The following is a 71,885-nucleotide window of genomic DNA, read 5'->3' as shown; positions in this document are numbered from 1 at the left end:
TTTTGAGAAAAGCTCCAGAGCAGACACAGAAAATAGCAATGGCATCTCTAATTTTTATAACATGTAAAATCACTAAACACTTCAGAAAACACAAAAATGGGGAAAAGCAAGAATGTTTGTCTAAGAAAAATATGCTCTATTAAATCTAGTTAAATGCTTTTAGGGGATAAAGATGCTGACAAGTAACCAACAAAGGATTTCTTTTATTTAGACTTTCAAAAGCCTTTGACAAGCTATCTCACTAAATTTAGTCATCAAGGACTCAGTAGATGCCTTATCGTGTATAAGTAACTGGTCACAAGACAGAAGTCCTGCGGCAAAAGAGGCACATATCCCAGGGGTCAAGGCTTTGATTGTGAATGGTTGCAGAAGGAAGCATCTCCACATCCAGAGATGATATTTAGCTCCTCTGAGTAAAGAAGTTACCAAACTGATGAGAAAAAAAAAAAAAACCAACAACACTAAAAGATTTGTTTGTGTGATTGAATAAGAAAATGGTAAATGCATTTTAATTCAAGGGATTTTATTCCAGAAAACAAATCTAAACTTAAAATACATAACAATGCAAGTATAGGTAAATTCATGAGTTTCAAGTTAGTGGTCCTAAACCGAGGACAAGGCTTATGCCATAGGAAAAGGAGTCCTTAGAGTAATCATAGCTGCCAGAGGCAGACAGAGCCCAAAGGCCGACAGGATACTGTAGAAGTTGTTTTATAATAATGATACGATGAATAACCACCTCTTGCTGCCCACTCTGTGCCGGGCACTCTGTTGTGGGCTTTCTTTGCAGTGTGCCTATTTCTCCCTACAGCCCTGTGAATTAGACACCATCTCTATTTAGAGACTGAGGATCAGGGAGACAGAGGTAATGTGGCTTGTGAATGGCTGCAGCAGAGTCTGAACCCATAGATGTCTTCTTCCATAGTCTGTACAGTTTTAGAAAAGCAATAGGAAACATAACAGAAAAAGAAGTAGAAAGAGAGAGGGAGAATGATGATGATGATGATGATGATGGTGATAGATTGATATGTAGACAGACAGACAGACAGACTTACCCACATCTATGTCTACTTATTTCCCTGTGAGTTTCCTAAAGCCAGAATGCTATGTACACCCTGCTTCTAGGACCCCAGAAAGAGAGAGAAGGCACGAAGTAGGAAAGCACCTGAAAGATCACAGTCAAGAGGTGAGGAGGTTTGCTTGGTGGAAAGATGAGTATCCGCAGGAAATATGACCCAAGCCCATCGATGGTGAAGAAGAGATAGAAGTGAAGAATGCTTTTCAGGCTTTTTGTGTGTGCACAGGGTTCTCTGCTAGTATCTGGGAATCCGCACAATGCCTCTCTTTTGTTAACCCCAGCTGACAGTGAGGAGGCAAGCCTTTGGAAGTGTTAAGTGACCTGTCCCCACCCCAAGTCAAACTCAGCAAATAACAAAGCAAAATTTTAAGGGGGGGGGGGAACACATGGGACACACACACACACACACACACACACACACACACACACTTTTCCTACTTCACAGAGGACTTTAAAAAGGAAACAAAAAACAACTTTTGAATATATAGTATGTACTTTTCCTAAAAGGAAGCACTGGAAGAAAATAGATTGCAGAACAATTTGTATCAATTCCTAGACCGGGGGCCCATGATAGATTATTAAGTCAAGTTAGGGAAATTCATGCATATTTATAATCTTCTATATTTAAGTCCCTGGGAGACAATGATCTAATTTTTCTGTGACCTCTCTTTTGGTGCTTTTGTAAACAATAATACTAGATCAGTGGGCTCGGGTCTACTCTGAAAGACAATTCTGGCAGAAATAGAACCATCAACCAGGAGTTGTGAGACCTGAGCTCTGGTCTTGCTCTGCTACAGACAGCAGTGAGACCCCAGGCTGGTTGTGTGACCTCTCTGGGCCTCACTGGCTATAACAGGAGGATCCGGACCTTTGACCTCTAAGCTCTGTTCCAGTTCTTACGGAATATTTACAACCCAGAGGGGCCTGACTTGTCTGCCTCTCAAATCTCTCACTGTCCAACCTCTTTTTAGACGTGATTTGACTGACTATTAAAATGACTTCAAAACATCATTATTACAAATCATTTTCATTATTCCGCACAGCAAAAATCAAATCCCAGATCTGTAACCCCAGCCCAGTGAGGCTTCCAGCCACATCCAGATGTCCTGGGCCACCAGCCAGCCATGACTCTGTGGGTGCTCCATGGAGCCTTACACAATTAGGAAGGCAGATCTGCCAGAACAGTAACAATACCAGTGATGAATGTCAAAGCTAAGGAGAAATTATTTTTAGATTTGCTATCTGAAGTTATCTGTATTACAGCTCACATCTACATGTCCTCAAGAGAAATGTCAGCAAAGGGAAATCTGAGGACAGCAATGCCTAGAAGAGTGTAGGCAATTTCTGGGCAAGGGACAGGGAAGATATGGGGAAAGGGGTAGAGTGTGTCTTACATGGAGAGGATTCTTTAGGAGAGGTATAAATACGGAAGACTGTGTAGTGGATAAGACCATGAACTATGAGAGGCTAGGTTGCTTGAGTATAAAACCTGCCATTAGCACTAACCAGCTACATGACATTTAATTCCTTTAGGCCTCAATTTCCTTGTTGGTAAGATGGGGAGACTAAGAGTCTACCTACCTACCTCATCATGAGTATACTAAGAGTCACTAGGATTAAGTGAGTTAAATGCGTAAAGTCCTTCTGAGCAAGGACCTACCAGTCTCTTAAGTGTAGCTGTTATTGCCAGTGTTATTAATCACCCGGAAATGAGATTATCTGTCCTTCTGCCCCTGGGGAGAAAGGTGGCTCAGGCAGGCCTTGTAGTGTTTTCCCTCTGCAGCTTCTACTAGGGTGGAGCTGGATTTTCAATCAAATCACTGAGTTTGAAAAGTGTCTCTGCCCCGCCCCCCATCCTGCCACCCACCCCCCAATAAAAGACATTTCTAACATACATTCTTAGGGTTTATGATAAACGCTCCTGAATACCCCAAACTAAGTAGAAACATTCCTCAGTCTACATTTGAGTGGATCGACCTACCTGGCTTGCTTTCCACAGCCTTGTTTGTAACGCATGACACACCTTGAGCTTGTAGTCACTGGTGTCCCTGCCCAAACTTTCTTATCATTTCTGCACAGTGTGAACACAAGGAAAAAGAACTGGATTGCTTCTGTCTCTCTGCCCCCCTCCCTGCTTCTTTAAGGAGATGAAAAGAAAGAAGTGGAGAATGGCAAGCCGAGGCAGAGTGAAGAGTACCACAGTAGGTACCTCCACAGTTCCAGCCTACCTGAGTCTCCAGGACAGCCAGGCTTCTCCCTCCTGTCCCCACATACAGCTAGGACCCTCAACGCTTGGCAAGGAAGAGGCACTCAGCACAGGTTTGTTAAATTGGCTCATCAGATAAATACCAGCCAAAACAAACAAACAAACAACAACAAATGTGAGGGCTCTAAAACAGATGGGAAGTGACGCCCCTCTTACCACCCAAGCCAAACCCCACCCCACTCCTCCCCTAAAAGACCTCACCCTTGTGTTTGAAGGTGCTCCCCTCAGATGACAAGAAAGAACATGGAGTGATACTGATAAATACAAACCACCAAAATTCTCCTCTCAAAAAGGAGCATTAGATAGCGAAAATCAAGCTCTTCCCACTCCTTCCAGTTCTTCCACTGATTTACCTGCTGTCCTTAACCCGGCTTTATTGCTATTGTGTTCTATGGTATAACAACCATGCACAAATTCCACTTCCAACATCAGTCATCAACAGTGACTCAGAAGCACCAAGAGGAAATAAGAGTTGAGCTTACAATTAAAGTTAATAAAAAGAGTTACGGAAATAAAAAGAGATGTCATTAATAACTACTGGAAAATCAAACACCCTCCTGCAGTTTGCCTTATCACCTCATGTTCCTCACTGCAAAGACCTGCAACAATTGCAGCCAACCTACATGCTGTCAAAGTTTCCCAAATGTTGCCTGCAAATGAGTCACCGGGCAACGCTGAGAAAGAAATTGTGCCCAGTCAGCAAATTTGGAATGTACTGCTAACTCTGAAAGGCAAGTTAGAACAGATACACATCACTTTTTCTCATGTTGACAGAGTGTTAATAAAAATGTTAGGGACATTTTGTTCCTGATGCCCCCAGAGAGGCCTTCCCACTACTCTCCCTGCTGCCTAAGTGTCTGCTTCAGCACCTGGAACAGACGTCTCTATTTAAGGCTAAATCAATGTGGATTAACAACTGATTCCAGTGACCCTTTTTTATGGCTACTTATGGGATCATGGGAAGTTCTGGATTCAGCCTCAGGAAAGCAGATTCTGTTCCCAGTTTTCTGTGAGTGGTTAAGCCTCCCCTACACACATCCCACCAGCTTTATTTTCCTTTTTAAAATTATGAGATTGTATGAGATTATCGCTAAGGTCTTCATCTGTATCTCGTTTTTGCGATTCTGTGACACACCACAGAAAGCAACTCAAAGTGACAGAGTAGGGCAGGCAGGAGAAAATAGAAGCAGTAAAGACACTTTCCCTGCCTTGAGGAGCTAAGGCTGAGAGCAGCATAATACTCCGGGCAATACAAGACCCACCAAATAATAACTAGGGTCTGAAGGCAGGGAATCCTTTGTAGGTGGAGGTCAGGAGTGATGGGTTGAAAGGAAAGGGCCTAAAATTAAGGCTTCTTTGGAAAAAGCACGTTGAGAAGTCTAGTCCAGGAGGCAGGCAAAACTACACAAGTTAATAAAACACCAACAAGGGGCAGGGGAGGCTGGTAATGCACCCGGGGAACCCTACCCTACCCCCCCTCTCTGCAGCCACTACTCCCTCCTACCCTTTAAATTCCATCTAGCACTTTCTCAACCACTGGGGCAGAGGAGCTATAGCCACAAGCTCTCCCTTTCCCCACTTCTTTCCTACAGGTGCCTCTGGACAGGCCAGTGCATGGACAGCCCGGGCAATGCCACCATGCCTTGTGGCTTTCTCCTTCAGGGCTTCTCTGAGTTCCCGCACCTGAAGCCAGTGCTCTTCTTGCTGCTGCTGGCCGTGCACCTGGCCACCCTGGGCGGGAACCTGCTCATCCTGGTGGCGGTGGCCTCAGTGCCCAGCCGGCCGCCCATGCTGTTCTTCCTGTGCCAGCTGTCAGCCATCCAGCTCTGCTACACTCTGGTGGTGGTGCCCCGCTCCCTGGCCGACCTGGCCACGCCAGGCCTCGGCAGGGGTAGCCCCATCTCCTTTCTGGGCTGCGCCCTTCAGATGCAGCTGTTCGTGGCGCTGGGTGGGGCCGAGTGCTTCCTGCTGGCCACCATGGCCTACGATCGCTACGTGGCCATCTGCCACCCGCTGCGCTACACCGCAGTGGTGACCCCAGGGCTGTGCGCGAGGCTGGCCCTGGCCTGCTGCCTCGGGGGACTGGCGGTGTCCGTGGGGCTCACGGCGGCCGTCTTCCACCTGCCCTTCTGCGGCTCCCGCCTGCTGGTGCATTTCTTCTGCGACATCACGGCGCTGTTGGACCTGGCTTGCACGCGGAGCTATGCCGACGAGCTTCCCCTGCTGGGCGCCTGCCTGGTGCTGCTGCTGCTGCCCTCGCTGCTCATCCTGTCGTCCTACGGTGCCATCGCCACGGCCCTGCGCCGCCTGCGCTCCCCCGGGGGCCGGCGCAAGGCCGCCTCCACCTGCGCCTCACACCTGGCCGTCACCTTCCTGCACTACGGCTGTGCCACCTTCATGTATGTGAGGCCCAAGTCCAGCTACTCCCCGCGGCGGGACCGCACGCTGGCCCTTGTCTACACCAACGTCACGCCGCTGCTGTACCCGCTCATCTACAGCCTGCGCAACCGCGAGATCGCTGCGGCCCTCCGCAGGGTGCTGGGGCGGGGGCGGCGGGGGCGGCGGGGACAAGGGCTGAGTGAGCCCTGACGGCGGGCAGGCACCAGGCCAGAGGGGGCAGCTCTGCTCCCGCCCCCCAAAGCTTTCTCCGTCAGGAGGTGTCTGTGTCAGGAACGCCACCAGGGGGGACCCAAGGACTGGATTCGGGAAAGAGAACCTGGAAAAGTGTCCACAAAAGGAGAGTCTCGCAGCAGGTGCTGCATCTTCCACCCCTGCTTTGAGCGATGGCCAAAGACAGCGGGGTACAGAACCCTAGACCTGCAGACAGTGGCCCCATCAGCGCTTGCTGGTTCTCCCCATGCACCCGGGCCCGCGCAGGGTGGTGGGCCCACGGTGATGAAGAAGGCACGACTCATGGCCGCAGGGGCTCACAGATGCGGGCAGAAGGACAAATGTGAGGGGTGAAGAGGCAATGGATGGAGTGGTTCCTGAGAAGGAGTTTCCGTGCTAGACTTTTTGAGAGGAGAGGGGAGTCAGGGAAAACTTCTTGGAAAACAAAGATGACTAAGGAGAACTGTAAGTTGAGTAGAGGTCAGTCAGAAACGGAGGGTGAAGAATGGTCCTAGCAGCAAGGGTCCAACAGGGGCTGGGACACGGGGGGGAAGGACCCGGTAAACAGCAGAAGGATGTGACTTCCCAGAGTGACCTGAAGACTTGCTGTTCCTGTGTCGTCACTCTGGCCATCCAGGCCCGTGGAGGCCTGTCTGGGCAGCTGCTGCCCTATTCCGGGAGAAAGCTGATGGAGTCTGGACCAGAGGACTGACCCAGGGGATTAGGGACATGGAGTCAAGAGATATGCAGGAAGTGAAAACTGCAGAACCCTGACTGGATATGGAGGCGTGAAAGAAAGGGGAGTTAAGAAGCATTTCTAACCTGGGTCACTGGGTGCACTGGGTGCTGCCATCTGCTGAAAGAGAGAACCTGGGAGCAGGAGCAAGTTGGGAGGGTGGTGATGGAGGCTTCTGTGTTGAACCTGTGGAGCTGAAATGCTGCCATGACCAACCGGTTAAAGATGCTGATTGAGGCAGATCCAGTAATCCAGAACACAGGCTCCAGAGGAGGGTAGACTTGGGTTCACAGATGGCCACTGAGACCATGGAGCTGGTGATGTCACTCACCAAAATGTTAATAATTGCTCTCTATGTGATGAGATTATGGGTGATTTTTATTTTCTTGATTGTATAGCTTCCAGATTTCTCCTAATCATTCTCAATGGATATTACTTTTACACAGAAACAATCATTACTTAAAAAAAAAAAAAACACCTCTCTGGGGGCCTGCTCAGTGAATCATAGGGACTTCTTACCCTCCATCGCCTAGATAAAGGCCTGAGCCCACTTGGCTAAAAACTGTCTCCTCACCAATAGCTCGGCAGTAAAGAGGAACTAGAGTGAGCTTTGCATGGGTGGGTCCAGTGTATGCTTGCGTACAAGAGTAGAAATGCACCAAGGAACTTTAATCCACCAGTAGCTTGGAAGAAATATTGCTGTCAAAGAAACAGGGAGGAGACATTGAAAGGAAGAATTACTAATTTAGCACTAATTACTAAAGAATTACTAATCCACATTGTCATGTAAAACCGACAGAGAAGATGAAGTGACTTGATGTGACTGTTTCTAAACAATGTTACATTCATATATCTTGGCATATTAAAGGGGATAAACTGGCACAAAACCTTAAGTACGAATGTTAGTTACACTGGGAAAATCCCAGAAGTTATTCATTCATCCATATGCGCAATAAATAGCTGTTTATTGAGTGATGGCTCCATGCCAAGAACTTGACAGTTAAGGATTCAACTGTGATCAAAATGCCAAGTATTTCTAGCACCTCAACCCAAATCATTGAAGGAATGAAGATTAAGCCCATGTGTAATTTGAAATCTACTAGGGGACTCAGGCAAATAAATAGGCATTGCATTATTATGTGACAGGTACCATGATGGGAAAAATACAAGACCCTGTGGAAAGCAATTAGCCTAGAGTTGGGGTAGTAGGGGCATCCGTAAAAGTTTATGATGAAGCGATGTGTTAGGACCTAAGTGCAAGCAGGGATCCCCGAGCCAAAGACAGCTGGGAAAGGAGCATCCAGGCAGAGGAAAAGCAGGTGCAAAGGCACCAAGTCAAAAGAGACCATTATACATTCCAGGAGCTTGTTAATGGGACTGACTCAAATTGGTGGGGATGGGGGGGGGGGGTGGGCTGTGTATTTCAAGTATTCAGAGATTATGCCAGAGGTACAAATAAGCACCAGAACACACGAGCCTTGCAAGTCAAATGAAAGAGTTTGGGCTTCATTCTAAGAAAAAAGGGGAGAAAGAGGAAAAAAGAGAAGGGAGGGTGGGCAAGGAGGAGGAAAAGAAGGAAAAGCCATTAAAGATGTTCACGCAGGGGCGTGATGTGTTCCAATCTGAGCACGGACTACTGTGTTAAGAAGGAACTGGGAAAGGACATGACAAGAAGTATATTTGCTAGGCAGCTCGGGTAGGAGATAATGCTGGGCTGGAGGTAACGTTGGCCCATGTCAGGCAAGTGGTACTGGAAATGGAGGGAAGTGACCAGGGTGGAGGAATATTTAGAAGGTAGATCTAACAGAACGTACTGCAAACTGCCGAGGGATAAAAGAGAACAAGGAGTCAGGGATGATGAGGGTTACCTGGAAAGAAGACAGACCGGGGGCCCCGAGATGGAGCGCACAGGAAGCGTAACCAGGTCGAGGGCAGCACAAGGTGGAGGTGGTGAGTTCAGTACGGATAATGTTGACACGGGGTGTGGAGCTGTATGGTTGGGAAGTGGGTATGAGTGAGGAGAATCTGGGCTAGAGAAACATATTTGGGATTCACCAGGTTATCAGTGGCAACTGGCATGGCTGCGAAGAACAGAAGAGACAGAGGAGGAACAGAGCAGTTCCAACATAGGACCGCAAGGAACAGCCGCACCGAAGGATGGACTGACTGTCTAAGCATAACGCAAAACACATGATTTGTTGATTAGATATAAAACAGCTTGATTCGCGGGGACACTACCTTAAACAAAATGAAACGAGAAGAGACCAACTTCCATATCTAACGTATGGAAAAGGCCCATTTCATTAATGCATAAGGAATTTTTGCCAATCAGTAAGAAAAAGATGAATAATCACAAAGAAGAAATGGGCAAAGGGTATGGATAGACTGGTCACAGAAAAGGAGATGCAAATGGCTTTTACTCATAGGAAAAGAGTGTCAACCTCACTCATGAGAGAAGTGCAAAATAAAATCTCAAAATGCTATTTGGAGCATTTATGTTGATGATGTTCAAAAGGGCAAACACACAATTTAAGGGTGAAACAGGGACTCCCTTGTTGCTGGAAATACACATTTGTTCAATTCTATGTAGGGCAACTGGGCACATCAATTAAATATCCATTAGAATTAAAGGCATGTATCATTTGTTCCTATCACTGTACTTTCCAGGTATGTCCTTACCAATGTAGTTGTCTTGTGGGCAAATACGTATGTTCAAAAATATTCATGTCAAAATTGCTTGGATCAGCAAAAAAATTAGAAATTATTTAAATAATAATATGTGCCTGGTTAAGCACATTATGGTTTATCCCTCTAATGGAATCCTATGCAGCTGCCAAAAAGAAAAAGCAGCTTTATGGAACCATCTCTTATATGTGTTGTTAAGTGAAAAAGCAAGGTGCACAATGGCATACAGTGCAGTCATCCTTGATTCTAGCCTTTTCACTTATGATTTCCACTCCAGTGCTCTTCCCACCAGCTTCACAGGCTGGATCCTTGTCATTCAGACACTGTCTGGACTCAAAATATTAATTCCTTGTAGAGGGCTTCACTGATCACGCCATATAATATTGCCCCTCTGCCTTCCATCACATTATCATGCTTTAATTTCTAATCATCTCTCAGTATTTGAAATGGTGTTTCTTTCTTTTTTTTTAACTTTTTATTGTTATGTTAATCACCATATATTACATCATGAAATGGTGTTTGTTTCTTTTTAATGTTTTATCTGTCCCTCCCAGCAGAATATAAACTCTATGAAAATGGTCTACTCACCACAGTATTTCCTGTTCCCAAACAGTGTCTGGCATGTTTAGCTGCCAGTACATTGTTGAATGAAAGAGTGAAGAAGTCAGTGTTATGATATGATAATATTTATATATAAAAACACATAGAATGTGTGTATGTACATATCACGTGTGTCTGTATATGTCCTGTATGTTTTACACACACATACACCTTTGTAACCAAATTGAAAGTCTGGGGAACCAGAGCACAGGGTGGGGCTGACCTTTACTCTTCATTGAATACCCTTCTTGCATACATATATGTCACTTATTCAATAAATGCTTTCAAAATAAAAATAAAGGCTAGGCAGGGAAGGCGGAATGCACAGAGAAGTTTTTTTAAAAGAGCAATCAGGAGAGTAGAAGAAAATCGAAGATAGCGTGGCGTCATGGAAGCCAAGCATTTCAAGGATGGAGCAGTTACCAATGCCAAATGATACTACTATTTCTAGAATAACATGGTACTGGCGCCAGAGATGACTTTAGGGATGTCTCATCCAGCCCAAAGAGCACCAAATTCACCTGTACAAACCTCAGCAAAGGCCTCAGCATGTGCAAAGTCCTGGCAGACAAACAACAAACCCCGCATCGAGAAATGCCACCTACCCAGAAATGGTGCAACACCTCCCAGGCCCCAGCCAACACTGAAAAAATATGAAGAACCAACTCAAATCATCTTTAATCACCTGCTGGAGTAGAAAGGAACATCGGATTTCATTTCAAATGCTGAAATCTTTAGCACTGCTTCAAGATTTGTGCCTGGCATTTGTTTTAATCAGATGCAGTAAGGTAACAGACAGAGACAATTGCCCTTGACGGAAGTTTATTAGTTACAATTCCCAAGCGAAGGGGTGCGTCACACCATGAAGTACTATGTGGGGAAGCACTGGGTCAGTCGGGAGGCAGAAAGAGAGAGGGGAAAGCATGGCCCTGAGCCTTTCTTGTGATTTCTGTGGGAAGGAATGGGCAAGGCAAGGTAGGAAAGCTTGAGTAAGTTTAGGATTGGATAGTCTGAATAATTTCAGGGGGCTGTGGGATATCAGAGCGGTCTCCACCTATCTGGTTTAGCTGACCTGGCCCTGGGGTTACAGGGCAGGCAGCTTGCTGGTTTGATACAGGAAGAGTCAGATAACGGGGGTGGTTGGGGATATGGGCTTAGGGTTGGTCAGTTTGCACATGAAAGGCACAGTCACAGGAAGTTGGTTTGCTATCTCTAGGAATTAGCTAGCTCTGGGAGGGGCCTCCTATCCTCAACCAGCAAAGCCCCCAAGACATCAAAACATGATCAAGTATAGAAAATAAAAAACATGATTGATACAAACACAGACTCTAAGACATCATGTGTAACTTCTCAAATACAGATCTGTGAGCACTTAGAACTGCTGAAGAAGATCTCACAGCTCTTCACACTGGTGCCACTGGAATTTTAACAGATCCAGACTCAGCCAGAAATTATCCTCTGTCCACAGTACATCGATTTCAGTGGGTCCCTCACTTGGCTGCACGCTGAAATCATCTGAAGACCTTCAAAAATACTGATGTCTAGACCCAAATACTAGGGATTCTGACTTAATTGGTCTTGGTGAAGGTCAGCATTGGAACTTTTTTAAAAAGCTGCCCCTTAGGTAATCGTAAGGTGCAGTGAAGATTGAGAACCTCTGCCCCTCAGTATCAGTGACTCCAGCCCTTCAGAGAGGTTGCCCCCCCCCCAACTTAAATGTAATCCTTCCACCTGAGTTCCAGGTCCCATTTCAAGCACTCATATACATTTCTTACTGCTACTCTCTGCCGTGGCTTGAACTTGAGCGTACAAACATCTTTAAGATAGGAAAGTTCCCATTTCTCTGATCACACAGGGTCTTGTCCTTGAGGTGGCCAGTTCTAAGTGGGGGAAGGTGGCTAGAGGCCTAAGAATCACAGTTCCCCATCAGTGAATACTTCCCCAAGTTAGACAGGTAGCAGGACGAACGGGTTAGAAGGGCAGAGGAGAGAGAACTTGAACGTGGTCATCCAGACCAGATAAAGGTGACGTAAACATGGAAGATGCTGATTCACCTTAAATAAAATTCCTCTGCGTATGAGACCATTTCTCACATCTAGTCTAAGACCCACTTACAGAAGTAATATGTAGCCCTGTGGGGGCCACAAGTCTTCCAGAAATTTGAGATGTAGATAATAGTTTAGCCTTTCTATTAGTGATTTAAATCTTTACCGAGAGCTTCTGACATTCCAGTCCCACGTGGTAGAGGATGAAGATGTCTATGATCCTCCCAACAATGGGTAAGTGTGCCTTCTTCATATCACAAGGAGAGGAGAAGTCCTCATAACCATAAAAACTTCTTTAATCATCAGGTGTTCACAACCCCTATAGGGTCTGTTTCCTCCTCTGTTCCTGGCATGTTGGTCTTGGGGCCTTATCACAGAGGTCCACGTTGTCTCTAAACTTCAGCTGCTCCCTAAAGGAGTCACTATCCTTGTGGGACACATCAACAGAATGAATTTAATCCATTCTGTCATCACAATTAAACACACATCCATGAAGAGGGCAGTAAAGTCCTTCAATAGAACGTTCCTGGAACATGGCAGCTATAGAGGCAAGGTGGGCCTTCTTGGAGAAAAGTGGCAAAGCTGTGACCATCATTAGAGCACTGAGCCACGCTACCTAGGTCTGAATTCTGGGCACTTGAATTCCTAACTGTGACCTTGAACAAGTTACTCTAACCTCTCTAGACCTCTGAGCCTTCACTGGATAATCTGGAATTGATATTAGTACCTGTCTCACATCACCTGATGTAATAATTAAAGTTAATATAGGAAATGTGCTAGAACAGTGTCTGGCATTTAAAAGCATCACTAATGGGGGATATTTTCTGGTGGGCAGGATTGGGCACTGAGGTCCCAAAGCTGTTCTAGGCAAAGAACATCTGTAGCCTTACACCTCAAGCCCTACACAGGCATACCTTAAAGAAGTGGCATACCTTGGAAGAAACAGGGCATATATATATATATGTAGTGGAGCATGGGAAAGGGGGGTGTTGGTTGGGATTACAGGAAAAGGAGAAAGCAGGGTGCATTCTACCCTTTTCACCTATATTTGGGTACATCTTCGGTGGGTCTATCTTGGGTAGGTCTGTCTCCAAGCTCTTGTAGCTTTGCTCTTGTTTTATTGTCATTGTTTGTCCTGGATGAATCGAGGGTCCCAAGGTGGTTGCAGTTTTTATTTTGCTGGACTGCTTTCTGCCTCTCTTTCCTTATGTAATAAGGGAGTTCTGAGGTGAGAAGCCTGGTAAAGTGAAATGCCTGAAAAGACTGAGAACTGGCTTAGGGATTGAGGTTGAGATCAACAGGGGAGATCAATCAGCATTTTGGTTGTCCTAAAAAATATAAATAGCAATTCACTCTAGTAATTTAAGCAATTTATGAAGAAAAAAATCATTTGTAAGGGGTATTAAAAGACCTGTAGAGTCTCCAGGAGTGCTGTAAATTTGGGTATGTAGTCAGTGAAGCCAGGAACCTAGCCACACCACACAGCAGGACTGCTCTGGTGAAGACCCCATGCCTCTGTTGCTAGGACAGACCATGTATCATGCCGGGCACTGGATACCAGAACCTTCTGCCCTGAGAACCTGGATCCTTCCATCATCTCCTTCTCTACATGGGATTCCTGCTTCTTCACACTGCTCTTTCCAGAAACAAACTCATGCATGGGCATCTGGCTGAGGAAGCCTAGGCTATGGGGAAAGAAGCAGCTATAATGGGGAAAGGGATTTCAAGGAAAAAAATCAAAGGGTGATTTTTAGGAAGGCTTGCTGTGTGACCTGTGAGGTAGCCCTCCCTCCCTCCATCTATCACACTCCACAGTGAAATCAATCACCTGTCAGTGCACTGGGATTTATGGTTCATGTGGAGGATGCAGTCCTTAGAGAGGGAGGTCTAAGGAGGTTCAGTTATGGTGTGGTTATGTTTGCAAAATATGGGCTTATTTCAGCTTTGTCCAATGTCACTTCTATATCTGAAAATTGTTTATCATTGATAAAATGTTTTGCTGCATGAGTAGTTGAAATTAAAAGCTTCAGAAGAAATTCACTCTTAAATATTTAAAAATCTATTTTACCTATGATATTCCTGGTAATTTACATCTTCAGGTGGTATATCATGCTATAAATTGTATTTTCCTAAAAGAACAATATTATCAGCAGGTAATTCTCTAACCAAAAATTGTCACTAAATCAGTCCTCTACATGGCCAAAAATGGATCATAAAATAAAAATACTATAAACTTTCTAAACAATTTGACGTGGTGAAATAAATACTCTAAAGTCTTATTAAATGGGTATAAACAGTCCCTATTTTGGATACAAGGCTCCCAACCATAAAAGGCACATATAGATAATAAAAAAAAATAACCTATATGATATACTTGATTTTTAAAAATAATATGCTAGCTTTAATAATCTTTAATAAACAGTTTTGTTGTCTTTCTTGGAAAGAACTTTAGAGTAAATATTTGGACAATCTAGGTTATCTTAAAATTGCTTTTCAAGGGTGTTTGAAATAGATATCTTCTTTTTCTTTAAATGAGTATTTTTTTTATAAGCAGAAGCCTTCAAAATCATTCCACTGATCTTATTGCGCAAACTGATAGTGTAGGATTTTAAACAAATTTGATGGTGTGGTGTTAAAAATTATTACAGCACTGCTCCCAATAGATTCTTAAAAGAGCCAACCTACGTTCATTAATAGATGGAGGGATATAGAAGATATGAGATAGATATAACGGAATGTTACTCCGCCATAAAAAAAGAATGAAAAAAAATGAGCTCTTGACATTTGAGACAACATGGGTGGACTTAGAGAGTATTATGCTAAGTGAAGTAAGTCAGAGAAAGACAAATACTATATGATTTCACCTACATGTGGGATCTAAAAACAGAACAAAAAACAAATGAACAAACAAACAAACAAAAAAGCAGAAACAGACCCATAAATACAGAAAACAGACTGACGTTTGCCAGAGGGGAGGGGGACGAGTAGATGGGCAAAAATGGGTGGAGAGTGGGAGGTATAGGCTTTCAGTTATGGAATGAATAAGTCATGGGGATGAGAGGTACAGCATAGGGAACATAGTCGGTGCTATTGTAATAGCAGTGTATGGTGACAGATGGTGGCTACACTTGTAGTGAGCCAAGTATAATGTACAGAGCTGTGGAATCACAATGTTGAACACCTGAAACTATATAACATGGTGAGTCAACTATGCTTCAATTTAAAAAGAATAGACTTCGCCTAGATGGTTGGATTTGGCCACTATTAAATGTTTTACAACAAACAAACCAATAAAGAGCAAATCTAGGGGCGCCTGGGTGGCTCAGTTGGTTAAGCGACTGCCTTCGGCTCAGGTCATGATCCTGGAGTCCCGGGATCAAGTCCCGCATCGGGCTTCCTGCTCAGCGGGGAGTCTGCTTCTCCCTCTGACCCTCTTCCCTCTCATGCTCTCTATCTCTCATTCTCTCTCTCTCTCAAATAAATAAATAAAAAATCTTAAAAAAAAAAAAAGAGCAAATCCAATATAAGCTGGAGTCAGAACCCTTGGAGTCAGAGCTAGGAAATACTTGACCTTGGCAAAATTTATGTAGCCCAACTCAGCCTCGATTTCTCCTTCCTCAAATGAGATAGTGCTGATGAAATTCCTGGAAAGTAATTAAACACAACTCAAACAGAAGGTTTTTTCCTTTTTTAGGATAAGGAGAAGTGGAACCCCCATCTGCAAGATCAGAGAGGGAAAGTCAGGTGATTTTCTTATGGCAGCTGAGGGAATTCCTTTGGATTTTTTTCCCCCCCACTGGACTTGGAGATATAGGGGGAGAGGGAAGAAGTCTGTAAGGCAGTTTCCAGGACAGACCCTTCCATCTCCACCCTTTATGACACCAGCGGTAAGTTCACTGTTAATAGGAGCAGGGATGAGATGAGAAGGGGTTCTTGTCTCTGTGGATAGCTTCTGGACCCATATTAGCTCTTGGATAAATCATTCCCAGCCCCTATACTCACTTTCCTTTCTGATTTCCCTGCTGGCTTCAGTGTCCCCATACCCACCTCACCTGGCTGGAAGAAGGCTTCCTGAGCTGGAATCTAGCTTCTACTTGTGGTTTAGCCCAGGCTGCCCTCCACAGCTCCATGCGGGAAGAGTTCTCAAGCCTTCTGCACTTAAGGCAAAGCTTGAGGGGCAATAAAACCATGGAAGCCATGGCAGCTTCTAAAAACATACTTCCAAAATGTCTCTCACAAAATCCCAAAAGCAGCATAAAACACTTTGGTTTTGATGCAGAGAACTGTTGGAACAGCTTGTATTTTGCAAAAGGGAAAATCAGAAAAAAATGAGTTTACAAGGCTCAACAGGATAGAAGTAAATGTGTGAAGGAAAAAATTTAGTTTCTATTTGTAGCACTAGTTTGACTAGCACCTTTCTTCTAAAGTGTTGGCAGTAGTTTTTCACAGAGATAGAACAAACAACCCTAAAATTTGTATGGAACCACAAAAGACCCCAAATAGCCAAAGCGAACCTGAAAAAAAAAAAAAAAAAGCAAAGCTGGCGGCATCACAATTCTGGACTTCATGCTGTATTACAAAGCTGTAGTCACCAAGACAGTATGGTACTGGCATAAAAACAGATGCATGGATCAATGGAACAGAATAGAAAACCCAGAAATGACCCTCAACTATATGATGAACTAATCTCTGACAAAGTAGGAAAAACTACCAAATGGAAAAAAGTTCAACAAATGGTGTTGGGAAAACTGAACAACAACATGTAGAATGAAACTGGACCACTTTCTTATACCACACACAAAAATAAACTCAAAATGGATGAAAGACCTAAATGTGAGACAGGAAACCATCAAAATCCTAGAGGAGAACACAGGCAGCAACCTCTTTGACCTCGGCCATAGCAACTTCTTCCTAGACACATTGCCACAGCAAGAGAAACAAAAGCAAAAATGAACTATTGGGACTTCATCGAGATAAAAAGCTTCCAGGGGCACCTGGGTGGCTCAGTTAAGTGTTTGCCTTCGGCTCAGGTCATGATCTCAGGGTCCTGTGAGGGAGCCCCGCGTCGGGATCCCTGCTCAGCGAGGCGTCCGCTTCTACCTCTCCCTTTGTCCCTCCCCCACTCTGGTGCTCGCGCGCGCTCTCTCTCTCTCTCTCTCTCTCTCAAATAAATAAATAAATAAAATCTTTTTAAAAGAAGATAAGTTTCTGGGCAGTGAAGCAAACAATCAATAAAACTATAAGGCAGCCCACAGAATGGAACAAATGTCTTATCAGATAAAGGGCTAGTATCCAAAATCTATAAATAACTTAATAAACTCAACAACCAAGAAACAAAAATAATCCAGTTAAGAAGTGGGCAGAAGACATGAATAGACACTTTTCCAAAGAAGATATCCAGATGGCTAACAGACACATGAAAAGATGCTCAACATCTGTCAGCATCAGGGAAATACAAATCAAAACTACAATGAGATACCACCTCACACCTGTCAGAATGGCTAAAATTAACAACACGGGAAACAACAGATGTTGGTGAGGATGCGGAGAAAGGGGAACCCTCCTACACTGTTGGTGGGAATGCAAGCTGGTGCAGCCCCTCTGAAAAACAGTTTGGAGGTTCCTCAAAAAGTTAAAAAAATAGAACACCCTGCAACCCAGCAATTGCATTATGAGGTATTTACCCAAAAGATACAAAAATACAGATTCGATGGGGTACATGCACCCCGATGTTTATAGCAGCATTATCAGCAGTAGCCAAACTATGGAAAGAGCCCAAGTGTCCACTGACTGATGAATGGATAAAGAAGATGTGGCATATATGTATATATGTATATATACATCCATATATACAATGGAATATTACTCATCCATCAAAAGAATGAAATCTTGCCTTTTGCAACAACGTGGGTGGAGCTAGAGTGCATTATGCTAAGCAAAATAAGTAAGTCAGAGAAAGACAAATACCACATGATTTCACTCATATGTGGAATTTGGGAAACAAAACAGATGAATTTGTGATAAGGGGAAAAAAAGAGAGAGGGAAGCAAACCATAAAAGACTCTTAACTATAGAGAACAAACTGAGGGATGATGGAGTGAGATGGGTGGGGAATGGGCTAAATGGGTGATGGGTATTAAGGAGGGCACTTGTTAGGATGAGCACTGGGTATTATACGTAAGGGATAAATCACTAAATTCTACTCCTGAAACCAATATTACACTGTATGCTAACTAACTAGAATTTAAATTAAATTTGGAAGAAAAATAAAAATTAAAAAATAAAGTGTTGGCAGTATTTCAAACACAAAAATACTTCACATTTGTTGAGGGTCCACCATAGACTAGACACTGTGCTCAGTGCTTTACATGGACCATCTCATTTAATCCTCATGAGAGCCCCACAATCACGCAATGGCTGCCAGGTCCCAGCCAATAGTGAAAAAATGTGGAGAACCAACTCAAATCATGTTTAATCACCTGCTGGAGTGAAAGTAACATTGGCTTTCCTTTTATCATTCTTTTCATTTGACATTTGAAGAAACTGAGGCAACAGAGACCTTAACTTGCCCAGTGTCATAAATGCACTGGAGGGGAGCCAAGAGTCAGATGCAGGCATTCAGAGTTCAGAACCTACACCCTTAGCCACCAGGTGTTGGTGCCTCAGCCAGGCCATGGTCTGCTAAGTAGATAAAATAACCTTGGCTACACAGAGTCCATCTGAGCCTGAAACAGGTTTGAAAGTCTTGGGAAAAAGTCATGGCCAAGATGGAATTCCAGGCTTCAAACCACAAGATCTCAAGTCTATCATGTTCTGGAAACTAAGAACTGGTTCACCGCACATGCTGAATTCTCCGGGTACTAGCCAAAACTAACTTTATTCCTTCTGACCCCCATCCTCTCAAACCTGCACCGTGGGGATAGTTCTTCCCCCATTCTTGGACTAAATCCATAACATGGAGCATAGATGCCCCGACTCCTCTTGGAAAATAAAAAGGTTTCCAGTCACTTCCAGTCCCCAAAATATTATCATTTCAGTATTAAAAGTAGACAGTCCAATATAAAATAAAACTCTGACCCTCATTCCAAGTTGATACTTCTCCTCACCCTTGACTCCAGAAGCCTATATTAGGAGGGTTTGTTTCTTCCCTCTTCTCTAGGCTTCTTCCTCACCTCCATCCCCTGCCTGGCCTCCACTAAACTGCTCCTGACTGTTCCTGGGTTGGAGCAGGGCAAAGATACAGGTAAGGGGTGGAAATGTCTTTCTTCACCAGCAATGGTGCCCTTTGAGAGCAGATTCCCAAAGTTGGCTGTATTCAAAAGCACCCCCACAGTTTCCTCAGAGATTCTCCAACTGGGCTCATTGTAGTTCCCTTTATGTCCACAAAGTTTCTGATCTCCGCAACAACCAACTCCCCCTTCCCTTCACCCCCTCCCTCTGGTGACCACATACAGTTTCTCCCTCAACCTCTGGGTATCTGAGGGTCCACCCCCCTGTTAGGGTCACATTTCCCCTCCAAGGAGTCTCTTGGGAAAGAGTCAAAGTGACACCTGGCTAACTCACTTCCATGGAGCCCACCTCTGGTCTACAAGAAACCTTCGAGCATCTCTGCTGCACCTCCAGGTGAAATGCCATTTACTGCCCTGCAGCCCTCTTCCTTCACTGCTTTGCCTTCTCCAGTTTCCCTAGCCACGGCTCCTCTTACCAGTCCTTAGCTTCCCAAACTCAAGGGGTACAAATTAACTGGTATAAGACAATGAATGGCCTCAGGTGGAGGGGAAACCCTCCCATCCTTTATGCATGGAGGTGAGGGATGACAAACACTAACGAATACCAGCTCTCTCCAAGACATTCTTTTCTCCAATCTCTTCTCCCTCCTCTTCAATTTCAACCCTTTCATACTGGACTGGGGGAATGGGACAAGAGCCACCAATTGATTTTAGAAACCCTCTTTGAAAGCTCTGCAAAAGCAAGCAAGCACTTCACTCTGGAAGGTGTGGACATAAAGCATTGATCTGGTTGTTCTCACACAGAGGCAAAACGGAGATGGAATCTATTTTACTGTCCTTTTATACAAGGTGCAAAGCCTTTGGAGAAATAGGAGAGAGCCATTGGGGTGAGGATGCCCTGGTCTTCATAAATAGCTAAGATGGTGTAAAATGCCCCTGGGACACAGAGAGTCAGTAAGTCCTTGAGCTGCTGTGACTTATGTCCAGAAACAGCCCAGCTCAGGGGCAAGGGAGGCAAGAAGCTGAGCACAGACAGGCCTGCACTCCCCACTTACCACATGAGAGGCCCCTCTCAACTGAGCTGGCAAGAGGTGTCCCTCAACGTGGAACTCAAAGCTGGCAGAGGAATCACCTATTCTGAGGAAAGCGTAATTCCTCACTCGTACTATCTACTGGGGGAGAAAATGGTCAGAAAATTCCAAAAACAGAGTCCACAGTCTAAGGGACAGAGATGGAGAGGAAGAAGATCGGAGGCAAAAAGACAAGGCAAGGTATGGACCACAAAGCAGAAACATTATTAGTTGTGAATTAATGGCAGGAGGACCTGGGGATGAGGAGTAAGGGAAGAGATTAGAATCGGTATTACATTCCTATTGCTGCTGTAACAAATTACCACAAATTTAGTGGTTTAAAACAAAACAAATGTATTATCGTCTTACAGTTCTGGATGTCAGAGTCCAAAACCAATTTTACTGGACTCAGGCCAAGGTGCTGGCAGGGCTTCTTCCTTCTGGAGACTTCAGAAGAAAACCCTTTCCTTGCCATTTTTAGTTTTTAGAGGCCACCTGCCTTCCTTGACTTGTGACTCCTTCCTCACATCACTGCAAACTCTTGTTTCTATCAACACATCTTTTTCTGACTCTGATCTTCCTGCCTCCCTCTTGTAAGATACAAGTGACAATGTTGGGCACATCTGGAACCATCCAAGATAATCTCCCCATCTCAGAATTCTTAATCACATCCACAAAGCCCCTTCTGCCATAGAAGGTAAAATTCACAGGCTCCAGAGATCAGGATGTAGATGTAAGTGGGGGAGGGGGGGGGCATTATTTAGCCCACCACGGGATCCAAAATGTTAAGGCAAAATTGAGGCAAATTCTTAGGTCTAGAAGTTAGCCAGAAGACTCCAGAGAAAAACACAAGTCAACTTCCTTGTATAAAGGCCAGGAAGTAACCATATCTAAGAGTAGCAGGAAACACCCAGTCAGAAACATTTTCCCTGCTCCTTTTGAGTATTAAGAGATATTGTTTTGCTTAATTGGGGCATGGAAAAGATCCTGAAGCAGAAAGATACTGCCTCCCCTTCTGCCTATCTCTACATAGAGAATTTCAGAATGTCAGAGCATCAAGAGACCTCCACATTCTTCCATTTGCAACCACGTCATTTCAGAAAGGAAGGAATGGTGGAGGCAGTATGGTCTAGTAAGATTTGACATCAGACATATATTGATTTTCATCTGCACTGGTTTTTAAACAATTGTCCAGCTCTAGCCAGGTCTGTGCCTACCTGAATTTGACAGATTAATGTTTCCCTCTCTCATTCCCTAGGACATAGCACATACCCAGTCCCCGAGTTAGGGCCAACCCCATAGCAAGCTATGGGAACTGAGAAGGGCCTCTCAAGAAGAATCAAACAGGGTCTTTTAGCAAAATATTTCACGTACCTTATGCTTAGTGATCATAATCTGATTGTCATGTTGCTGCTTAGTCCTGCAGTCAGACATGTTGTGGCTACATTCCTCTATGCCCTCTACCCATATGGTCCACAGGCCCAGTCAGTTGTAAACATGGAAGAACAGAATGGAACAGAATGACTGGCAACCCAGGCCAAAGACCAAGAAGAAACTGAATGCTAAATCACGGCTGGGATGCATACAGAACACAAAGACTAAAAGAGCCCATGGGGAGAGGAGCCAGGAGAATTTCCTCAATGGAAACTCGGGGAGTTGAAAATGAAGGTCCAACCTGTCCAGTGGGGGCAGGTGTGGTGAGCTGAACAGGGGAGAGAAGAGATACCTGATTTCCCCCTGAAAGATGGGCACTACGTGAAAAACAGTAGGTACAACAAATAATACTTTGGGAATATTAGATTTTTTTTTTTTTAGAGGGGCAGAGGGAGAGGGAGTGAGAATCTTAAGCAGACTCCACACTCAGCATGGAGTCTGACGTGGGGCTTGATCTCACGACCCTGAGATCATGATCTGAGCCAAAATCAAGAGTCAGACACTTAACCGACTGAACCATCCAGGTACCCAGGAATATTAGATTAATATAGTTTTATCTCTATTAATTCCACATGTCTTACTGTCCTGAAGCACCCATAGCCTTTGGATTTGAACACCGAGATTTTGATAAATTAGGAGCACAGGGAATTCAGGATCGGAGCTGGAGGAGTCCCTGCATTCCTTAGAGGAGAAAAACCCTTCCTTTCTGACACAGGTGTGGGGAGAAATGAAGAGAAAAGTACAAGAGGCAGACAGTCAAATATATGTGTCCTGACCATACCTCTGAGGGACAAGTTCCCCGGGGATGGAGAAGTGATACATGAAGAGAGGGCCAAGAGTGGAAATGCTTTTCTGATCCTTACTGGAGACCTGGCAAGACACGAGTGTTCAAGGCAGCTCAGAAACTCCAAGGTCAAGGGATTCCAGAGCAGCAGTGGAGGAGCATGCCAGATAGGTCAACCTGAGCCACGTTTCTGGCTCCTAGGACGTAGGATATATGTCCCAACTTTCTACATGGCTCCAATGTGAGGTGCAGAACTAGACAACCTGCTAAGGGAGGATGAGCTTTTTGGAGAGGAGGTGCCAAAAAGTAAACTTCCTCAGCCAGGGCCCCAAAAGGAAGCAGAGTCAGTTCTTGCAGGTGGTGTCTATGTATGTGTTTGGGGGAATCACATCAGAAAAGCCTGACGGAGGATCATTTCGACAAAAGGATTGCCACTGAGCCCTGACAATGCCACAGACTTCAACAGTGATGCCAAAGGCAAGATCTAGGTTCTCAACAGAAACCATGTACACATGCACAGAGACGAGAGGGTCTGCACAACCTCAGAGACCAACACAGTACGGGCGTGAGACAGGAGTGATTCTATACCCCCACCCTGAGTCCCACCATATCCCAGAGTATCAGGTTTTCTCTTCGACACGAAAGTCACCTGAAGAAAAGGAGAGAAAGAGATAAACCATTCTGATCAGAGGTCAAATTTTGAATTAATTAAATATTTACTTGGAAAAATTATTTTAAGTCAAAAGAGACTGTTTGCACTGTAGGAAACTAAGATAGTTTTAATTGGCATCTTACATTGTTTGCTTTTTCCCCCTTTCCATACTGCCCATCAGGATGTAGACTTAGAAAGATAAGATCATTACTGAAAACAAGGAAGGTATATTTTTACCAAACATCCAAGAAGAATGTATTTAAATTTGTTACCCCATCCATAGGCAAGTTGATCGTTTTTTTTTTTTTTTGGCAAGTTGATCTTGAAGTAAAAGTTGTTCTAGATTCCCTGTGTGCTGTCAATCTATTAAGGAAAGACTTCTTTTCCAAGAAAGGGGCTGTGCTGTACGTGTCCAATGTCAATACATAATAAGGAAATTATATAAAGTTTCAAGGCGATGCTACTCACAAAGCGTTTAGGACTCATTAAAGATTAGTTGCCAAATCTTTCTTTCTCATCACCACCCCCACCACCACTTCAGAGGTTTCCCCCAAGTCACACGCTTAGCCACAGAGAGAAGACCAAAGAATAGAGATACCATTTAAACACTTTTCCTGGGGGCCCCCTGGGGGGCTCAGTCAGTTAAGTGACGCACTTGTGATTTCAGCTCAGGTCATTACCTCCTGGGTCCTGGGATCAGGCCCCACCTCAGGCTCCACTGCTCAGCAGGTGGTCTGCTTGAGATTCTCTCCCTCATCCTCTGCCCCTCCCCCCCACTCATGCACGTGCATTCTCTCTCTCTCTTTCTCAAATAAATAAATAAATCTTAAAAAAATTTTTTTCCTAGTGTGTAGAGAGGTAGGAGGCAGAGCAGTATTCAGACCCTCTCATGACAGAGCTCATTAGTGATAAGCTGTATCCAAGGCTATTAAAACTGCTGTCAAGTAGAGTAGTCATCAGCCTTCCTGTCAAGGTGCCTCTTGACATTTCACTGGGGAAAGATGGGGAAAAGCTAATTCTGGTAAAAAAAAAAAAACAAACGAAACAAAACCCACCAAGTGGAAAGAAATGAATGGGAAATGTGCATAACTGAGAACCAGATATAGTAGTTCAAAGGAAGTGAATAAAGTATTCATAGCAACAGGAAAGTCTTGTGGCAAGGAGATATTGGGTGGAGAAGTAGGGGGTAGGGAAGTGGGTGGGGGTAGTGCAATTCCAAAAAAGTGAAGAGAAAGATCCAGCAAGGAGCAGGTCTGGGGCTGCATAGACAATGCAGGCAGTGAATTATCCCCAAGGGCTAGGGGGTCCCAATAGTACATAAAATATTGATTGCCAATGAAACTCCTGGTGTGGATCAGGCTCAAAGGAGACAGTTACTCCTATCTCCTCAAGACCACAGTCTGGAACCCACAACAGTCTCTGACCTCCATATCTAGGATGAAAGCAGAATATTTTAAAGTCCGCACAAGCAAAGAGACTTCCAGAACTGCAGGGTCCTTAGAGGTCTAATCCAATTCCTGTTTCACAGATGATGAAACTGAGATCCAGGAGTTTAAATGACATGCCCAAAGTCACAGAGCCATTTATACCAAAGCCAGAGCAAAAAACAATTGTTCTGTCCCTGGTCCAGAGTGTCTACCACCATAGGCTGTTTATAGGTCTATCTCACATGGTCTAAATAACATAAAACCAGCCATCATATCTACTTTCCCGAGTCAGAATTATAATGATACCTCCCTTCTACCCTAATACTCACCCATGTTACTCAAAGGCCATTCAGTACCGCTAGACTTGAGCCAATGAATTGATTTCCCAGTATTCCTGTCTCAATAGGATACCTCTATATCAATTATTTTTAAAATGTCACTGAGATTCTTATTAGAAAAATAATATGTTTATTGTAGACATTTTTCAAAATATAGATGAACAAAAAGAAAATAAAAATACCTGCAAACCTATTACCAGAGATAACCCGTTGATATTTTTGATCATGCTTCCAGTTCTTCTTCTACGTTCCTATCTTTATACGCAACCAACTGTAAGTATATTATTTTATGCAATATAGGATCATACGGAACCTACAATTTTCTAACCTACTTTTCTCATCCAGTTACATATCACCTGTGTTCAGAAAAGTAGGAAAGATACATTTTTGTTTTGCCAGCAAGGAGATATTTTCATTAGATGATCATTCACTATGTCATCTGGGGAAGATGGTCCCCAAAAGTTCTTTCCTTTCTACTTGGCTCACCTACATCTGACCATACTGAGTCTCCCTTTGATTTGCATCACAAGGCCCACCCGGCAGGTGTCACTTTTCCTCTCCTCCCTCATGGTATCCTCAGACTTCTACCTCTGCCATCCTCCTTAACTTTTGGTTACAGCTCTCAGACAGAAGGTCACATCAGTTTTTGCTTTCAATGGACCTTAAGGTTAGGACAGCATCAGGTCCTTGGTGTCCTGAGCTTTGCTGTGTGATGGAAGGAGCAGAGGTAAACCTGAGGGAGGAAGAAATAAAACTACCATTCCCCTGTCCGTTGTCATTAGAGTGACAAATCTTCAAGATAATTAAGCCTTTATCTTGCTGATATTATCAATTATTATAGAAAAATTCTAATGAGTAAGTCGCTAATAATATCTCTGTTTTTTATTCCTATCTTCTCAAAGACCTATATTCTATTGCATAGAAATCGATAGGTAAATACTGGGAATAAAACCCCATCCTGACCCATTGTTTTCTCTGCTCCTTCTAACTAATTCCAGTAAAGAGATTAAAACTTTGTGGAAGATGATCAAGAACCGGGAGATCAAGCTTAGTGAGAGCTAGGAAAACTTCTGGTGGTATGAAAATATGCAAAGGAAACACAACTCAACAGAAATGTGATATTGGAGACCACTGAGGAGTCTATGGAAATATTTCATGACTGTGAACTTGGGACTTCGCAGTGGCTTCCAGGCCATGGACATGATGGTTTTACTGTGCAATCTTACTCACCACTCCCTGGTCACTAAAACTGGGTGTGCAGAAGGAGGGGAGAAGGTGCACTCATCTTCTTGCCTTAGAAAGGAGATCAGACTCTGAGATTTTAGCTCCTCTTCTCTTTCCCAATTAATCTCAATCCCTTTCCATCAACTCAGAGTAAATATTCCTGTCTCCTGACTCCTGCCAAAAGTCCTCAGCAATGCCATTGCCTTGAAGGGCAGTGAATGATCCAAAGGTCAGAGAAGGAAGGGCTCATTAGTCTTGGGAACTAGAAGGACAATTAAAAGTGGAGATAAAATGTTTTCAAAATGTTTGTCCCATAGGGAACTAAAAAAAGTGGAGAGCTGTGATTGCAGAGAAGTAGCTGGGGGCAGGGGTGAATAAAGGTACACACCAAGAAGAAGTAATTGCCCTCTGGGGATTCTTATGTTCTAAAAAGTTACCAGCTTAGACTGAGAAAGTAAAAACTCCATCCCCCAGAAGAGGTTGGACTGCTGCTTCAAGACTTTCTAAGAAATGTGCCATCTCCTCATCCAAAAGGAATTATGTGCATGAGACGAGCACTGAACCTCGGTAAGTCCCCCACAGGGAAGGTTGAGAGGAGGTGATGAGAGAGTAGAGCCCAAATCGCTGGGAGCAGCCAGGACTGCCCTGGGATCCTCCCCTGTGTTTTTCTCACTATTATAGTTGGAGGCTCTTTGCTTCTTCCCATGACCCAGAAAATGCAACTCATTGTTTTTGAGCTCCTCAATCGAGTCCCTGGTCTTGGTCAGTCACCCAATCAACAGTATAAACTGATGTGCTCAGTATATACAGACACACATTCAAAACACTGAAGAGTGGAGGTCAAAAGGAGTTTTGACTTTCCTGAACCTCTCCTGATCCCATTCAGTGGCACCCCCCCAAATAGTTATGTGTAATACACATGCTTTGATCCCCAAACCCAGTAACCTATAAAATCTTAGTGCCCACAGCTTCACTAGCTATGCATTCTTAGAGTAATCAAAGACTGAAGTTTTTCTTTTCCCCTCTTGCGTTGCTTTAAACTATAGCTTACATATATTCACTTTTTGCAGACCTTTAGAGCTGGAAGAAGTCTTGGAGTCTACCTTACTTGCTCATTTTGCAGATGAAGAAAATATGCCTCATAAAGGTAGCAGTCTACAATGATATTTGGATGGTCTGTTGATACAGGTTGAAACCCAGGTCTCCTTACTACCAATCTACATTTGCCCTAAACTGCATCTACTTTTTTCCAAAAAGCAAATGCACTGGTTGTTTCTTTGCTTCAACTTTATTTTTCTACATATCTGCCTGGTTATTTACATATTCTGACTCTAATCTCAGTTATCAGACTTGGTAGCTTCCTTTGGAAAACTCTGATAAGGTCATGATAACTCACCCTCTCTATCCTTTGGCCAGGCTGAATTCTTGGAGAGGGAGACCGGGCTGCGTTGATCTTGTTACCCAGCACCTGCCACTGGACCAGGCACTACTCAGTGCTCAGTAAATGTTCACTAAGTCAAGCAAAGTGGAATGAAATTCTCTAATCCCAAAAAGCTGAGAACAAGACCATCTATTAATATAGTTTATACCATCTAAAAACAGCATATTTCAAAATTTTATTGGGAAAAAAAGGTATTGAGTTCATACTGCTTGTAGAGCGTAGTACTACCCACTGGGTATAGACAAACTCTCTACCTTAATTCTTTACTTATTGAAGCAGCGTCTCTACAGTTAAGTTATTTAGGCAATAGGATGTATTGCAAAGGGGATTTATATTTATTTATATTCTGTTAACTTTCTGGCCTCTATAGCACATATTCATACTGTTTCTTGTCTCCCTATCACTGGGCAGAGTTTACTTCAGTGAAATTGACTTGTTGAGTGTAACAATAGTCAGTTATGTTTACTTAGTACTTTACAAAGCACTTTCATGTTCATTTCTTCATGGAATCTTACTCAAAATATTACAAGGTAGGCATTATTACCATTCCCACATTTCAAATGAAGAAACTGAGGCTCAGGGAGGTCAAATAACCAGCCCAGGGCACCTAGCAGGCTAATGGAAGAGGCAAATTAGAACTTGGATCCCATGACTTCTCAAAGCTTTTCCCGCTCACTGCACAGCATTTCTCTACATGGCAAGATAGCTGTGCTGGGCCTCCGATCTAAGATTCTTCAGGTGCCGCCCTTCCTAGTCCACTTCTTTCCACAACTCCTTCCCATCCCTCACTACCCGGCTCAGTGAGAGCTGAGAATGTGCTGTGCACACTTAAACTTCGTTTCAGCTTTGTTCGCAGAGAGATGTGACACCTGGGCCGGCCAGCTTACCCCTGTTCCTTGGTTTCCTCATCTGTACAATGAAATGGATGGAATACGTGATCTCCATGGCTTCTTCCACTTCTCATGTGCTTGAGTTGCTTATATAGAAACTAGGGCTCTTCTGAACGGAATCTGGATCCGTGACAGCGACCCTGAAGGGTTGAATTCTGGAGGCTTGGCAGCCTACAGATCATAGTAGATCAGAGTGCAGTTACTTCCTCTGGCTGATACAAGGACCCGGCTTTGGGGGCAGCCAAAGGCTCCCTGGGGTGGTGTTCAAAACCCAGCCACTAGCCACCATCCTCTAAGCCTCAGAAGAGGGTCTCCAAACCTGAGAATCTAATGCCAGTTTCTATTTTTCGTTTCGGCAGTGACGGACCCTCCAGCCACTGCAGGACCAGGGCTGAAGGGAAGGCGAGAGGTGCCTGCTCCCCCCAGGTTCTCTGCTCTCTCGAAGGCCGCTGTTGCCAGAAGAAATCTCAAGCGGATTATGCTTTTCAGTTCTATTATATTGGATTCTGTGGCTCCACTCTGGTTTTCTTAACGCTGATGTATTCCTTTTGTCCTTTGTTTGGCTGGCTCATTTGATTGTCACAGATTTTATGTTAAAGTTTCTTACTTGATTCTGTTGCACTGCTGATTTTCTAAACACAAATTCCTAACATTGAGAGGCATTACATGCTAGAAGTCGGTTGAAAGCATAGTACCTCATATACTCAAATATTTTTAAAGTTGAGTTAATTAACTGTTAACTGTTTTAAGAGCAGAAATATGTCTCAAGATTACGTTTCTATTAAGAAAAACTGGTGGCATTTGATTCTATTTTTATACTGGGCTGGTCAACACGTTGGAAGGGAGATAATCCAACACAATCCTAGCTGAGAAAGGAGAATTCATTCCCTCTGAAAGATTCAGTGGATTTCAGTCAGTTCATATTCAGTAGTGGTACGATCATTGGTTTCCAAAAGCCCTCCATTGCCTTATTTTGTTAATCATTTATTTAAACATCTAAATAAATGTCTGCAACTTACTATGTAAACTGCACATTATTGAGAAGTAAGACACAACCAGTGGTAATTTAATTACAGCCACAAATTTAATTAAACAACTAGCAACCTTGTTCTTCTCCTTCAAAGCACTTAGGAAATTATACTTAATTAACTTTTGTAATTATTAATTTAATCTTGGTGTCCGATTAAATTATAAGAACCAAGAAAGCAGGACTCACGCCTCCGTCTTTCTTGTTCACAGGCAGGTGTCTGATATCTAGCACAGGCCCTGGCACACACAGGGGCTGAACTGATGCTGGCTTCAAACTAGATCTGCCTTTCTTCCCTCTCTTCCACTTCCCTCCTTTTCTGATTTCCAAACTTTCTTCCTTAGTTTTTCTTTGTTTTTTACTTTCTTTTTTGTCTTTCCTTCTTTCCTTTCTCCACCACTTTTTTTTTTTTCTCTTTCCTTCTGCTGTGAATGATTACCTCCTCTGTAATTACAACCGTGCTGGGTCCTAGCCACAGAAGGATCACCAGAACAGACACTTTATAGTCTTGAGAATCTCAGTCTAGTTGAGAGTCCAGCTGTCCCTTCCTCCAGCACGTTCACCGCATTCTCCCTAAGCATCTAGGTTAAGGAACCCGAGGGTAGGTGTCCCTGTTGCATCTCCAGTTCCAGCTCACAGCCTAATCCCCAATTCCTAAAGTGGGACCTTTGCTTACCCCTCTCTGTCTTTGCTTCTCTCCTGGCAGCCTGACCCACCTGCTCCATGAGGAGGGACAACCTGACCTGGGAAAGTGAGTTTGTCCTCCTGGGGCTCTCCAGTGACAGGCAGACCCAGGCCGGACCCTTTGTCCTGTTTGGGGCCGCCTATCTGCTGACCCTGCTGGGCAACGGGCTCATCATCCTCCTGATCGGACGGGACGCACGACTGCACCTGCCCATGTACTTCTTCCTCTGCAGCCTCTCGGTGGTGGACATTTGCTACACCTCTAGCGGGGTGCCCCAGATGCTGGTGCACTTCCTGCTGGAGAAGAAGACCATCTCCTTCATCCGATGTGGGACCCAGCTGTTCTTCTCGCTGGCCCTGGGGGGTACTGAGTTCCTGCTCCTGGCCGCCATGGCCTATGACCGCTACGTGGCTGTCCGTGACCCCTTGCGCTACGTGGTGATGAGGAGCCCAAGGTGCTGTGCTGGGCTGGCAGCTGTCTCTTGGCTTGTAGGCCTGGCAAATTCTGTGGTGGAGACGATGGTCACCATGCGCCTGCCAACCTGTGGACACCGCGTGCTGAACCACGTGGCCTGTGAGACGCGGGCATTCGTCCGCTTGGCCTGCGTTGACATCACCCTCAACCAGGTGGTCATACTGGCCTCCAGTGTGGTGGTGCTGCTGGTGCCCTGCTGCCTGGTCTCACTGTCCTATGCCTACATTGTGGCAGCCATTCTGCAGATCCACTCCATGGGGGGACGCCGCAAAGCCTTCGGGACCTGTGCCTCCCACCTCACTGTGGTCTCCATGTCTTACGGGATGGCCCTGGTTACCTACATGCAGCCTCGCTCCCCTGCTTCGGCCGAGCAGGACAAGGTGGTGGTGCTATTTTATGCTGTGGTGACCCCCATGCTGAATCCACTCATCTATAGTCTGCGGAACAAGGAGATGAAGGCCGCTCTGGGTCGAGTTCTGATGAGCAGTTCTGAATCAAACCTTTAGTGTGCAACTTTATCATAAGAGGCCTCGCTCTAAAGACCGTGGACCTTGGAGTGTGTCCTCGGCATAATGTATGCCCGTGTCTGTGCACATGCATGCTGCGAGGGAGCAGGTAGGAGGACCGCAATCTACTCCACTCACTATCTTTTGAGGTAATAGGGAAATGGATTTTATCCCCGGGCTCTTTTTTTGGTCCCTGACTTAGTCCAAAAATGTGAATTACAATTTACAAATACATACACACTACAGAAAACTAAATGGAAAGAAAAAGAAAAAGATAACCCACCATATGTGAATTGGAAAAGAAGATCAAATCAGAAGTCAGGGCAATGCACAAAACTTATGCCAGGAAAGTATATTTCCTTCAAAAATCTACAACTATGTGTCTAAGCTTTTCTGCAATCAGTGAGAAGAAAGAGGGGAGGAGGGAGCTGTAATTTACAAAATTCACTGTGCCCAAGGGATCTAACAGTCACTGGGCCAGAGGTGCAAAGGTCACCCATGTGACTCACACATGGTCCAGCCCAGCTCAGCAGGGTGGGGAATTCACACAGGGACGTACAGCCAAAGTCATAGTAACAATCCTTACAACCCTGATAAGCAGAACTGGAGCGTGCATGAGTCACACGAATGTCACTCGGCATATGCCCCCAGGCTCTCAGGCTTGCAGTGGTGGCAAATGGCCGGCCAGCAAGTCAAACCTTCTGAACCTCAAACACTTACTTTCTACACAATCAGGTCTAAGGATGTACTCTTCTGAAAAGAGAGATGTATTCAGTATTCACACTTGACTATCATGCCACACACCATCAGAGGTGAGCCAAATGAGCAGATTCCTCAGCAAGGAATCTGTTTCCAAGTTTGCTCTACTCTGGTAACACACAATGAGTGACTGAGCACTAACCATTCTAACCCAGAAAGCAAAACAGCGACAATTTTGTCCAGAAAAGTTCTTGGAACATTTAAAAATTAAAATAAAGTATCTCTTACCTAAATATTACAGATATCTGGTTTGTCTTACCCATAAATAAACAAAAAAACATAAATTCTAGTAAAACTTTTTTTTTAATTGAGATAAAATTCACATATGAGTCATGATTTTTACCATTTTAAAGTGTACAATTCAGTGGCATTTAGTATATTCACATTATTCAGCCTTAGGTCTAGGTAGTTCCAAAACATTTTCATCACCCCAAAAGGGCACCTCATACCCTTCAAAACAGTCCCTCTCCATTCCTCCCTCCACTCAGGCCCTGGCAACCCTGATCTGCTTTCTGCCTTTATGGATTTGCCTACTCTAGATACTTAACTGAAACGGATTCAATACTTTTGTGCTTCTTTCACTGAGCGCCATGTTTTTGAAGCACGTGACAGTGCTTTACTCCTTTGTTATGGCTGGATCATATTCCTATGGCACGGAAACAAACACATTTTCCTTATTCATCAGGTAGGGGATGTTTGGATTGTTTCTAACTACTGGCTGCTGTGAACGGTGCCGCTATAAACGTTCATGTGCATGTTTTTGTTTGAAAACCAGTTTTCAATCCTTTGGGGTATATACGTTGGAGCGGAATTGCTGGATCATATGATAATTCTATATTTAACTTTTTGAGGAACGGCCGAAGTGTTGTCATCCACGGTTGAACCACCCACCCCAGGGAGGGTTCCAACTTCTCCACGTCCTCCCAACCCTTAGGTTTTGTTACTTTGATTATAGTCATCCCAGGAGATAGGAAATGATATCCCACTCTGGTTTTGATTTGCATGTCCCTAATGACTAATGATGCTGAGCATCTTTGCAGGTGCTTGTTGACCATTTGTATATCTTCTTTGGAGAAATGTCCAGCAATACTTTTTTTTTTTTCATTTTTTATTTAAGACGCCCTCTGCTTCCTTCCCCTCCCTTGAGCGTCAGCTTCTCTCCCTCCCTCCCTCAGCCCCTGCCCACCTCCATCTCGCCTACTACCACCAGCGCCCTTCATCGGCCTTCCTCCCTCCCTGCTCCCACTCCCATGGGAGGCACTCAGCCCCCATCTCCAGTCAAAATGTATTAACTCATCATCATTTTTAGATCCTTCTGTAACTATGAAGTTCTCTTCCCAAATCAACAAATTATCTTTTCCTTTCTCTAGTGCCTCTGTGTTTAGGTGTTTGCCTGTTCTTTGCCCAGTGTCTGCATTTTGCACAGCAAGGAAACCTCAGTTCTTTCTCTTTACTTAACAAGGAAGAACAAATCACAAGCTCCTATAATTTAATATATTTTCTTTTATCTTCATCACCTATCTGGAACATCTAGCATTGAGCAGTGTGATACCCTAGTACACCTTCTAACACAGCCAGGCTACAAAATGACCACCAAGACCACTGAATGAGCAAACTTTGTGCATGGGGGTTCTTTTTTATAAAACCAATTAAAACTTGGAAGGTGTCAACCAAAGGCAATGATATGGCTTCTTTACTGGTTGAGTTATAATCCTTCATTAAGTTACAATATAGTAGGGACGATAATCTATTACTTGTAATCATTATAATGAAAACATACCCTACGTATATAAAATAATACTTATATTCTATTGTTCATGGAAGGAGTGCAAACATCTAGTTTATCCAAAGAAGATGCTGATTCATTAAGTTACAAGATAGAAGAAGGGATGGTAGGTCCAAAATATTTTCCTACTTACCCTATTGTTTGACTTCTAGAACTTAAAAAAGAATTTGGGGGGCTCATGGGTGGCTCAGTCAGTTAAGCATCCAGTTCTTGATTTTGGCTCAGGTCACGATCCCAGGGTGGTGAGCCTGAGCCCTGTGTCAGGCTCTGCGCTGGGCATGGAGCCTGCTTAGGACTCTCCCTCTCCATCTGCCCCGACCCCCCCACCCCTGCTCACATATCTTCTCTCTCTCTCTCTCTCTCTAAAATATAAAAATAGAAAATTAAAAATAGAAGAAAAAGAAAAAGTTTTTGGCGCTTATCTCTTTAAAGAGAGATTCAGTGTATTTGAAGGGCACTTACTAATCGGGAGGAAAAAACTAGTCCCTCAAGAGACTCTTCTGAGTGGAGTCATTCTTGAAGTGTTATTACAGGGTGGACTCTCTAAAAACATCAACAAGAAGGTTCTATACTGAGCTCTAGATGAGAGGATGAATTTTAAAGAAACCACTCCTTACCAGGATGTTCATTCAGTCAGTCAGGCCATCAACTCCATGTGCCAGTCTCTGCTGGAAATGAGAAAGGGATACAATAAAAAGAGAAAACACCCTCTCTACCCTCCAAGCAGGTCGTTTGTTAGAAGTCACAAAAGGGAAGTGAAAAGGCAAGGCTTAGTGGAGGGTTTTTCCAATTCTACCCCTGGCTGCAGAGAAAGCTGAGAGTCCAGGTGTGGGGACTCCCTACTCTCACTAAACTCTAGGGTGGATGTTTCCCTTTTGCCAATGAAATGGAAGGAGGTCAGCTGATCTAATGAACTGGGCCACCAGTCTGCTGGCCTATCCAACATGCTCGTCAGCCAGTTTCCCTGCATCACTTTTCAGCAGCTCAAAGTCCCCCAGGAGCAGCATTCTAAACACTACACCTTTCCTGACATCACCCTCCCCCCCATAAATCAAACCTGTCGCACACATTATTCTGTGGGGATGCTGCTCCCCACAACCTGCTGTGATACAGTCTGCGCTCCAAGTGATCACACAACGTGATGCAGAAGGAAGACCGTGGGAATATGGTCTTCTGATTCCAGACCCAGTTCCAGCTCTGCTCCTAGCTGGCGGAACCACCTCGCACAATCACTTCTGCTCCTCAAGCCTCAGTTTTCTCATTCTGTAAAGTGATAAGGTGGAAATGATGATCCTAAAAGTTCCTTCCAGCTTTTTTTCACTTCTGTGTTGTCATTTTGCATTTTATTCTCTTCCGTGGTGAGAATTCCAGTTAATGCTGTTCTGAGCACTCAGGAGCCACATTTGGGCGGGTAAAGTTTGGCTACTTACTGCACTGATGAAAGAAATAGTTTCAGTGGGAATCTGGGGCTCCATCCCAGGTGCAGGGCTCTGAAAATCAGCAAGGTACCCTGCCAAAGCCAGTCTCTATTCTTAGCATTTTCTACAGTGACACCTTCTGGCCAAGAAGGACTGAAAGGAGGAAAAGCGTGGGTTCCAACCGGCTAGAGGGAGAGGGTGTGTCCAGGGCTCTGCCCTCTTCCCCATCCAGCCATGAGCCCCATCTTCAAGCCTGCTTAAAATGACTTGGGTTGAATTATTTTCATTTGCATTTCACTGGATTCTATGACCCATCTCTCATATCTCTAATATAGATCCTTCTCATTTAGATGATGCTCTGAAATTTATGAGGGTTTTCTCACACATTATCTCACTTGATGTTTACTACTTCTTCCCTGGATCTAAGATACTCTGAAACGTTGTTTTGGAACAAGACCTAAGAAAGTAAGACTAAGGGAAGACCCAACACACACAAAGAAGGCAAGAGATCAAGGATCACTTTTTCACTGATTCAGCGGAATTTGAGGCAAATCATTTAAACTCTCTTGGCCTTGGGTGCCTGGGTGGCTCAGTTGGTTAAGCGACTGCCTTCGGCTCAGGTCGTGATCCTGGGGTCCCGGGATCGAGTCCCGCATCAGGCTCCCTGCTCAGCAGGGAGTCTGCTTCTCCCTCTGACCTTCCTCCCTCTCATGCTCTCTCTCTACCATTCTCTCTCTCTCTCAATAAATAAATAAAAATCTTTAAAAAAAAAGATGTTTAAACTCTCTTGGCCTTGACTTTTTCAAACAAAGAATGAGAAGCTTAGCCCAAAAGATCTTTCCTCCACAAAAACTCTTCTAGATTTATCTCAAAACATATTCCTCTCCCAAAAAGAACATGTCTTGAATCTTCAAAAATAAGATTAAAAGTTTCCATCTATAGCAGTTGTGTTCTCAAACTTAGCTTCACATTTTAATTGTTTGGGAAATGTTAAAAGTTATGAATATACTGATATCTGTGTTTCACTCCCCTGAGATTGTGACTTAATTGCTCTGGAGTATGGTCTCAGCTTCTGGTCTGGTCTTCAAAGTGTGCCAGGTGATTCTGATGTGTAGCTACCGTGGCAGGCATTGCTCTGGTGTCCACCATGGGTGGCGTGGGAATTTCATAGGCAAATCCTAGTATCCGGAGTTTTTCCTTCCATCTCAAGCTTCCCCAGTGAGCATCCAAATGGGCTTTTCCAGCAGTTGGACTCTTCTCCATGTCCCTGTGGTCTCTCCTTATTCCTAAACCAGCCAATAGCACTATCTCCTCCCACCATGTTGCAAAGACACACGACGTAAATATGGCAATGGAGTTAGGGGGACTTGCTGTTAATATACAGATAAATAAAGACTATAAATTGCTTAGCACATTTGTAATAAAGGAAAATATGACAACTTATCCTTTGGTAGAGGCTAAAGACCAGCAAAGTAAACAGGGAGGTATTCCAAGGGCAAACCTGTCTCTGCTGTGACAGGATTTACACATAACACAGCTCAAAGGGTTTCAGAGGCACTCCCTTACTGACTTCATCTGTGGGCGCCGTCAAGTTCCAAATGCTATCATTGCAAGTAAGTGATGTATGCATTCATCTTTTATAAATCACTTACTTTACCATCCAAAGAAATGCCAGCATTTCACCAAGGAAATAGCATAATCACAAGAAGTTGGGACATAATTATAGTTAATGTAATGTTCTACATTGAGGCCCTGATCTTATCAACCCAGGAATAAGCTTGATTAATCAGTACACCAAGAACCAAGTGAGCGATTTTCCCTGTCACTGACCCAACCTGGCCTATGGGAGGAACAGGAAGAACCACGAGCTCCAGTGTGAGTAGTAACCTAGTAACGACACGGAGGAAGTCCAGAACACAAGTCCGACATCTTAGGATTGGAGAATAATCCTCAAGGCCACTACTTTAAACTTTTTTTTTTTAATTTGTGTATTCGAACATTTTATTGTGAAACATTTGTTAGGAATCTTTGCATACAAAGAAAAATCACAGGGGCCCCTGGGTGGCTCAGTCAGTTAAGCATCCGACTCTTGATTTCAGCTCAGGTCATGATCTCAGGGTGGTGAGATTAATCCTGGGGTGGGGCTCTGTGCTGGGTGTGGAGCCTGCTTAAGATTCTCTCTCGCTCTCTCGCTCTCTCTCTCTCTCTCTCTCTCTCTCGCTCTCTCGCTCTCTCTCTCTCTCTCTCTCTCTCTCTCTCTCTCTCGCTCCCTCTGCCCCTCCCCCACCCCGCAGGCACTCTCTCAGTGTCTCTCTCTCAAAAAAAAAAAAAAAGAAACAAAAGAAAAGAAAGAAAAAAAATCACAAAAGATCCCTGATTTCCAGAAGCTCAGAGTCTAAATGGAGAAAACATAAAAGTTCTTGCAGTCCTGCTTACAGTCCTTTGTTCAGGCCCAGACTGTGAATTCTGATTGATTCTGGCCTCTCTGAGCTACCTCTTCTCTCCTGGCAGCCTGACCCATCTGCTCCATGAGGAGGGACAACCTGACCTGGGAAAGTGAGTTTGTCCTCCTGGGGCTCTCCAGTGACAGGCAGACCCAGGCCGGACCCTTTGTCCTGTTTGGGGCCGCCTATCTGCTGACCCTGCTGGGCAACGGGCTCATCATCCTCCTGATCGGACGGGACGCACGACTGCACCTGCCCATGTACTTCTTCCTCTGCAACCTCTCGGTGGTGGACATTTGCTATACCTCTAGCGGGGTGCCCCAGATGCTGGTGCACTTCCTGCTGGAGAAGAAGACCATCTCCTTCATCCGATGTGGGACCCAGCTGTTCTTCTCGCTGGCCCTGGGGGGTACCGAGTTCCTGCTCCTGGCCGCTATGGCCTATGACCGCTACGTGGCTGTCCGTGACCCCTTGCGCTACGTGGCGGTGAGGAGCCCCAGGTGCTGTGCTGGGCTGGCAGCTGTCTCTTGGCTTGTGGGCCTGGCAAATTCTGTGATGGAGACGGTGGTGACCATGCGCCCGCCCATCTGTGGACACCACGCACTGAACCACGTGACTGTGTGGATGTCACACACACCAGATTGTTATGGTGGTTCCAGTGTCCTAGGGCTGCCGGGGCCCAGAGCTGAATGCTGGGTAGGAACTCGGTTGTATTAACAGAGAAATACAGACAAACTGAGAAGTGGAAAAGAGAAGGCTGCTCCCTAAGGACAGTGAAGCTTGTACTAAGGGATTAAGTATTTGTGTAACTGTGCACATGTGTTTGTGTGTGTGTGTGTGTATGTGAAAAATGTACTCTTTGTTTTTGAAGGCATATATAGATAACGACAAGTTCTGAAATCTTTGTAGCTCTGACCTGTTCTCATCAAGATTCAAAAGCAGTTTACACCAATCAGAAATGTTAAACATTTGTTGACTGGATGAACATCAGCAATATCCCCACGACCACTTTCACCATCTCCCTAAATGTCAACTTCACCTCTGCAGTCAATCACCAAATACCACATTTAATGAACACCTCTTCTGTGCCCGGCCTGAAGCCCTTCCTCACCGCGGTTATCATCCCAACCCCCTCCTCCCAGGTGCTTAAGAGCATCACGGACCTGGGACACCATTCAGGTCTTGGAAAGAAATATCAATCAGTAAATAGATTGGTGTGCAATACACCGCGCCAGGTGCTGCAAGAGACACACAAAGTCTGATAAGAGATCCTTCCCCACAACCTGGAGACTATTTAGAAAGATAAAACATAAGTGCCGAAAAAGAAAAAAGAGCTTGCAACATAATCCAACAATGCAAAAAATAAAATAAGGGAATATTTGGTTAATTACCAAATACTGGATAGAGATTAAAAACCCCATGGAATTCATGAAATTCTGCCATGAAGGGAAAAAAATCTGGATGGTTTGAAAAGGGATTAAAGGAGGGGCGCCTGGGTGACTCAGTCTGTTAAGCATCTGCCTTCCCCTCAGGTCGTGATTGCTGAGTCTGGGAATCCCTGGGATCGAGTCCCGTATCGGGCTCCCTGCTCCTCAGGGCGTCTGCTTCTCCCTCTGACCCTCCCCTGTCTCGTGCTCTCTCTAAATAAATAAATAAATAAATAAAATCTTTTTTTAAAAAAGGGATCAAGGGAGAAGAAAAAATTAAATTGGGCCTTAGAAAATGGTCAAATTTGGACAGTTGAGGGAGTTGAGAGAGATATGTCCACCCTTGGTGAGCGGGGGAACGACACAAATGAAGGGAGGAAGTAGAAAAAACTGAGGTCTGTCTGGGAAAGAGTGAGCAAACCAGTTTGGTTAGAACAAAGACTTCATTCTGAGGAGGTATGAGGCGGAAGTAAGGCTGGAAAGAGGAGGTGGACTTTATAGGTCTCTGAAAACTAGGCCAAAGAATTTGCTTTAGAGGCCCTGCAAGACAGCAGAGTTTTTGATACGGGGAAGAGCACATCTTACAGGGTATTCCAGAAGCTGTTCTCTTCCGGTGGACCGGGCCTGCTAGACTAGACAACACAAGTAGCACACACTTTTTCTTCCTTCAGTCCAACAAACTCTCTATTTCACGCTTAACTAGAGAGAGTTAAGTGAAACAACTATTTATAATTCAACTTCCTCTAATTAGGGCAGCCTTCGTAGAGCAGGTAGATAAGGTTTCAAAGACCAAAAGAGTTGGGAAGAATGTAGACTAGAAATTATTTAAAACATAGGGAAATGTTAAAAGTAAAAGTGAACAGATCTTAAAGTTGAGATTGAACAGAGGGGTAACTGTAAAGTGCCTTCTAATTTCCTTTTTTCTTTTTTAAATGAAAAGTTAGACATCTGAGTAACACTCTGAAGCCTAAGTAAAAATAACAGAGTTTACTTGGTGTTTTTGTAAGCGGGGACAACCCTGTTTTTTCTGATCTCATGCCATATCTCAAGAGGCAACCCTCTGGTTAGACAGGTCCCTGTCTGGTTAAGGAAGGATTTGGAGTCTGCTTTTCTAATACTGATTCACAAAAATGGGTCTGATTCTTATCAAAGGTAAGAGCCTGGCAAAGCCTTCATACTTTTTTTAATCTTTTTTCATGGAGAATAAACCAGTGCGTGAAGAACAGGAGAGAAAAACTGAGGCCTGAGGTGGGAATTATATTAGGAGAGTATTTCTGGAGTCACTCAGAGACAAAGGAGGGAGTAAATGGGCATGAGGAACATTGTTCCATGGCCATTCTGAACAGACCTGGGAATTTCATGGTAGAGGATCCCTAATGGTAAGACCTCCCTGCTTTGTCAGGAAAGCACAAATCCAGTCTCTTCTATCCAGAACAAAAATCCGCCCCCCCCCCCCCCGCCCCGCCGCCCCGCCAAAGCACTCTGCTTCAACAATCACACAACGAAACTACCACTTCGAGAGTAGGGTTCTCAGCCTGGAATTCACTGACAGGTTTCCAGGTCTACGGGCACCCGGAATTATGTGTTTAAATGTCATCTCATCCACAGTGTTATCACCTGCTGAGGGATTTGTGGTGATATGCTCATTTGTATGACTAGACACTTTGCCCCTGGCTCCCCACAAGACTGAAAACACCATGCGGGTAGAAACGACGTCTGTAATGCCCAGGGCGTGTCTACAGGCGGGCACTCCAAAAATATCTGCTCACCAAATACATTCTCAAAAAATCGGTGGCCCTCCACAACGTTATCACATCCTGACTTATATATTGTTTTGCGTTATGTTTTTAAATTTTTTCAAAATTTCTTCTATGAAACCTTTGGCAGTGAGCTGTGATATTTGCCATGGGTTGATAAGATAGAGGTTTTAGCTAAGCTTTCCTGACACCACAGAACTGGATTTGCCATTAGGAAATGCCACCAGAAGAGGGCTGTGGAATGCCTAGCACAGGATCCAAAGTCCACCAATCAATCTGATTTCCTGCTGGTTTAATCTCCAATACATTTTCTCAGTCTTTTCATTTCTTTTCTCAATAAAACAGCTCAATATGGCGACATCACAACACATAATATGGAACGCAGTTTAAAGCTAACAGCTAGATAATGTTTAGTAACTCTTACTATTCCTCTTCCGGCTTTCTCCTTTCCCCCTTTACATCTTCAAAGGAAAAACACAACTCTTAGCTCTTTTTTTGTCTCCCTTAGCTAATGTCAAAAGCTGTTATGTGCTAAGCAAAATAAGTCAGTCAGAGAAAGACAAATACCATATGATTTCGCGCCTATGTGGAATTTAAGAAACAAAACAGATGAACAGGGGCGCCTGGGTGGCTCAGTTGGTTAAACGTCGGACTCTTGATTTCAGCTCAGCTTTCGATCTCAGGGTCATGAGTTCAAGCCCTGCATTGGGGCTTGAAAAAAAAATTGTTTTTAATGAACAAAGTGAAAAAGAGAGAGAGAGACAAGCCAAGAAACAGACTCTTAATTACAGAGAATAAACGGATGATTACCAGAAGGGAGGTGGGGGGAGAGTGGGGGAAACAGGTGGTGGGGATTAAGGAGGGCACTTGCCATGATGAGCACCAGAGAATGTAGGGAAGCGTTGAATCACTACATTGTGCACCCAAAACTAGTATTACACTGTATGTCAACTAACTAGAATTTAAATGAAAAAATTTTTTAAAAAGTTGCTTAAGTGAACTTCGAGACAGTTGTTATTGCCTCAGTGAATATGCCAGGAAACTAAGGCATAACGGGTTAATTACCCATAGGCGTTCATATCACATCATGTAAAAGATCTGTATTTTAAAAAATTAAAACACCACTGAAAATAATAAAAGAAATCTTGAATAATGGAAAAGCATACCATAATCTTGAACAGAGAGACTCAACATCATGGATATGTATGTCTCCTTATGTTGAATTATACACTTAGCACTCTCCAACTTAATTTTCCTAAAAAGGAATTTTTGTTTGGGACCAGACACTATTATTTGAAAAATAATAGCCAAGAAAGTTAGAAAAGAAGATCAATGAAGAAAGACTAGCTTACCAGTCATTCAAACATCATAAACCTAAAATACCCAAAATGCTGTGATAGTGGCACATGATTATATCAAGTTAGCAAAACAGAATAGAAAGTCTGGAAATAAACCAATATGTATAGGAATTTAGTAATGATAAAAGGTAGTATTTTAAATCACTGGAGAAAAAAATTGTACAATAAAAAGTGTTAAGGCAACAAGCTGATCATTTGGGAAAAAAATTTATCCATATAGGATATCTTATATCAGAATACATCCCAGAAGGGTTAAGTACTTAAATATAAAAATGAAAGCATAAAAGTAGTAGAAGAAACCAAAAGGCAGGTTTTTTTTAATGATATCACAGTGAGGAATACCTTCAAACTATGAGACAAAATTCCAGCCGTCATTATTGTTTTAAATAAATTCAGCAAGGGACACCTGGGTGGGTGGCTCACTTGGTTAAGCGTCTGCCTTCAGCTTGGGTCATGATCTCAGGGTCCTGGGATCGAGTGCACATCCAGCTCTTTGCTCAGCAGGAGCCTGCTTCTCCCTCTGCCCCTCCCCCTGCTCATGCTTTCTCTCTCTCTCTCTCTCTCTAACAAATAAATAAAATCTTAAAAAAAAACAAAAAACAAAACTTAAATAAATAAATTCAGCAAAAAAAAATCTGCATGGCAAAAGCCATTGTTACAAAAGTAAAAAGCAAAAATAAAAACACACGGAGGGTAAGGTGGGAGGCAGGTACAATACAAATGGGTAACACGTAGGAGTTCTTTTGTGGTGATGGAACAGTTGTATGCCTCGGCTGCGGCTACATGAATCTGTACATGGGATAAAATTGCATCAAGTCACACACACACATGAATGCAGGTTTGAAAGAATAAGGGAAACTGAATAAGATCTGTAGACTTCTTAGCAGTAACGCACCTGTATCAGTTTGCCAGTCTCACTGTGGTACTATGGCTATGTAAGACACTACCATCGGGGGAGCTAACTGAGGGCACATAGGGCTCTGCACGATTCTCACAACTTCCTGTGAGTCTATAATTACTTCATAATAAGAAAGGTTTTAAAATTAATATTGGGGGGCGCCTGGGTGGCTCAGTCGTTAAGCGTCTGCCTTCGGCTCAGGTCCTGATCCCAGGGTCCTGGGATCAAGCCCCGCATCAGGCTCCCTGCTCAGCAGGGAGTCTGCTTCTCCCTCTCCCTCTCCTCCTGCTTGTGTTCCCTCTCTCGCTATCTCTCTCTGTCAAATAAATAAAATCTTTAAAAAATTAAATTAAATTAAATTAATATTGGTATCAAGAAAAATTAAAATAAAAACTAATGATGTAATGTGTGGTGATTAACATAACAATTAAAAATTTAAAAAATAAAATAAAAAACACTGAGGGTGGGAGAATGTTTTGCCATTTGTATCAAAAACAAAGAGCTAATTTCTCTAAGATATAAAGAGCTCCTACAAGGCAGTAAGAAAAAAGCAAAAATCCAAGTCTAAAAGTAAGCAAAGATATAACTGTCTACAGAAAATAAACACACAAATGGCTCTAATCATATAAAATAATAATAAACCTTACTCAAAATAGGAATCATGCAAATGACAACTACACTAATTGGCCATTTTTTACCTAACAGATTGGCAAAAAAGAAAGTGTGAAAATAAGTGCACTCCTAAACTGCTGTTGGGGAAGTAAATTGATCCAAACCTATAGAGGGCAATATCTGTCAAAATCAGAAATGCAGGGTGGAGGATGGGGTAACTTGGGAGATGGGCATTAAGGAGGGCACTGGGTGTTATATGCACCTGATGAATTACTGAATTCTACATCTGAAACTAATGATACACTACACGCTAACTAACTGAATTTAAATTAAATAACTTAATCAAAAAAATTAGAAATGCACATGCCACTTGACCCAGTAATCACATTTCATGGAATTTATCCTACGGTTAATTGGCACATGTGCAAGATTACTTATGTAGAAGATTCATTCAACACTGCAACATTGCCGTAATAGCAAAAGACAGGAAGAACCTAAATGACCACAAACAGGCGACCAATTAAAGACATTGTGGTGCATCTATGTCAAAACAAAAAACAGAAAACCTAAAAGTGAGGAAATGCAGTGTTCCCCCAACAGGTAGATCTCCAAGATATGTTAAGTAGAAAGAGCAAGGAGCGGAAGAGCATGCATACTGTGCACCCATCTGCGTAGAAGGACAGAAGGAGAAAGAAGCTAGTAAGTCAGTTGGTTAGTGAGTTCCTTGTGTGGAATATATAAGTAAGTACATAAGTAAGTTAGTTGACTGGTTTGGTAGTTAGCTATTAGTGGCTTTCTGCTATAGAATGAAATATCTCTAGAAGGACAGACATAAAACTGATGAGAATGCCTCAGAAGGGGAAATTATGAGAGCGATTTTTTATATATACTCTTGAGTACATTTTGAATTTTTACCATGCAAATGTAACCTATTAAAAAATAAGTGTTTAAAGTAAAAATATGGAATAATCTGCACAGAGATTTTAGTTCATGAGTGTACTTCCACTCAGCAGCATATACCCTAATCAGTAGGGAAACTACTTTCACTCTCAGAGGACATTAAAATTTCTCCCTCCCAGACATCCAATTGCAAGTTAGACTCTGAAATTTGCACACTGGTGCGTTTGAGCAAAAACTTTTAAGCCTGCCTTGGAGGCACCCAACTCTAAATAGAATTTTTTCCAAAGTCATTTCTAGAATTGTTTGTATAGTAAATGGAGCAAGCTATTTCAAAACAACATTTAAACATAAGATTTAATAGGGTGGATTCTTAAAAACAAAAAAAGGTTAAATAGTTTTTGGACACAAACTAAATGAACTCTTGAGTCTTCGTTTTGCAGAACTCAAAGTACATGTTTATTCAATTCACATGTGACTTCGTGACTTGCTTGAGGAAAAACAAAAAATTTCCAGAGACAATTTGAAAATGTGGAAAATTACAATGTGTGATTCTAAAGGAAGAATAAACATGGAAAAAGTCTGGCTGCCACTTAGACCTCGGAGGGGAGAAAACTGAAGGCAGAACAATGAAATAATAATGAGAAAAGAAATGGGTTGCTGTAAAGAAACCTTCCAGTAGTTTTCATAAAATTAAAACCAAATTCTCCCAGGGTGGCGAAGGATAAAGAATCTCCACAAAAGCGAGGGCTGTTAGACATCACAGCCCTGACCACTGTCAGCCACAATTACCATCCTCTGGGGCTCCCATGGCAACCATTACATTATCCTCAAGAGGGATGCTCCTGGGGCGCCTGGGTGGCTTAGTCGTTAAGCGTCTGCCTTCGGCTCAGGTCATGATCCCAGGGTCCTGGGATCGAGCCCCGCATCGGGCTCCCCGCTCGGCGGGAAGCCTGCTTCTCCCTCTCCCGCTCCCCCTGCTTGTGTTCCCTCTCTCGCTGTGTCTCTCTCTGTCAAATAAATAAATAAAACCTTTAAAAAAAAAAAAAAGAGGGATGCTCCTTCCCCAACCACACCCTAGTTCAGCCATAGACACATTTTCTCTTCATTCCCTGGGAGGCTATTGAGATCACATGTACTTTTTCATCAAGACTCCTTAACTGAAACCTGCCACATAATGAAGGCGATACAAAATAGAGAGTAAACAAAACTTTATATTCTGAATTTCTGGACAATACTGGCTCTCTGAGGACATTTAACAATGTCCCAAGGAAGGAATCTCATTCAGAGAATCCCCAGATTTGACTTCCTTCCTCTCCTTCCCAAAGGAGGAAGCCCCGAGTAGAATCCAAGGGATGGCTGCCTGTGAAGCTATTTCCATGTAAGTGGGCATTGGTTCCATCATTGTCCCCTGAGTCTCTTCCAGGGGTCTGGGTGGGACCATGCCACCTAGGCCAGCTGGAAGCCCCTGGCCAACAGAAGTAGCTGACTGCACACCCCTCGAAGCTGGAGGTTGCTGAGGATGAGGATGTAGGGATGGACAGATGTGCACAGGTAGATTAAAATCTGCCATGGCCAGTACCAGTCACTCTCTGACAGGGATGCAAAGGACAGAGCATAAAGAATGAGGAAGGGGATGAGTGACTTCAGAGCTCTGGTGTGAGCCTGGCCGCTGGGGTCCTGCAGGCTGTGGGTGCTGCGCTGCATTCTCCCTGTGTGTCGCCTCAGAGAATTAATCAACAGTGCAATTGAGACCAGAAAGACAGAGCCAGGGAACTGACAAGGTGATAAGTTTCAGGGGCAAGAAATAGTGAATTTCCAGCCTCTGGCTCCACGGCTTGAAGGTCATGTTCCCAGGAAATTTTCTAATTAAGAATCCTTGATACACAGCCTGGTTTCCCCAAAAGAAGAGCAGGGTGACAATGAAAGAGATCAGGAGAGAAGCCATGAGGAGCCAGGGCACTGACCCTGGCAACCTCCACTTCAGCCAGAGGAAGGTGGGGTGGGTGAAGTTGGCAATCTTCATGCAGAAGAGGACACTGAGCCAAGAGCCAAACCAGAAGGTGGCCAAGTTTAGGAAGTCCCAGTGGAGACCAGTGAATTGCCGGGCAGGTCCTTGGCTGTACTGGTTCAGGTGGAGGATGTAGTCGAAGTTGTTCACCATTCCAACCCACTGCAGGCAGAAGCGGGAGGCACCCAAGCTAATGAGGATCACGTCAGAGGGAAGCAGCCTCCCACGCCGCATCCTTTCTCTGCTCAGCACCAGCGCAATGAAGCCGTTGGCCAGGATTTCCAGGAGACACAGCAGGACAAAGAGCAGCATGAAGAAGACTGAGAGTGCCGGCTGCATTTTGGCCCCTCCGTCCCCTCTCCGACCCTTGCGTCTTGCTCCCCGGCCTCCTCCCTTCCCCCACCCACCGTCCCTCTTTTGATCTTTCCTGGGGGGTATGAGAAGACTGCTCGGGCTCTACATCTGAATCACAGTTCACTTAGAAGGCAGATGCTCAGGCTACTGGGGAAAGGTGAGCTCAGCTCAGTGAGGATGCAAATTTCCCATGGATTCAGTTACCACTAGGCCTACCAACTGCCCCTGATTTGCCTTCTCTGGTTTTGCCTGCATGCTACCATCATTAGCATCAATGAAGAGGGTTTTTCACAGTGTCTCTGTGACTGGGTTCCATCCTTTTTATTTCCCCTTTGGGCCCTATAAACATACATCTCCCCATCAGATCATTCTTAAGACATCAAGTGTATAGGCAACAAGTATATGGAGACACTCATATGGCCAAGAGCTAAGCGAAACAGTGATGACAGACAAGTCTGTCTCCAGCTGGGCTTCCCTGTTATGCATCCACCCTCACCTATGAGCAGTCATCCCCTTCAAGGTCAGAAGCCTTGGTCCACATTTCTACCAAACCTCTTCTTAAATCCTTCACGGACCCTGAGGTATAAATGAATGATAATGGCTTAAACTGGTTTTATGTTCCAGCGACAGAACTCATTTCCTAGTGGTTGTGGGACTGAGGGCCATCTGCTTCTTGCTGCATGTTGGTTGAAGGCTGCCTCAGATCCCGGGGGCCACAGGCAGTCTTTGCCAAGTGGGCCGTTTCAACATGGCACCTTACTTCATCAAGCCAGCAAAGACAGTCTATAGACGCTGGCTAGCAAAATGGATCTTAAATAGCACAGTATAATCACAGAAGTAACATCTCATCACCTTTGCCATTCTATTGGCTAGAAGCAAGTCACGGGGCTGCAGGGACACTCAAAGGGCAGGGGTTACAAAAAGGTGCAGATACCAAAGTTGGAGGTCATGGGGAACCATCTTAGAGTCTATCTACCACACTGAGATACCATAGCCTACCAGGTGTGTGTGCTGTCCTGACCTCCAACACCAACACTAAATCCCTATGAGACCACGTTAAAAAGCAAAAATATTTTCTTGAAAGAAAATATAGTCAAGTTGATCTGTAGTCAAATGTTTTCTATTTAATTCTTCAAATATGTCCTTTCTCCACATTTGTTTGGAACTTTTTTTTATGTGTTTCTTTTGGGATTGTGACCTTGTGATGAAAGAAAAATCGTTATACAAATAATGTAAAAACAGTTTGTCACTACCACAGTATCAATGTAGAATTATATTAAATGAAAAATCCACATAGAAAGAGAGATCTCACTGAAGTTGGGTGAATATGCATTTCTCCCACTTCAGATCTATGTTGCTCATACAGTTTTATGCATTCACCCAACAAATATTTATTGAGCACTTATATACATAGAGTACTCATCGAGTCACTGGGCATAGAGCAGTGAACCAAGAGGTGGGATTCCTACTTCTAGAGAACTTGTAGTCCGATGGGAAGGTAACTGCCAATAAGAACACACACGAACAAGACGCTTTCATGTAGTAATCGGTGCTGTGAAGAAAACAGGCAAGTAAGATTGCCAGAGAATAGTTGGAGAGGGAAAAGTTGCTCCTTCAGACCTGTAGGCTGGGGAAGGCATTCTCAGGGACATGGGCTAAGGGGCCCAAGCAAGTAGAGCCTTTGCCATATACAGCTGGCTGAACTCATAATATTATCAAGTCATAATTTCATTCATTTTTATCCATCATTTCTTCTAATTTTACCAAGTGAGGCCTTCTCCTAACAGAGAATAAGGACTCCAGCAGGCCACATGACTATTCACTCTTATCAAATAGATTGTTCCAAGATCACTTTAAGCCACAAAAAAACCTCAAAACAGAAAGTGGACATTTCTGTCCAATATATGAATACAAAATAACAAGATGGCTGCACCTTCAACTCCTCCTGGGATTGGTTAATGCAGGTAGAGAATGGAAAAGGGGGCAGGAAGGGTCTCACTTGGACTAGCACAAAGCTTGTACTTTCCAGGCCTGGCAGATGTTGCATGGTGAAGCTCCTTCATGGGAGAAATTTCGGGGCTCTGGAGGTTTCCCACTGGGCTCTCTCTCCTGCAATTCCCTTTGATGGGGAGGAAAGCATCTCTATTTGGGGTGATCCCTTGAGACTCCTTCCTCAGCCCTAGATATTTGCCACCAAATTATTGCTGCTGGCATTTCCTCACGCTACCAGACAGTCCTGTTGGTCAAACCTCAAGATACCTGCACACACGTGCTCTCTCCCTTGGGGCCTACATCTGTTGCCCTAGCTCTGCCACCACAGTCCTAATATGGCCACATTCTCCTGACTCTGCCCCAAAAGTTAACTAGTCTGTTTGTCTCTCATTATCTTAATACCCCAAGCATGAGCAAGATCTTAGCTCATTATACCTCCCAACTGAAGCAATAACACAGTAAGCTTTGTAAGGGGCCCCATGGAAGGTCTGGAGCCACACAGCTTTAAGGTAAGTCCTCCTTGGTGGAGATGGACTGGGTTTCATTATATAGCTATTCTAAATTGTATTCTCACAAAAATCCTCTCTTTTTTACTCTCTAACGCTTTCATTTTATCAAAGGGTTTCAGGAGTTATGGAACAGGTTTATGCCCATTTTCTCTGAAAACCTGAATATTGTGAACGGGAAGTTCACTTTGAAATCTCCTATCATTAAATCTTTGTACCTGGTAGAAATTTCAACTTTTACTTGAAGGGCAAAAATCAAGAAAGTCATGTTGGTCATGGTAAGAAATTGGGATGTTATCCTAACATAATAGAAAGCCATTAGAGAGTTTTAAACAAGGGAGTAGCATGACCTAATCTATGTTTTTAAACAGATCCTCTGGGCTATGACTTAGAGAATGGAATTGGGGAGGGGCCAGGATAGAGGAGAGCAGTCAGAGGCTACTGCATTAGTCCATGCATAGGGCAGACGCGAGCTTGTTCCAAGCGGGAGCACTGGAGGTGATGAGCAGTGATAAGATGCCAGCATATTTTGAAGGCAGATTCAGTAGGATTGCCTGATAGGGGGATGAGAGAAAAAGAGGAATTAAGGGGGCGCCTGGGTGGCTTAGTCAGTTAAGCTTCTGACTTCAGCTCAGGTCATGATCCCAGGGTCCTGGGATCGAGCCCCACTTCAGGGTCCCCGCTCACAGGGAGTCTGCTTTCCCTCTCCCTCTGCTCCTCTCCCTCTGCCCCTCCCCCCATGCACGTACTCTCACTCTCTCTCTCTCTCTCTCAAGAAAATAAATTAAAAATCTTAAAAAAAAATAAGAGGAATCAAGGATGGATCCCAAATTTTTGACTGCGGTCATTGGGAGAATTCATGAATCCATCTGCTATAGATGAGGAATATGTTTGTGGGAGGAGCTCAGTTTTGGTTCATGTTAAGTTTGAGGACAACTGTTAGATATCTAAATGAGACATGAAGGTGACAATTAAAATTAAGTCTGGATCTCAGTAAGGCTGGAGTAACAGGTTTGGGAGTCATCAACACTTACTTGGTATTTAGAGCCATTACATTAGATGAGATCATGTGGGAAAGGAATGTGGATGGAGAATGGGAAGAGGCTGGGAGCGAGCTTTGCATCTTCAGCTTTGAGGGGTTGAAAGCCAAAGGCGACAGCAGACGAGATTTGGCTGAGACTGATGTTCAAGAGGGATTCCATTCTCCAAGTTCAGGCTCAGAACAAGAGGAGGAGGAAGCAAATGGTGAGGAGGGTGACACAGGAATGAAAAACTATGCTGAAGAGATGCTGTTCTGCAGGGTGATCTACCCAGGGGCTGCATGCTGTGTGTTCTGCGGAGCTGCCTGAGGCAGAGACTGTCAATGTGTTCTAACTTTGAGAGGCCTCTGGTCAGGACCCAAGCCAAGCCCAGTGGATTCGGTGTTGGAACTTGCTTTACCCTCTGACCACCTCAGTAGAGAAGGTCTATTTATTATTCATCCATTCAACAAAATCTGTTCAGCAGGTACTGTCTGTCAGGCACTAGGCCAGGATATGGAGATAAAGATCATCTTTTGAGGGAGACGGACAAGTAGACATATGACAATTCCATTCAATAAATGATAAAATGCTAACTAATATTTACTCAGTGCTGCTATGCATACCCATGCACGTCTAAGTGCTTTATATATGTTAATTTTGATACTCATAAAAACTCAGTGAGTATCAAAAATGGTGCTGAGGGCGCCTGGGTGGCTCAGTTGGTTAAGCGACTGCCTTCGGCTCAGGTCATGATCCTGGAGTCCCGGGATCGAGTCCCGCATCGGGCTCCCTGCTCGGCAGGGAGTCTGCTTCTCCCTCTGACCCTCTTCCCTCTCATGCTCTCTATCTCTCATTCTCTCTCTCTCAAATAAATAAATAAAATCTCAAAAAAAAATGGTGCGGAGACACTAGAAATCCACACACAAAAGAGTGAAATTGGACACCATACACAAAAATGAACTTAAAGTGGATCATAGGACCAAATGTAAGCGCTAAAACTATAAAACTCTTAGAGGAAAACATAAGAATAAACCTTCATGACCTTGGGTTAGACAAAGCCTTCTTAGGACATCAAAAGCACAAGAGACTAAAGAAAAAATAGGCAAGATAGTAAAAAAAAAAAATTTAATCGGATGAAATCGGAGTTTAAAAACTTTTGTGCTTCCAAGGATACCATCAACAAAGTGAAAAAAACAACCACAGAATGGAAGGAAATTTTGCAAATTCATATATCTTATAAGGAATTTGCATCTAGAAATATAAAGAACACTTGTAACTCAACAATTAAAAGGACATAACCAATTGAAAGTGGGCAAATGATTTGAATAGACATTTCTCCAAAGATTCCATACACATGGCCAGTAATCACACAAAAGATGTTCCACATTATTAGTGACTATAAAAATGCAAATTAAAGCAATGACATAGCCCCTCACATCCATTAGTGTGGCCAAAACCGAAAAGATAGCAAGTGTTCCAAAGGATAGAGAGAAATCAAATTCTTCATGCCTGCTAGTGGGATTACGAAAAAATGGTGCTGCTGGTTTAGAAAACTGCTTGGGTGCAGCTCCTTACAGTGTTACACACAGTTACCTGTACCCATACCATTCATTCCACGCCCAGGTATATTATCATCCTCAATTTACAATGGGGGTTGTATCTGGATAAATCCATCGTAAGTGAAAAATATTGCAAGTTGGAAAATACATTTAATATACCTAAGCTACCAAAACATCACAGCTTAGCCTAGTCTACCTTAATGTGCTCAGAACATCCAGGTGGGCAAAACATCTACACCAAAGCCTATTTTATAATAAAGTGTTGAATAGCTCATGTCATTTATTGATCGGTACTGAAAGTGGAAAACAGAATGGTTGTGTGGGTACAGAATGGTGTTATTGGTTGTTTACCCTCGTGATCATGTGGCTGACTGGGGAGTAGAACTTGCATGTTCTCACCAAAAAAAAAAAAAAAAAAGTAACTATGTGAGGTGTTGATTAACTTGGTGGAAATCCTTTCCCCGTGTATACATACCAATCATCTCATTGAACACTTCATTATATTACAACTGTTTGTCAATTATACCTCAATAGAGCTGGAAAACAATGGCTCGAGTCAATCAAAAAATAAACTATGAATGTAGTGGAGAAATGCAGAACACTTTGCTATGTGATAACTACTGTATTAGTGTTCAATATGTATGTCCATTGAGATAACACAAACACATGATTTGTGCTTATAAAAGAGAGAGAACCTTTAATACTTTGATGCAAATAGAAGAGTCATAATAAATATACCTCAAGTGGCAGAGAATCACAAATATGATCCTTAGGACAGTTTTAGATAATAAGTTTGTCTATAGGGGTTAAAAATAGTAAATATAAAGTCAATATACATGAAAGCATGCTCCTCAGGACATAATGTTATATGCAGAATAACACTACCTGAGAATCTAGGGTAGAACTGACCCATGAACTCCCCTTGGAAGAGAGGAAATGGAATGTTTGAAATGACAATCATCAATGGAGATCGCAAAACAATGAGCAAGGATAAAAACACTGCCTGCAATATAATCTTCAGAATCCGTGCCTTTTCAGACTGTCCTGCTGGGTTCTAGACGGGGAGCACCACTGCGGGGAATATGGAATATGGACATGTCATCACCAAGTTTTTGTGTCTGGTTCCATTTAAAAATTACTGTAAAGATTTAAAATAAAATCTTGCTTATTCAGCAAGTTATTGAATCAAATATTTTTACTCATAAGCTTTATGTTTTTTCATGTTCTATGCCATACTTTCCACAAAACATTTGAGCGACCTAGAAAAGGGCCATCTGTGAGAACAAAGGATGATTCTTTCCGAGAATTTAACAATTATTTTGTTCACTATTTTTTTTAAGATTTATTTATTTATTTTAGAGAGAGAGAGTTGGGGGAGGGGCAGAGGGAGAGGGAGAGAAATCCCCAAGCAGACTTCTCACTGAGCGCAGAGCCCAACACTGGGCTTGATCTCAGGACCCTGAGATCATGACCTGATCCAAAACAAGAGTAGGACACTTAACCCACTGAGCACCCGGGCACCCCATTTTGTTCAGTATTGATCATTCTATTGTTCATGCTTTTTCACATATAAACCTCATAGTCTCTTTCAATACTTATTGAAAGGCCTTCTTATGCCTGTCATGGCAGAAAAAGGAAATAATCATAATACACATTACATATATTATCCTAATTTTGTAAAAAGTTATTTAAATATCTGAAATTATTAACATTATTTATTTTTGTGTCATATTTATATAATGCAATTCTATGTAAGGAAAAGGTCGAAAGGAATAATGAGTGTTAATGAGTGTTAATATTATCTTTGGATAATGAAAGTCTGAGTGATTATTAAACTTCTTATAATATTCTGTATTTTCCAAGTTCCTATAATAATCATGTATTATCAAAAAGCACAACAGCAAAAAGAATGTTTAATGTTTTAAACTAATAAATCATTTGTACGCAAAGTAAGGGAGACCAAGTAACTCTACTTCATCTCCAACATCAAGCTTAGCCTTAAGACCCTATAATTTAAGACCAGTAAGAATTGATGGCTTTGGCATAGGGCAGGGGAAGGTAGAGCAGGATAGAAGGGTAGAATTAGAGTCGGGTGTTCAAGATTCCACTACCACACAGAGTCATATATTAATCTTCCAAAGAACTGACTGACTGCTTTCCTGCAAATCCTCTATATAAATATTAAGTATTTGATTAATTGGTCCAATGAACTCTTTCAGTACATCTGCCCCGCCCCTCCCCCCTGCATACACATAACACCACCATCAATACCATACTACCATCTGACCACCACCATCACAACCGAAGATTTCACCCTTTTCTCCCATCCTGCAGATAAGAAAACTGAGACCTGGGAAGGTAATTGACTTTGCCAAGGCAACAACGTTGATAAAAGGCAGAAAGAATGAATTCTTAAATTCAGATCTTTACTCCAAGATCCTGCACCATGTCCCCCAGGAGCCTTATGCGTTGGGTTAATTCTTAACATCGTCAAAAGTTTCATGCTTGGAAGTCCTTTAATTTCCAAGAGAGACACCAAAATTGGGATCTTAATACCTTCGCTACCCAAATCTCTGCCAGGAGGAGAGTCTACGGTAGAACACGGGGCATGAAAGCTGTGTTAGTGTTTGGTCCTCACTTGTACCTTAGGAATCAGTGACTGGGTGGACAATCGGCTGTGATTAGGACTCTTGACAGGCTTATTCCAAATTCCAGGTTCTAACTCCACAGGATTTCCTAAATTCATGGAAATCATTCACAAATTTCGAGTCAGAGAAAAGAAAAGAAGCTTCTTGAAGTTTTGGTGATTTCATTTCTCGGGGCTGGGTTAGCAGTTACCACAAGACCAGGCTGTTGAGGAGAAACTAGAATGAAATCCACACCAGCCCATAAAGTATGATGCTGTCAAAACCAAGCACAAGGCCAAAATAGACCAGTATTGTGAGTCAAAGACAGCCACCTCAGGGCTAGAACAAACTGGATAGAATAGGCAGCAGAGTCCCCGAGCAAAATCAATTCACTTCCAGATGTCTCTACAAGACAGAACCAATGCTGAAGTTGGAGTCCAAAGTTTAAATGAAGCAAAGAAATGTGAATAAATAGCATAGTTAGGCAGAGGAAAACATATCAAGGTTTAATCTAGTTTTTACCCAAGGAAGTAAGCTATTGAATTTAGGGCAGAGACTGACCACCTTGAATTCTGTGCTTTTAAAGCCATTCTTGATGTGAGAGAACAAGAGTTTCCGGAGTGCGCGCTCCAGAGGGGAGTGAGGCTCCATAGTTCAGTGTCTATGCCTGCCACTGCGTCTGGGGACACTCTAGGGTTCTAAGGTGTTGTTCCATAGAGCAACTGCTGAGCTGTTCCCCATAGCTGAAGGATGTCACGTTCTTTATAGCAAAGATACTCTGCAGTGTGTCTCTTTCACTGCTCTAGTGAAAGAGAAAGAAAGAAAGAAAGAAAGAAGAGAAAGAAAGAAGAAAGAAAGAAAGAAGGAAAAGAGAAAGAAAGAAAGAAAAAGAAAGGAGAAAGAAAAGAAAAAGAAAGAGAAAAAGAAAGAAAGAAAGAAAAAGAAGAAAGAAAGAAAGAAAGAAAAGAAAGAAAGAAAAGAAAGAAAAGAAAAGAAGAAAGAAAGAAAGAAAGAAAGAAGAAAGAAAGAAAGAAAGAAAGAAAGAAAGAAAGAAAGAAAGAAAGAAAGAAAGAAAGAAGAAAAAGAAAGAAAGAAGGAAGAAGAGGAAGAAGAAAAGAAAGAAAGAAGGAAAGAAAGAAAGAAAAGGAAAGAAAAGAAAGAAAAGAAAGAAAGAAAGAAAAAGAAAGAAAGAAAGAAAGAAAGAAAGAAAGAAAGAAAGAAAGAAAAAGAAAGAAAGAAAGAAAGAAAGAAAGAAAGAAAGAAAGAAAGAGAAAGAAAGAAATGTTACAAAGTTTCTGGTTCTTTCACCCATCAGCACCTGTAAATACTTTGATTCATTGTGCCACAATGAGTCTTCCTCACGGTGTTCATGAGCACTCATTCAGATTCTAAAAAGCATTTGCTGGGTCTCAAAGAGATATTTGTACATCTATGTCCACTACAGCATTATTCACAAGAGCCAAAAGGTGGCAGCAACCCAAGTATCCATCAACAAATGAATGGATAAATAAAATGTGGTCTACACAGATGATGGGATATTATTCTGCCTTAACAAAGAAGAAAATTCTGACATCTGCTACAACATGGATGAATGTTAAAGATGTTATGCTTGGTGAAATAAGCCAGACATGGAAGTTTGAATATTGTGTGACCCCACTTAAGTGGGGTGCTTAAAGTAGTCAAATTCATGAAGACAAAAACATAGAATGGTGGTTGCCAGGGGCTGGGGGGAGGGGTGTGGAGAATGGGGCATTTTTGTTTAACAGCTAGGGTTTCAGTTGGAGAGGATGAAAAGTTCTGGAGGCGGATGGTGGCGATGGCTGCATAGCAATGCGAATGGACTAACGCCCCAGAAATGTACACTTTACAAAGGCTGAAATGGTAAACTTGATGTTAGCTGTATTGCACCACAATAAAATATTTTCTCAAGGCATATTTTCTGAACACAGTAAAAGGGCCTAATCTTTTAAATGCATGCTTCAATTTCAGACATTGCTTTTGGTCTAACAGAAGAGTATGTTTTTCTTTTAAAGCACAAAGACTGTGTCTCCTCCAGTCCCCACATCTCCCACATAGTGGGCACAAAGGAAATATCTGTTGAATGAATGGGCTTGGTTGTTTTCCTTTTTAAAATAATCTTTATGTGTCACCCTTCTACAAATTGCATTACTGACATACTTTGCTACAGATGCTTTTAAACTTTTGGTTATTTCAGGAGACTGAGTTAGCAAGACTTTATATAAATGCTATGATAACAGAAACAATAATGCTTGTGTCTACCTTGGAAATGCTGAGAAGAAACGTGTATGTTGTACATACAAAGACGTTTTCAGTCTTGTTCGTGGGAGCGCTGAAAATCTGGTCTTACTAATAAAGGCTGGTGATTATTTTCCCAAAAAATAACAGATTCGTAGAAACTCAGCTGCACTAAAATGTAACAAAAAGAGATAACACAAAAAAAATGTTACTGACTCACATAAATGGAGTCATCAGCTTTAATACGAGAAATGCAGCTGTTCCCCCAGTTTCCTTATGGATTTCTCTATTACAGTACAAAGGAGTCTGAAACTAAACGCTTTCCAATTCTAAACCTTTGGACCAACTATTTTCCTTCTCCACTTGAAACTTTTCAGCAATTAGGACAACAGTCTCCTAGAATCTGACCCCTACAGGATTAAACGGATCCTACTTCTGGTGATGACCCAAATCAAAGTATACCCAAGGAGTTTGTTAGCAGGGTAGGAAGCCACCAACCTCAGTCCTAATCTGGCATCTTAGCAAAACTATAGTGCTCCTTAGAGGCAGAAATCCACATTGCTCTCAAAACTATTGTACTTTAGGAGTGCCTGGCTGGCTCAGTCGGAAGAGTATGTGGCTCTTGATCTCAGAGTTGTGAGTTCGAGCCCCGTGTTGGGTGTAGAGATTACTTAAATAAATAAACTTAAAAAAAAAACCCTATTGGACTTTAGTTCTAATGTGATATGATCATCTAATGACAAAGGAGTGGTTTCTCATTTTTAAAAATCACCTTGAGCAATACGGAGAATGAATACTGTTCTGTAAATATTGTATCTTATGATCAAAGAAGAGTCAAGCTCTTCTAAAAAAATGGTTTATTCTTACTAAAAGAAAAATAAGAGTCCTCAAAAAACACTGCCACCCCCTATAGTTCTCGGCCACCCCAGCCCTGTGTTTCCATCACTGTAGTCCAGGATTAGTATTATTTATAGGTAAAAGACAAGTCAGCTCAGCTTACTAAAATTCAAAATGCTGCCCACTGCTGAAGCCCAGTTTCCAAAGCTTTTATCTGTTATCAAGGCCGACCATCCAAACCACTGGAACTTAGATTCATTACAAGCCTGTGCCAGAGGCCAGCCTCGTGAGCAGCCACCTAAAGCCACGTCCTGGCTCACTCCCTGCTGTGCGATTCTGACCTGATTTCAAAGGTTCAGTTCCCTCCTGACTCTCCTCCCACGCAAGCCCTCATTCTTGTGACTTTTTAAAATCTTGAGATTACCCCTCTTCACTTGAGTGAACCACACAAGAGTGGCCAGTGACACAGGCCCTAAGTCCATAGGAATTCAGAATAGGAGGCCATTGGTGACATTAAGAAATGCCAAAACCAAACAGTGTTATTAAAGATAGATGGAAGCTCCCCGATATCATGTATTTGAGACATATAAAATTTGCAGCAAAACATTATAAATACTGCCGGACAACTGTGCCTGATTAATTTCTATTCTAGAATTCTCTCAGCACCAGGGTCAAATGAGAACTAGTAGGACTTGATAATGGTCACTCCAGGGCTTAACTCTTTTGTATCCCTGTAACTGGGACGTGTATGTTACATGGTAGATTTCTTGAATGTGGGAGATATATACCCAGACTTCCGTATCTAGATGTGCAATAAATTCTTGTTCAAATGTAAAAGAATCATGGAAGCAATCAGCTCTCTCCACAGACAACTGTAGAAAATGTGAAGGCTAGCTGTTACGTCAGTGAACCAGCAAAAATCACCCAAGTGTCTGAATTTATAAGACACTATTCATTGCTGATCCAGTTTCTAGCAGCCGTAGATACTTCTACAGGCATAGAAATAATGAATTATTGATTAAGTAATCTAGTTAATTATAATAAGATAATGCTCTCCTGTCTTCAACAAATATTTATGGAGTGCCTACCACTTGCCAGGACAGAACAAAACAGACACAAATCGCTATCCTTGTGGAGTTTACATCACTGTGGGGGAAACAAATGATAAAAAATATAAGTGTAAAATAGACAGTGATGATGCTGAGGAGACAAAGCAGGGCAGGGAGAATGACAGTTTACAGTGGACAATGCCTGGAGCAGTGAGGGAGTGAGCCATACCAACACATGGGAAAGAACCTTCCAAGCAGAGGGGTCCCCAAATACTAAGGCTCAGAGGAAGGCATATGCCTGGTTTATTCAAACTACACCAAGGAAGCCAAAGTGACCAGAGCAGTGTGAGACGGGGGTAGAATAGCAGAGGCGACTATCATACCAAACAGTATTTTAAAGGGTATTCTAGTTCACTACAAAAACTTGGGCTTTTTCTCAAGGTTGAAAAGCAAATGGAGAATTTTGAAAGAAATGTGACATGATATGACTTACATATTTTGTTTAAGACTTATTTATTTGAGAGGGAGTACGTGGGAGCAGGGGAGGGGCAGAGGGAGAAAGACAGGGGAAGTTGACTCCCTGCTCAGCACAGAGCCCAACACGGGGCTCGATCCCACAACCCTGAGACAATGACGTGAGCCCAAACCAAGAGCTGGATGCTCAACTGACGGAGCCACCCGGGTGGCCCATGATTTATATCTTTAAAGGAGCCTGCTAGCTGCCATGCTGAATATAAACCAAAGTCCAATGAGAGTAGAAGCTACAAAACCAGTTAGGAGGCCATTGCAATAATCCAAGCAAGATTCAACAGTGGCTTGCACCAGAGTAGGGCCAGTGGAGGTGGTGACAAATGGTAGAATTACAGATTCATTTCGGAAGCTGTTGACAACTCTAACCCTGATTTTTTTCAAACCCTTTTATTCAGGGGCCAACTTTCAATAGACTGCAGTGGAGGAGAAGGACCTGCTTGCTACATTTGAAACGCCAACCCAGAAGTAGTTTATCTAAATATCAATTTAGCACCCAGTTCAATAGTTTAACATCAGGGTTGCTGAGTGATTGTACGTTGAATGTAAAAAGCTTTGTCCAAAGCAACAGGAAGAATGGAGTTGCCATCTACTGAAAAGGAAAAAAAAAAAAAAATAAGTGGTGAGAGAAGCATGTTGAGGTAGAAAAATATCCGGCACTCAGTTTGGGATATGTTAAGTCTGAAATGCCTATTAGACATCCGTGGATGTCTAATAGGCATTACAATGTAGGAATATACAATGTAGATCAGAGACACAGTGGAGAGCAGACCACTTAGACCAAACTCTCTAGAAGCAGAGCCTGTGGGGGTTCTTGTGTAAGTGATTTTTGACTAACTGCTTTCTGGAGAAAACTGTAGGGAATTAAGAGACACAAGATGGGTCAGGGGACAAAACTAGACCAAAAAACACAAAGGGGATTAATCCAGACTTGCTTTGATATTATGGGGAGATGTGGAGTGTAGATTGCTAGAAACTTGAACCCCTAAATCCTATCAAATCTTCTTTACCAGTAGAGGCAACTCTTCCTCTTTTATCTGAGGAAGTTGGTCACCCCTTCCCTGCAGAGGCTGCAATGGACTCCCCTCTACTAGCTTCCTTGCAAGGCACTGCTGATCCTACTAATGACCCCACCTCCTCTCATTGCTTCCAGACCTATAACCAGACTCAAGGCCCAGCAGGCCCAACAGGGTAAGACACAAATTGTGACTGGTGAGGTGTGATACACCCCAAAATCCTAGGGAGCATCGCTGGATCAAAGGGTGCATGCATTGCTAAATTTGATAGATACTGCCAAATTGCCCTCTATAGAAATTATACAAATTATACTCCAATCAACAATGTATAAGAGAACATATTTCCCCAATAATTTGGTAAAAAGTGGCTTCAATGTTTAGGGATTTTCCCAAATGGATAGTTAAAAATGGTCTCAGTATAGTTTTAATTTGTATTTCTCTTATTATAAATTAGGTCACCTACCTTTCCTGTGTTTCAGAACCATCTGTATTTCCCCTTTTCTGTAAACTACATATTCATAGTACTTGCCTTTTCTCTTTTTCTTTGGGGTTGTTGATCTTTTTTCCATCACTTCTAAGAGTTCTTTATATATTAGAGATTAAACTTTCATTATGAATGCAAATATTTTCCCAGCTCCTTATATTTTTGGTTAATTTCCTCTAGACTTTTACTATGGAGAATTTTTAAAATTTTAATTGATCAACCTTTTGTGAGTTTAAAAGACTTTCTGTACCCCTGAGAGTTGTTTTTTTTTTTTTTAAGATTTTATTTATTTCTTTTGGAAGAGAGAGAGAGCATGCACATGAGCAGGGGGGAGGGGCAGAGGGAGAGACAGAATCTCAAGCCGACTCCACGCTGAGCACAGAGCCCAATGCAGGGCTCAATCTCACCACCGTGAGATCACGACCTGAGCCGAAACCAAGAGTCAGACATTTAACCAACTGAGCCACTCAGGCGCCCCAAGAATATGGTATTACATTCCATCCGTTCATGTCTTCTTCCAGGTCTAACCTGAGTATTTTAAAGCTTCCAGTTAAGCTTTAAAGCTTAACTGACTGAGCCACCAGGCACCCCTCCTAAGTTAATTTCTTAATTTAATGTAAGACCTATAAAAATGCCAACTTACTGCCTCTTTTTAAACCTATAAAAATAAGACTAACATATTCAAAGGTTATTATGGACATTGAAAGAAGCCAAAAAATAAAACAATGAAGGTAGACAAGCTCTATCATATATTGATGTATAGTGTGAAACTCAAAATTTAAGTGTTTGTAGTTATACCCCAGTAAAATAAGTAGTCTAGAAAGCCAATTCATACACTATGGGAATTTAGTCTTAATTCAGTACAGTAAAAGTAATATTTCAGACCTGAAGCAAATGGATTATTCATTCAGTAACTGATATTGAAATAACAGGATAGCTCTGAAAAAAAAAATTAAGATATTGCCATACCTCCAGTTGTATACCAGGATGAAGTCCAAATGGATCAAATATTTAATGTTTAAAAAAAAATACAACTACTAGAAAAAAAATGGGAGGATGAGGGCCCGTGGGGTATGGTGTTGTGAACCGTGTAAGACTGATGAATCACAGACCTGGATCCTAGGCTCAGCCGGTTAAGCACTGGACTCTTGGTTTCAGCTCAGGTCCTGAAATCAGGGTCATGAGACTGAGCCCCGCATCGGGCTCCAGGCTCAGCGCTGAGTCTGCCTGAGATTCTCTGTCTCACTCTCCTTCTGCCCCTCCCTCTGCTCACACTCTCTCTAAAATAAATAAATCTTAAAAAAAAAAAATCTTGGGGGTATGGCTGGGTCCATATGCTCCCTGCTGAGCACAGAGCCCAACACGGGGCTCTATCCCAAAACCCTGAGACCATGACCTGAGCCAAAACCAAGAGTCAGACATTTAACCAACTGAGCCACTCAGGCGCCCCAAGAATATGGTATTATATTCCATCCGTTCATGTCTTCTTCCATGTCTAACCTGAGTATTTTAAAGCTTCCATTATGTAGGTCTTATATATTTCTTTAAAATTTATCTCTGGGTATTTTGTCTTTTTGTTATTATTGCAAATAGAATCTTTTATTTAATTCTATCTCCTAACTGGAGATAGAATATTTGTTTATATTAGAAAATATTAATTTCTATATATTTATTTTGCACCCCACTACCTTACAAAATTCTTATTGTTCTATAGTAGTTTTTATGTTGATTGTTTGGATTTTTCAACTATACAAACGTGTGTTTTTACATCCCATTTCCAATGTCTGTGTCTAATTTATTTCTCTTAATTACATTAGGTATTGTCACCATTAACATGTAAATAGTGGTGGTAGTACTCATTCTTTTAATATTCTTGAGTTTTGTAAGGATGCCATATGCATCAAATATGATGAAGCTTTTGGACTGAGATATATTTTTCATGTTGTTGAATATGTTATTAAGTATTTTATCAAAAATTAGTATTAAATTTTTCAATTGTCTTTTAGCATTTTGAAGGTGATTGTTTGAATTTTCCTTTAGATTAATAAGATTGGTTATATTAATGGATTTCCTAATATGGAATCCCCCTTAAAATTCCTAGATTAAAATCTACTTGGTGATAATATAACATTTACTGCACTACTAGACTTTGCTTTCCGAATTTCTTTTTTTTAGCATTTTATATGCATAAGTGAGAGTAAGTTGCAGTTTTCTGTTGTGTGCAATTTTTGTTAGCTCAGCTTTCACGACTACTCCCCTGGTATTTGCAGAGTTATGTTCTCTGGGTGTGTAGAGTTTAATATCTAGCAATAAAAGCTAACTTATTTGGTTATACTTAGTTTTTCTCTGCTTGACAAAGATAGTCTTTTGCTTTTAGTGAATCTGTTCAGATTTTCTTGTATTTCCTGTCATTTCTGCTTTATAAATGTGGCTGCTATGTTATTTGCCATATATTCATGCTAATTCTATCTTAATTTTGTATTTTACCTCTTAACATTAAAAACTTATCTTATTGTCCCATTTGATCATTTTAGGTATGAATCCCTTCTGTTTGCGTTTACTGGAAATATTATTTTTCATTCGGTTATTTTCAAACTTTCTCGTTTTTATGGATTTTAGAAACAGAGTTGTGTTTTGCTTTCTGAGCCAATCTGAAGGCCATTCTCTTTTAAGTATAAGCCCATTTTTACTTAGTTTTATATCCCCTATGTTTCATCTTAGTTCTAGTGCATTATTTTATGTTCTGTGTTCTGTTTATAAAAATTTACAGGGAAGGGGATAATTATTGTGTTTGTATTTGTTGTATGTTTCTTCATTTTTGTTTGTAGTTCTACTAATCATAAGAAAAGTATATTTTTTTGTTCTAGAGCTTACCTTTATAATTAGAATTTTATATAGTTCTCTTAGTCTTGTTTCTTTTGACCACATCTATTGGTTACCACCTATGAGCAAGAATGAAAAAAATAATTAACCAGGTTACAAAAGTCTGTGACTTCTGTCTTACTGGTACTCTCTCTTTTCCAGAGGCTCTGCTGCAAGCTCATCTGTTTAGTCTGAAGTCAGAGAGGGTTATGTGGCAAGGAACAGAAGGAGACCTCTAGCCAATAGTTCATGAGGACCTGATACTTTAGTCCAATAACCCATGAGAAACTGAATCCTGCCAGCAACTGTAGAGGTTTGCTGGAAAGTGGCTCCTTCCCAGATGAGCCTGAAGTTGCATGCAGCCTGTGCCAGGTAAGACATGCCTGGCTTCCTGATCCACAGAAGCTATGAGGTTAGAATAAAGGTTGTGGTAAACCATTAAGTGTCAGGAGAATTTGTTACGCAGCAATAGATAACTCACACATGCATACTAAGGGTCTTTTGCATTTGAAGGTGTGTCTCTTTTCTTCAGCAAGTGTATTTTTGCTGGAATATTAATTCTGCCCCTGCTGGGCCCTCTTACTTTCCTTCATGTTTCTTCTTTTCACTTTCTTTCTTGACTCTGCCTGATCTCACCTGTGATTGGTAGTGATTTCACATAATTTGAAACCTGTGGATTATCTGTCTCTCATCTTCAATGAAAATAAGAGTTTTCAGAATCTTCTTTCAACTTTGTTTCTTCTAAGTGCTTTCCAGGGAAAGGAGGGGGAAAACCACTGATTTATGCAGCTGTGTTTATATTAGTAGTTTATTGTTGTTTTAATTTGCATTTTCCTGATCAACAGTGATGATAAACTGCTTTTCACATGTATATGTGGCAGTCTCTATTATCTATTTTTAATCATTTAACCACAATTCTATTAGCTTGCTTTTATTTTTCTTACTGATTTGTAGAAGCTCTTTGTATATTAGAGATAGAGCTTTTATCTTTTAAAAATGTTTGTAAATATTTTCTGGCAATCTGTTATTTGTCCTTTGAAATTGAAAAGGACTTTGGTGATCCTTACATTTATAGAATCTTTTCATTAAAAGTTTTAGATGTTGGGGCACCTAGGTGGCTCAGTCGGTTAAGCATCTGACTCTTGATTTCAGCTCAGGTCATGATCTCAGGGCTGCAGGCTTGAACCCCATGTCAGGCTCCCCACTCAGCAGGGAGTCTACTTGAGATTCTCTCCCTCTCCCTCTGCCCACCCTACCCCATGTGCTTTCTCTCTCTCTCAAATAAACAAATAAATATTTTTTTAAAAGTTTTAAATTTTTCTGTAGTCAAATTTGCCAATTACTTACCAATTACTTCCATTACAACTTGGTATTTCAAGTTTTACTAAGAAGGCCTAAGAGGGGTACATGGGTGGTTCAATTGGTTAAGTGTCCAGCTCTTGATTTCAGCTCAGGTCATGATCTCAGGGTCCTAGGATCAAGCCCCACATCACACTCAGTGGAGAGTCTAGGATCCTTGATCCTAGGTCCTAGGATCAAGCCCCCATCACACGCAGTGGAGAGTCTGCTTGAGAATTCTCTCTCTCTCCCTCTGCCCCTTCCCCTGCTTGTGCACTCTGTCTCTCTCTAAAATAAATAAATAAATCTTAAAAAAAAGAGAGAGAGAGAGAGAGAGAAGAAGAAGGCCTAAGAAAACAGGGCTTTTCAGATTATGGAAGCTGAAGGCATATACATATTCTACAATGTCATCCAAAAAGGTAGGTGAGAGGGACGCCTGGTTGGCTCAGTTGATTAAGCGTCTGCCTTCGGCTCAGGTCATGACCCCAGTGTCGTGGGGCCGAGTCCCACATCAGGCTCCTAGCTCTGTGGGAAGCCTGCTTCTCTCCCTGTGCCTCTGCTGCTCCCCCTGCTTATGCTTTTTTCCTCTCTCGCTCTCTGAGAAATAAATAAATAAAATCTTTAAAAAAAAACAAATCCTTTAAAAAACAAAAACAAAAATGTGGGGGAGAGAACAGTCAAAATTTCTGTAACATTTAAAGGCAATATTTCATGAAACAAAATATAGGAAAAATTGAGTTATCAAAAAAGGGGAGGTTTTAAAAAATTAAATAACATTCAGACTAAAATAATCTATCTGCAATTTAGGATAAAATATTGGCTCTAACTATATTTTTGTTTTTCCAACTGTAGTATCAATATACTACAACACTATGAAAAGACCATTTTTTCCCTCACTGATTTAGGATGCCTTACTTATCATATTTAATTTTCCATGTAACTATTATCTGGACTATGTATTGATGCATTTATCTATCCCTGCATCAATACCACACTGTCTTAAAGGCTATAGCACTAAGGTATTCTACTTCCATCATTCAATGGCCATGAGACCTCAGTAAACTTCTCTAAGCCTCAGTTTCTACTTTGCAGTGTTGTTTTCAGAATTAAATATATAAGGGATATAAGTAAATAAATTTCCTAGCCCTATGCTTCACATAAAATAGGCATTCGTAATTATTATTATTAATATCATCATAATGCATGATGAAATTAGACTACAGGCAAGTTAATTATAATAATAAGTTAACTATGCATTTTAAAAATATAACAAACCCTGCTACTTTTCTATGCTTCCCTGTGTGTTCAAGCTCCAGGAGAACTAGTCCCTGTGGGGAGATCATTCAGATTCTAGTAGATGTTCTGTTCTTCTAGGCTAACAATGTGAAAAGAGGAAGAAACAAAGATTAGCTTATACAGGATGCTTTGGAAAGAGAGACTGGGTCAGTAACAAAGAGAAGTGGCACTTCACTGAGATTCCCATAGGAAGGAGCTAAGCTAGTCATTCACAGTTGCTTAGCAACATGTAAATGAACAAGAAAGAAGCAAGGTAAAGCCATCACAAAATCAGGCATATCTTACTCCCTCACTTACCCATTTATTATTTCTACGTTGAGCATTAGTCAAAGAGAAACAGAATATAAGTCTGACCTCCAAAAATAAGCTGGCCAGTCAGCAAAGGAAATACAGCTCAAACATCAGCATAAAAAATGTAGTAGGTAACCCGGAAATAAATATACAGACAAAAGTCCATGTGCTTATGGCTGAGTTCCAGGTGCCATAGAATTATTCTGTTCAATGTATCAAGTATTTATAAGTGCTTCAGGGGACACATAGAAGAGTACAAGGCAGCCCATGCTTTCAAATACTTTAAAATATACTAGGAAGGGGTGCCTGGGTGGCTCATGTGCTTAAGCATCTGACCCTTGGTTTCAGCTCAGGTCATGATCTCAGGGTCATAAGATTGAGCCCCATGTCCAGCGCCATGCTCAGCACGGAGTCTGCTTGGGATTCTCTGCCTCTCCCCCTCCTTCTGCCCTTCCCACGCACACTCTCTCTCAGAGCTAAAATAAATAAATAAAATCCTTTAAAAATATACTAGGGAGAATAAAACATGAATATAGATCATTCCACCACAAAACAGAATTCATCTCATGACTGAGGAACACCCCATTTATATGTCTTCAAAGGTCAGAGAGAGCAAAGCTTGGGAGGTAGCAAACCAGAAAAGCTTCCCTAAAGAGAAGCCATTTGAATTAACCTTTAAAAGTTAAATAGGGGGAAAAATTATATAGAATTTTCACAGGTAGATGGGGGGATAAGAGAGCACATTTCAGTATACCAGGGAGGAAGCTCCAGGTATGTTGGGAACAAGGTTAATCCAGATTCTGCTACAAAATTTTATTTTACTAGAACAGACACAGAGAAAGATAAAATTATTGCCATATTGTGGAGGTCTGTGAATGCCTGGTTTAGGGACCCAGGCTTCATTTCTAGGCACTGAGAGGCAGTGAGAGTGTGGGTGGAATGGTTAGTTATGCCTTCAGGAGATGAATCTGGTAATGGTGGTTTTGATTGGAAGGGAGGGGAGAGTGTAATGGAGCAAGTGTTGAAGAAGAAATTTTAGCAGTCCCAGTGAGAGAGGAGGACAGTCTAATCTAAACCAGAATCCACAGGAATGGGAAGAAGGGGACAGACAATAGAGACACTGCAGAGGTAGCAATTGAAGACAAGCTGCTAATTAGGTTCAAGGGCTCAGCAGAGATGGGGAGTGAAAATTATCTCAGAGATGGTAAGCCTGATTTACCAGATATAAATAATAGAAGAAATAGATCCAACTGAGCAGTAAAGGGGGTTGGTGGAGGGAAAGGAAGAGGGGAAAGGACAACCATCTAGAACTCGCTAAATTTGAAATGTTCATGGTACTATCAGGTGGCGATGCCCAAAGTGGAAGAAAACAGAGGTTTGGAGTTCTGAGGAAGGTCGAAGTTCTGATGATTGATTACTCGCATGAAGGTCATAAGTGAAGCTATGTGAACAGATGTAACACAAAAGGAAAAGGAGCAGATGAACCCCTGACAAAGAAGACGGCTGGCTAAGGACAGAGCCAGGGGGCAGGAGGATGAGCAGGTATGAGGAAGACATAAGAGGAGCAGCAGAGCAGCATCACAGGACTTTCAGGAAGACCTATGGACAGGCAATTATGAGTGGTGCTCATTTTCCTTTTTTTAAAATCTTCTATCAAGATCAGGTTTTACTTTTGTAAAAGTATCGTTAATCAGTATTTTTTTAAAAGAAATCACTTATTATCAAGAGAAGCAAATACCATAGAGACATAAGAAGATGAGGGCTGATAGGGTGCCTGGCTGGCTCAGTCGGAAGAGCTCCCGACTCTTGATCTTGGGGTCGTGTGTTTGAGCCCTACACTGGGTGTAGAGTATTGCTTAAATAAATAAACTTAAAAAGAAGATGCGGGCTGAGGATAACATCACATTTAGAAGTTAGGAACTCCTGTGTGTCCTTTAGAAACACATTTGAACAGAATGGGGGAGCAGAAGATTGTAAGGGGTCATGCGGTGGTGGGTGATTCTCGGCAAGTGACTAATTAGCAGAGTGGCCACTTGAGGGGGTAAAAGAATTGGGGGATTTTTTTTTTTTCAGGAAAGAAGATAAGATGCACATTTGCTGAGGAAAGTAAGGACAATGAAGAGGGAAAGTTTGAAGATCCACATAGAAGTGGGAATCCTTGACTGAGCAGGGCATAGGAAAGAAACAAAGAGAGCCATGAAAAGCCGGTCTTCTAGACAGCAGGTCTTCTACAAAACCTGTCTTCTAATGAAAAAGAGGAGATGAGGCTTTAGAGGTTTTAAAGCAAATAGAGGGAAGGTTGGGGACCTCAGTTTGAATGGTTCAAGAGGTAATTGAGCTTAAGAAAGGTTTGAGAAAATCTATGGAAGGCAAAAAAGCAGCCTGCACTCTTCACCAAACCAAACCCAAATCTTTTCTTCTTAAATCTTGTCAGATATAGATGAACCTCCCCCATCAAAAATTTCAGTAGGTCTCAATATCAGCATAAAAGAAATCACCTCTGGGTTCATGGATCTTAACATTCACAAAACAAACTAAGAGAGTAGGTTACTGCAGAGAACATAAGCAATATATATAAATCAGAAACCCCTAGCTTTCATAGGGATCTCCAAAGGTCATCTGCAAATATACAAATCCCAGATAATACATACTGCCACACACGTGCACAAATTGACCATGCTCTGTGAAGAGAGTTCAGACACCAGGAACTCTTGCACAGAAGTCTTCACTGCAACAAACGGCTGGAAAACAGGGAAGTGATTTAAAAAAAGAGAGAGAGAGAGGGAAAAGACAAGGAGAGGAGAGGAAGAAAGGGGAAGAGGTAGGAAAGGGGAAGGGGAGGGGATGGGAAGGGGAGGGGAGGGGAAGGGAAGAGGAAGGGGAGGGGAAGGGAAGGGGAAGGGGAGAGAAGAGAGAGGAAGGGATAATTTTAAACTCCAAGAGATTGACCACAGGGAAAATAAAAGTTTCCTGATTCTTTGGCCACATCAAGTCCCGCAGGGAACATAGCTGCATTAGCTACACGCTTGCTGAGTGTAAATCAGTGACGCCAGCCCATTATCTCAGGACCTTCGATCTCACCTTGAAATCCTATTTCATTGAAGTTATTCTCTTCATCATTAAATGTAGCAGAGAGGAAGAGCATTAAAAGTGGCGAAGAGATTTAAAGAAGCCATGTCCCATTGCACCATGCCCTCTGCAGTAGAGTCTCTGAGGTTTTTCATTAATTGCAACTCAAGATGCCCAGCACTGTGCACGGCAGCCCCCCTCCAGCACACCTCTCAGCTTGGGGCTGCTCAAGAGCAGTGATGGGGTGGACAGCTATGCATAAATAAATCATTGCCTGTCACACCCAGTGCCTAAATTCCAAGATGGAAAAACACCTGCAATGCTGAGCACCGTGACAGAAAGTAGGAGGTGAAGAGGATAGCAAAGGAGTTGAGAGCCAGAAGAACCTTGATGTGTGGCTGGGCACTGGGGTCACGAAAGCCGTGATGGACAGCAGGGCCTTCTTAATGTGTCTTTCTAGAGACATGAGCAAAACCATGCCAACAAGGAAGACAAGAGTTGAGGCACCTGGGTGGCTCAGTCATTAAGCGTCTGCCTTTGGCTCAGGTCATGATCCCAGGGTCCTGGGATCGAGCCCCACATCGGGCTCCCTGCTCAGCAGGAAGCCTGCTTCTCCCTCTTCCCCACTTGTGTTCCCTCTCTCACTGTGTCTCTCTCTGTCAAATAAATAAATAAAATCTTAAAAAAAAAAAAGAAGACAAGAATAAAGACTGTCCAGGTAACAAGTTTTAAAGAGAAGTAGGATTTCTCGTATGATCTTATAGTATTTCCAGTGGCATTCCAAGATTGCAACCCTCTCCTTAAAAAGTAGTGATATAAGCTCTGGTTGCCTATGAAAATAGGATGGTGCTCAAGCTGGAGAGTCCCACAGAACTAAGCAGCATCCATGGAACCAACCCAGACACCTTCTGTTTTGGCCAGAGGAATATGAGGAGGGTGTAGGTTGCGGTCTTCACGCAACAGAAAGCACTGAGCTAGGTGAAGAACCATAATATGGCAGTGTTCAGTAAGTCCAACTGGAAGGCTAGGCACTGCAATAGAGGGTTGTATGGGAAGGCCACTGGATACAGGAAAATATAAATGCTCTTCCTCATCACCACCCACTGCAGACAGAAGCAAGAGGCCCCCAGGCTGACTAATAATGTATCACAAGGTTAACAGTGTTCTCTGTAGCAACCACTCCATGTTCAATGTTACAGTGATGAAGAAGCCGTTGCTCACTGCTGTCCCCAGGAACAAAAAAATAAAATGAAATGAAATGATAGCCAGGGTGATGGCTGGCTTTCTTATCAGTCAGTCACTGGAGGTTCTGGAACCATGTCATCTCCATTCATCTCTCCTGTGGACAAGATGGGTCCCAAGACTTCAAGGTCTATTCCTGTTGGTTGGCTCTGCAAGGTCCTGCATGACGTTTGCCCCTCCAGCTGCCCCCAAGTGTAGATGACAGAGTAGAAGACATGGGCCAACTCCTGAGGGTAAAGAGTTCTTCTCAGAATAGATGCAAATATTGCTAAGGCTCAGTTTCAAAAGTCCCCCTGCCTGCCCCTGAATTTCTCTGCCCTTCCTCTGCCTACTCTCTGCCCATGTCAACATTGGTGTGAATAATATACCAGGCAGGAACTTGCATTTAGGTTCTACTCCTCTAAGCTGACACCTACATGACTGCACACCTGCTGGCAGCTCTATGAGGAAATCCTCTATCAACAGTCAGAGCTCACATTCATTGGTTGATGGTTCATTCCGGGCATTGTTCTAAGTGTTCTCCATTGTGTTAGTTCTCACTATGACCTTATGAAATAGGTGCTTTTGGAATACTCCTCTAATAGAAAAATGAGCTAAACCTCTACTAAAAGAGGTTAGTTCAAGTCCTATAACTTGTCATGACTATCAGCATCAAAAAGAACACAGGAGACGATTATGTATTTTCAGGCAGGTGACTTTTTTGTTACAACATTTTATAATTAGGGACCTTTAAAGTGGCATTTCATGAAGGAACCCCTACTGGGATAGCAATAAAACCAATGGGATGTGGCAGAAAGAACCTTGGACAAGGACTCACCATGAGTTACTGAGTATGTTGTTAGTCCCTCTGTGCCTCAATTTCTCCATCTGTAAGACGCAAAAAGTATCTGGATTTTTTTTAAGATGTATTTATTTATTTGTCAGAGAGAAAGAGAGAGAGAGAGAAAGCACAAGCAGGGGGAACAGCAGGCAGAGGGAGAAGCAGGCTC

At 42.6% G+C, this 71,885-nt stretch overlaps 5 protein-coding genes across 5 annotated transcripts in view; 3 read left to right on the top strand and 2 right to left on the bottom strand.

The window, feature by feature from the left end:
- Positions 1-4,958: 4,958 nt before the first annotated feature.
- LOC113910928 (olfactory receptor 10AC1) lies at positions 4,959-5,933 on the top strand. The gene has a single exon (XM_027572993.1). The coding sequence runs from the start codon at positions 4,959-4,961 to the stop codon at positions 5,931-5,933; it is 975 nt and encodes a 324-aa protein (XP_027428794.1).
- Positions 5,934-30,259: 24,326 nt separating this feature from the next.
- On the top strand, positions 30,260-31,201 carry LOC113911964 (olfactory receptor-like protein OLF3). The gene has a single exon (XM_027574957.2). It carries the CDS (start codon positions 30,260-30,262, stop codon positions 31,199-31,201), a length of 942 nt encoding a protein of 313 aa, XP_027430758.1.
- Positions 31,202-37,692: 6,491 nt separating this feature from the next.
- LOC113911833 (olfactory receptor 2F1-like) lies at positions 37,693-38,325 on the top strand. Its single transcript, XM_027574703.2, has one exon. The coding sequence runs from the start codon at positions 37,693-37,695 to the stop codon at positions 38,323-38,325; it is 633 nt and encodes a 210-aa protein (XP_027430504.2).
- A 7,681-nt stretch (positions 38,326-46,006) lies between these two features.
- TAS2R41 (taste 2 receptor member 41) lies at positions 46,007-46,907 on the bottom strand. Its single transcript, XM_027573114.2, is given in 2 exon segments — positions 46,007-46,324; positions 46,326-46,907. Coding segments are annotated over 2 exon segments (900 nt in total).
- Positions 46,908-69,819: 22,912 nt separating this feature from the next.
- The window catches only part of TAS2R60 (taste 2 receptor member 60), a 9,193-nt gene continuing 7,127 nt past the window's right edge, over positions 69,820-71,885 (bottom strand). Inside the window, 8 exon segments of the mRNA XM_035723221.1 lie at positions 69,820-69,892; positions 69,894-69,957; positions 69,960-69,986; positions 69,989-70,081; positions 70,084-70,134; positions 70,341-70,493; positions 70,496-70,808; positions 70,810-70,877. Of these exon segments, the coding sequence (XP_035579114.1) occupies positions 69,820-69,892; positions 69,894-69,957; positions 69,960-69,986; positions 69,989-70,081; positions 70,084-70,134; positions 70,341-70,493; positions 70,496-70,808; positions 70,810-70,877 (842 nt within the window).

This window comes from Zalophus californianus, chromosome 12 (assembly GCF_009762305.2).
Source record: "Zalophus californianus isolate mZalCal1 chromosome 12, mZalCal1.pri.v2, whole genome shotgun sequence".
Classification (NCBI taxonomy): Eukaryota; Metazoa; Chordata; class Mammalia; order Carnivora; family Otariidae; genus Zalophus; species Zalophus californianus.
This window is presented reverse-complemented; position numbering and strand designations above follow the sequence as displayed.

Excerpts from the sequence above, each read along its gene's own strand:
- LOC113911833 (XM_027574703.2), top strand. The coding sequence starts at position 37,693 with ATGAGGAGGGACAACCTGACCTGGGAAAGTGAGTTTGTCCTCCTGGGG.
- LOC113910928 (XM_027572993.1), top strand. The coding sequence starts at position 4,959 with ATGGACAGCCCGGGCAATGCCACCATGCCTTGTGGCTTTCTCCTTCAG.
- LOC113911964 (XM_027574957.2), top strand. The coding sequence starts at position 30,260 with ATGAGGAGGGACAACCTGACCTGGGAAAGTGAGTTTGTCCTCCTGGGG.